At 32.2% G+C, this 72,089-nt stretch overlaps 6 protein-coding genes and 1 long non-coding RNA gene across 11 annotated transcripts in view; 3 read left to right on the forward strand and 4 right to left on the reverse strand.

Moving 5' to 3' along the window:
* Positions 1-2,624: 2,624 nt before the first annotated feature.
* Positions 2,625-11,092, reverse strand: LOC108473841 (flocculation protein FLO11-like). 3 transcript variants are annotated; one of them, XM_053021089.1, is made up of 12 exons: positions 10,521-11,086; positions 9,197-9,240; positions 8,562-8,667; positions 8,027-8,156; positions 7,496-7,896; positions 7,227-7,406; positions 6,168-6,558; positions 5,730-6,012; positions 5,298-5,459; positions 4,371-4,862; positions 3,404-3,520; positions 2,625-3,132 (listed from the first exon to the last, which is right to left on the reverse strand). In XM_053021089.1, exons 1-12 carry the CDS (start codon positions 10,684-10,686, stop codon positions 3,127-3,129), a joined length of 2,478 nt encoding a protein of 825 aa, XP_052877049.1. In that variant the 5' UTR covers positions 10,687-11,086; the 3' UTR covers positions 2,625-3,126. The 3 variants fall into 3 exon arrangements, with proteins under 3 accessions (XP_052877049.1, XP_052877048.1, XP_017631116.1); XM_053021088.1 differs by having other exon boundaries at positions 3,241-3,520; XM_017775627.2 differs by having other exon boundaries at positions 2,625-3,520; positions 10,521-11,092.
* A 7,383-nt stretch (positions 11,093-18,475) lies between these two features.
* LOC108470671 (indole-3-glycerol phosphate synthase, chloroplastic-like) lies at positions 18,476-22,658 on the forward strand. Its single transcript, XM_017772075.2, has 10 exons — positions 18,476-18,739; positions 18,830-19,072; positions 19,162-19,338; positions 20,013-20,087; positions 20,176-20,220; positions 20,324-20,488; positions 20,774-20,852; positions 21,743-21,825; positions 21,989-22,057; positions 22,432-22,658. Exons 1-10 carry the CDS (start codon positions 18,590-18,592, stop codon positions 22,513-22,515), a joined length of 1,170 nt encoding a protein of 389 aa, XP_017627564.1. The 5' UTR covers positions 18,476-18,589; the 3' UTR covers positions 22,516-22,658.
* Positions 22,659-23,161: 503 nt separating this feature from the next.
* Positions 23,162-24,158, reverse strand: LOC108471625 (uncharacterized). Its single transcript, XR_008274110.1, has 2 exons — positions 23,764-24,158; positions 23,162-23,602 (listed from the first exon to the last, which is right to left on the reverse strand). It is a non-coding gene; the product is annotated as an uncharacterized LOC108471625 (long non-coding RNA).
* A 316-nt stretch (positions 24,159-24,474) lies between these two features.
* Positions 24,475-27,055, forward strand: LOC108472721 (uncharacterized). 2 transcript variants are annotated; one of them, XM_017774273.2, is made up of 6 exons: positions 24,475-24,919; positions 25,323-25,625; positions 25,722-25,767; positions 25,860-26,136; positions 26,494-26,584; positions 26,725-27,055. In XM_017774273.2, exons 1-6 carry the CDS (start codon positions 24,566-24,568, stop codon positions 26,896-26,898), a joined length of 1,245 nt encoding a protein of 414 aa, XP_017629762.1. In that variant the 5' UTR covers positions 24,475-24,565; the 3' UTR covers positions 26,899-27,055. The 2 variants fall into 2 exon arrangements, with proteins under 2 accessions (XP_017629762.1, XP_017629763.1); XM_017774274.2 differs by having other exon boundaries at positions 26,521-26,584.
* An 80-nt stretch (positions 27,056-27,135) lies between these two features.
* On the reverse strand, positions 27,136-29,393 carry LOC108471240 (protein NOI4-like). Its single transcript, XM_017772864.2, has 3 exons — positions 29,087-29,393; positions 27,829-28,008; positions 27,136-27,524 (listed from the first exon to the last, which is right to left on the reverse strand). The coding sequence occupies exons 1-3, from the start codon at positions 29,090-29,092 to the stop codon at positions 27,483-27,485; spliced, it is 228 nt and encodes a 75-aa protein (XP_017628353.1). The 5' UTR covers positions 29,093-29,393; the 3' UTR covers positions 27,136-27,482.
* A 234-nt stretch (positions 29,394-29,627) lies between these two features.
* Positions 29,628-33,924, reverse strand: LOC108474110 (acetyl-CoA acetyltransferase, cytosolic 1). The gene is made up of 14 exons (XM_017776018.2): positions 33,722-33,924; positions 33,056-33,115; positions 32,599-32,697; positions 32,320-32,493; positions 32,119-32,224; positions 31,905-32,043; positions 31,742-31,819; positions 31,598-31,663; positions 31,365-31,450; positions 30,942-31,041; positions 30,704-30,814; positions 30,578-30,619; positions 30,191-30,382; positions 29,628-29,996 (listed from the first exon to the last, which is right to left on the reverse strand). The coding sequence occupies exons 2-13, from the start codon at positions 33,099-33,101 to the stop codon at positions 30,206-30,208; spliced, it is 1,224 nt and encodes a 407-aa protein (XP_017631507.1). The 5' UTR covers positions 33,102-33,115; positions 33,722-33,924; the 3' UTR covers positions 29,628-29,996; positions 30,191-30,205.
* A 35,544-nt stretch (positions 33,925-69,468) lies between these two features.
* LOC108470649 (nudix hydrolase 2-like) overlaps positions 69,469-72,089 on the forward strand; it is a 3,110-nt gene continuing 489 nt past the window's right edge. The window contains exons 1-8 of one of the 2 annotated variants that reach the window (XM_017772029.2): positions 69,469-69,802; positions 70,036-70,264; positions 70,339-70,404; positions 70,496-70,633; positions 70,709-70,786; positions 70,864-70,914; positions 70,988-71,022; positions 71,244-71,352. In XM_017772029.2, the coding sequence (XP_017627518.1) occupies positions 70,076-70,264; positions 70,339-70,404; positions 70,496-70,633; positions 70,709-70,786; positions 70,864-70,914; positions 70,988-71,022; positions 71,244-71,352 (666 nt within the window). In that variant the 5' untranslated portion in view covers positions 69,469-69,802; positions 70,036-70,075. The other variant, XM_017772028.2, reaches the window with a different exon arrangement.

Below are 72,089 nucleotides of genomic sequence, written 5' to 3' on the forward strand. Positions count from 1 at the left end.
GGTTTCTGGATCCCCTGTTCCGACTTTGGAAATTCATTGTAAATTAACCAGAGATAATTAGGAGTCATGCCATATATGTATAGATTTCTCTCTGAGTCTAGTTTCTATAGAAACAAACGACAACAGTATTGAAGACCTGTATAGGAAGATATCCAATTCGTAATGCATAAAGGTCAGTGTAGTCGAACCCTGGAATAGGGGAGACTTTAACTAATAAACTGTACTAATTGGCCAGACCAAAAATTCTAGAAAAAAATTTGTAGATGGACATATGAGTCTAGTTTCGGGGAAAAATTACGAAACTGATTTTCGAGTTTTGAAACTCAAGATATGATTTTTAAGGCGACAGTGATGCAGTAACCAGCTTGTCTGGAAATTTTTAAATAGACAGTGAAAATGATTAAGTCAAGTTTGTGTGCAACTTGTGTTCGACTCCGGTAACGGACTCAGGTACGGGGTGTTACATAAAGCTTTAAGGTACCTTGGAAAAACACCTTATATTTTACATTTGGAATTCATTTGGAATTAAATAAGAATTTTTTTTTTCCAATTTGATGCATGAGTAGCTTACTACTACTTTTATTTCCATTTCTTTATCCTTTACCAAAATTTGTCTAATTGCCTTTCAAACTCTTTCCCTTCCCAATTTCCTCCATTATCATCAAATTTCTTTTTTTCGAAACCTACGAAGCATGACTAAATCTATATTTCATTAAATTCAATCTTAACTTTAGGTTGGTGTTCTTTCCGGTCGGAAATCGTGAGATATATATCCATACTAAAAATCCTTCCAATCGGTATTCAAATTTTTCCTAAGCATCGGGATTGACAACTAATCCATAAAGTTAACTCAATTTCAAGTCAAAAAGTGTACGTTAGGTTGGAGTCGTGTTTGTTGACAGTTGGAGAAACGAGTCGGCCGTGCTGTATTCGAATATCTGAGAACAAATCAAGGAAGAAGTGATCGAGTTTAAACGACCCATGCAGTTGAGGCCGTTAATTCGAGTTGGGTTTTTCAGAGCGCAAGACTACTGGAATCTTGAATCGGGAACACGTGTATCTCGGTTAGATAATCGGTACGGGTTGGTTTGCATGTCGTACCGGGACTAGCTACAAGAGGAAGAATTGGTGGTTAGGACATTCTTAACTGCTATAACCAGCTTATTGTTTGGAGGAGAAAATTAATTTTTAATGATCAATTCAAAAATTTGGAATCCACCGAGTCTCGGGCTAAGGCTTATTATCTTTAATTACAAAATCTGAATTTAATTTTCAATTTAATTTCTAATTTATTTAATTATTTATTTATGTTGTTTCAATTATTTAGTTTCTAAACATTTCAAAACTCTCCTGATTTATTTATTTATTTTTCAGCAGGTCCGTTTGGAGTCGTAAGCACGACTATAGCCACAACTATCAACACGACAGAAATTTTGATCACAAGTTAAGCGCGAAAGTTAATTATAACACCAATTCCTAAGGACTCGACCTTACTACCACTCTTTACTACTATTTAGAGTTATTTTGTAAGAATTATTTTTTTGTGATTTCAACCCATCAGTCATTTTGTATTATAAGTTTGTGTTCGGTTATGGAAATTTTCAACAGTTCATTGGAGGAGAATATCTCCGACAACTACGTTTGGAGAATTGAATTTTTAAAAAAAAGCTGAAACTTTATTCGGATCATACTAATTTTGGCATAAATAATAAAACACCATTTCTCTGCAAGGCCGCCTTCATTCATCCTTCCATGCTCATCTTAGTGGCAGCAAAACCAGCTTTCTGCTTTGGCATCGTTGTCTACGAATCTGCTTTGCTCCATTTTTGTTTGTATAAACGACCCACCTACCTCACCTTGGATCACCAACTTGGAGTTCGATTACTAACCTTCCACTGATACAAGAGAGTGTTGCAGAAACCTATCCATTAGGTTTTTTTCGATTCTCCAACAAAGTAGGACATGAGAGAATTTCTCACCTGGACTGAACCAATGAATCCAATGAACTCCCCCAAAGCTCTGGGGCTGAGGAGGTCGTTCTAACTCTCTCTCTGTGGCTATTGCTGAGATTGAGCCACGACCTCAACTAGAGAAGATCAAAGAGGCACAAAGTTCATCGACATTCAATAACGTTTTAAACATGCCACCCACAACAGCATTTACAAATGAGTAACGCAAAGTTTCTGCTGCTCAACACATCAATCTGTTTGTTTTCATCATAAAATACCACAAACTTTCTTGCCAAGATGAAGCCAGAATAATTTTTTAAGGGCCGAATAAAATTTTAATTTTTTTCATAGTCTATACATTTATAACTTTTAAATGATTAAAACAAGGTGCAATTTTACATTTACTAATTTAAAATTTAAAAAATTTAAAGAGGCTAGCCATTTTAAGGGGCTCAACCCCGGATTCGCCTATGTTTCTTGCCAGTAGATATTTGGATATGATTCAATTTTCCTCAATCTATTATAAATATTAAACAATAAATAGAGAAAGACCCACCATTTGACAACAAATATACAAATACCTTTGGAATTGTGCAAGCCATGAAAACAGATACTTCACTTGCATATAAGATAAAGCCTTTCACTAATGTATCATGAAAAGCATTTGGGACAGAATTCAAGTCAAAAATCTCAACTGAAACAATTGAAAATTTGTTGGCCTTTGCTTATACCAATTACAACATTTCAGTTCAGTACACCCTTTTCTTGCTATCAAAATTCACTTTACAGGTAAGACAGAGGAAAGAGAAGAAGAATAGCTGGAAATGAAATTTCCACCAACCTAAATCTTACCTTCCAAAACCCCCCAAAACCTTAAATAAAAGGGAACAAAAGAATGGAAAAGATTCTCACCCTTAATAGTAAATGCTAAGAGTTCAAGAACTATGAAAAGGAAAATTGGGTAAACACCATATAGCAAGAGACAGACCTGCACATGCCTACCTTCACTAACTTTAAACGGTCAAAATCAGTTAAAGGCGAAACTGGATCTTTATGCCCTCAACCCAAGCAAATAGAAGATACCATTGGCAATTTTTTTTTTTGTCCTGGCCTCCTTTGAACGGATTAACAATCTTAACTCTGGTTAATGGTGTATCTTCTCAATGCTCCTCTCCATTCAAACCTGTTGGAGTTCCCAAAAGTAGCACAAGATTGGAGACATTGAATGTCTTGTTTAGTTGATTTACAAAAAAAGAAAAAAGAACATATGAATCCTTGTTTCAATAGTTACTGGGCCAGTTCATCTGTGCATGCTGAGGCTGCTGATAAACATTGGCAGCAGGTCCCCCCATGTCAACAGCTCCAGCCATAGTCTGAGCCTGTTGTAGAAGAGGATGAACACCTGCTGCTACTCCTTGGGGATGATAAATACCAGCAAAGGAGCCAGGACCAACCTGTGTTGGAGCAAAAGTTACATTCTGACTCTGAGGGGGAAGGTTATAGAATGAACTGGCTGGCAGACTGGATATCTCTCGACCAGGGGGAGCAATCCATACAGCTGAACCTTCACTCTGCAGGAAAGCAAACATGTAAAACAATAAAAAAAAATAGTCAAGAATGGTTAATAGCAATGACATTCTTTCCAAAACCAAAGAGAATGCTTCAAGGCAGAGACAGGTACAGATAAGCATATTATGTAGAACTGTAGCATACATTTAAATCAACCTACGACAACATGATCACCATTTCAGGCCTTAAATTAACATGAATTTAGTACATCAATGTGGCATTGTCTTTGGTCCAAAAGGGATAGGAATTCATCTAATAAGCAGAAATTATCAACTTCACCCTCAGGCTCCCCTAAACTGGAACAAACAAAAAAAATCAAGAAATCCATTTACAAGGCTTCTCATAACAGAAATTTAAAGAGAGAAAAGGGAAGTAAAATATTCCAAGGGTGTATGCACAATTAAATTTCAAACACCAAAGACAATTCCCAGCCACAAAGAACTACTGCCTCTTAGAATCTTAGATATCTCAAGACAAACATAACAGCCATCCTCCATCTACCTTGACAAACTATAGACAATCTGGGCTCGTTAAAACATCGTCTTTTAAGATTCATGTAACTATCATTAAGAAAAAGAAACTAAATTGTATCAAAGAAAATAAAACAAGAAAAGAAATTGAGACAAAAACCTGAAAGATTGTTCTTACATTCTTGTCTTATTTTATAAATGTTCAAAAACATAGGGGTAATATGCAGGATATAAAAAAAATTAGGTCCAAAGACATGCAACCATAACATATCAAAATAAACTAAGAACAAACTGGGCAATGAATCAAGAAGTCATCATAAATTTTTGTTTCCTTACTTCTTCAAGAAATAAAAGGAAATAGAAATGAGAACATGTTGCCAACCTGCTGCCCTGTGATGTAGACATTGCTTTCCTTGAACTGAGATGCACCAAGATCCTCATTTGTGGTTGAGTTTCCAGTTGAACTGGGATTATAACCAGCTGGGGAGGAGCCATAAGGCCCATAACCACTTGGCATTCCAATATGTGTAGAATTCACCGGATTATTTCCAGGTTTAAATTGAGGAAGCGAAAATTTGACTCCTGTTGTAGGTGCTGCTGGTGCAGAAGGATAAACAGTTCCAGCTTGAGGATGTAGAGGAAACGCACCATTGTTTATAAATTGGTGGATTGCAGGAGAAGGATAATAGAAAGGAGAGTAAAAGGGGGCATATTGAATGTAGTTTGGAGGATAATGTGGTAAATGCACCCCAGCTGCTGAGCGGTAGACAGGGACTGGTTGCTGAGTCACAGATATAGAACTTTGCATCAAACCAGCAGCTTGAGTTACTGTTGGAGTTGGACTTCCTGTTGTCAGTACTGAAGTGTTTCCACCCTGCCAAATGCCAATATATGCAAATAAGCTCCAAATCCCAGCAAAATTGAATTAAAACACATGCAATATGTACGGGTTAAGAGTTTGGATGCATCCGGTGGTAACAGCATAATTAGATTATGCTGAATAACACCACTACCAAACAAGTGATACTTATTTTTCTAGGAGAATCATCTATCTAGAATGTTCACAAATTGAGTACCTATATTTCAGCGACTAAAAGTTCTGCACAACAGACCAAAGTTCAATAAAAATGAGGCATATCATATGTTATTACTTTCCAACAATATAGTCAATTAGAAAGGAAAAAGAAACATGCTCATTAAACTAACAACAGATCCCATAATTTTTTTCAACAATTAAATATTGCTCTAGTAAAATTGACACTTTTCCATGTAAAGTTATGCAAAGTGCTTAATCTTAATCTCTGCACACCTCTTGTGGAGGCTGAGAAATCTGTGAAGGAAGTACTGCAACATTCCCATTGTATTTTGTAGCAATTCCAGCAGAAGGAAACGGAGAAAGTCGACCGTCATTATCAGCACTTGAACGGTAGAACTGGGCATAATAAGTTGCTGGATCAAATGGCTGTTGAACCTAAACATCAAAGCATTTAATAACACAAGAAATTAGTATTAGAACAAACAACTGGTACAATTGCAATTGATTTTATAGAAACAATATTATAGCAAGCAGCAAAATGACCAAAGGGGATTTGACATAAATTAGTTAACATATGAAACTTTCTACTGCATTTTACATAAAAAAAAAATCAAGCTAAAAGAAACTTAAGCTTGAATAATACAAAGGAAATAGCAGAGCAGCATTTATAAAGGAAAAGCAGAGGGGATGGAGGGAGATGCTTACAACAAAGCTTGAAAGACGAGAAACTTCACGAGCTTGAGATTCAGGGTTTTCGAGGGGTGCTAAAATAGGAGGGACAAGTCCAATATTGTAGTTAGGAGGCGTATGGACCACAGAGTATGGATGGCCTCCAGAAGGCAATGCATTGTCCTGCTTGTTTTCGTTATACTCAGGAATAGAACTAGAGACATCACCATCACCAGACAAATTTTCAGGAGAATGTGCAGGTGATTGTGGATGATCAGAGTGATCTCCATCCTCAGCAGTTGTCAGCGCGTTTTGATTGCTAGAATCAGTAACATAACAAGAAAATAGCATGAGCAAGCATACAAAAACCCACCAAATAGTAGCACGATTATGGTCCCCAGAAAGGTTAACACTGCTTATTCCATAGAAAAAGGGGTTAAAATTGCCCATAAGAAAAGTCAAAAGTGAACAAACCTAGAATTCTGCTCCTCTGCAGTTCCATCAACATCCTGAGAAGCATCAGACAAAGGTGTAGGACTCTTAGCACTCTCCTGACAACCAACAGAGCTCAATGTTACTCCAAAACTAGCATCAAAACTTCCAAAACTCAGCTTGGTTCTTTCAGATTCAGGGACATGGATATGGTTTGGAATTATAACATGTTGACGTTGTGGGAGATGCAACTCCTCTAGCTTCTTCTGCAATTTTAAAGTTGCTTCTTCAGAGTCAAGAACATTTGAAACAGGCTGTGAATGAGCATTGGCTTCAACTGAACTAGTAGGAACTTCAGATGCACCAGCTGTTCCAGAACCCTGCCCAACATTAGAGCTGATTGGCTTTGGTTTCCACTCCTTATTGGAACCAACTGTTAATGACATATAGGAATTAATATCTGCAGATATCTATCAAGTCTTTCGACTATCTTCAGGTAAGAATATAAAGTAGTCCAAACATTCGTAAGTAACAGCTAAATATGCTCCAAAAGCACACATTTTCACTAAAGTTATCCAACCACTAGTAAGTAATATGGAAGAATGAAAAACCAAGTAAACTTGTCTGAAAAGATTCTACATCTTAAGCTTTAAAAAGTTCCCTTACAGTTTCTCAAAGTTCCACTGTTACTTAAGGGGCTACTTCTATTTAGACAAGGACAATTCCTCTAGCCGTCTCAATTATAATGATGATTTCGATTCAAACTTACAACAAGCACACAATTGAATTATATCTTGCTCAAAGGAAAAGGTCACTGATACCCATTTACCAAAGATAGTTATAGATTCCAACAATTATAAGGAATAATATAGTGAAGTATAAATCCCATCTCCAAGAATAACCCACAGATCTTGATGCCTATACTAGATCGAGACAACATAAGCATCCAAGTACAGTCTAGCAAAAAGCCAAAAATCCACCTTTTTTTTTCTTCTATAGCACAAAATCCACCAAGAAACCATCTCAAATTTCATTAACAATGACCAATACATAAAAAAGTTACAAAACAGCATTGATAAATACAAAATTCATTCCACCTACCTTTTTGAGGGCCAATTATTTGTTGTGAGCGGCCACCATAATTGGATGAAGGTCGGCTCGTAGAGGAACCATGGGTTGTGGCAGATGAAGGTTGGCCAGACTCACTCAGCAGATTTTTTGGTGCTCCAGAAGATTTACTAGGCATCTTTCCTTGCACAAAAGAGCTACTAATTTCAGTAGCTGCCATAAGTCAAAGAAAGAGATTAATCAGATTGATTAGTATAAGGAATAGAAGTCTTCAAAACTGATTAATTTTTCAAAATCCTGACCAGAAGCTAATTTTCTTTCAGTAGGGACAACTGTATCTGATTCTGCAGAAGCCTGGCCACCTCCCACTTCACGTTTGATTGTTCCCAGAGTGCCAAGTGGCTGAGAATCACTGGACAGAACTAGCACAGGATCTGAGGACGAGAAGCAGATTGTTGCAGAAGATGCTGAACTAGTCGATGGGAAGCAGTCACTAGGGCTTGCTGCAGGTGGCCCACTCATGTCCACACTTTCAAATGTAATTGTGGGTTTGTTTATTGCACCAGCAGGGGATGGTGCACTCCCGAACTCATAGCTTGCAACAGATGAATGTTCCTGAGGTTGATTGGCAGCATTTCTTGCAGGTGCAGAGGATGTTTCAGCCACTACACCAGTAGGACCATCAGCCATGACAGGTACAGGGCTATAAAACATAACAATAAAAATGCAATTCAAACAAACTGCATTTAATTGAAGCCATATATTTATCAATAGACACCAAAAAATATAAAATGAAAATTATATAAGATAGCAGATCTGCAAATTCTGGCCACCTCGCTACCATAGTTGATTCATTAGTTTTTGTCTCCTGAGAGGTTGATGAAGATTGACCACTGGCTTTCTCTGCACCTTGATTTGCTCCATTATCTCTCCCGGGACCAGAACTCTTGGAAACACCAGCCTCTGATAAGATAAAAAGCAGAAATTGCATGAAGATAATTGTTGACAATAATTCAAAATTTATAAAATCTAGCTCGAGAGACATGGAAATTTGATTTATCAAACTGAAAGAACTGCAAAGATCCAAGGACAATAGCAAGTCAACAGCCCGGACATCGACAGTTCAACACCAGAGGACATAACATAAAACACATCTGACACAAAACTAAACAAAAAGCAAGGGAAGGGGAAAAGAAAAACATGTCCAAAGCAAAACTATGAAACTTGTTCATTGAACCATACTAAATTTGTCACATGGCTGAAACAAACACAAGTTCATGCAGCACAATCAACTCATTATTTCAGAAGCCTAACATTATTCAAGAAACAATAATGTTAAATAAACTTCTGTTCCAAATGTCTGTTTACCATGTGCAGCATAGCGAGCAGAGAAATTTCCCCGGCCACCCCGACTCCCCCTTCCCTGTGAACCAGATCTCCACCGCGACTCTGCAGACTCTTTGTTGTTCGAACTCTGCAACAATGAGCAATAAAACCACATGAACTCCAATGATAAAACAGAGTCTGAACCAAGCCCAAAAAAATACTCTCCAGTTGAAATACAAGGTATATTCTTGACAAATACTTCCAAGTAGTCTCTGCCGCCCCCCAACCGCCATTTTAAAACCAAAAAGAAAAAGCATGAAAACACTATGGAAGCTCAACTTTCTTGACACCATGGATCCTACTTCCCTATTACCTTTTGTAGTCCACCCTTTCATCCTGTTGTCAGTCAATCTTGTCCACCTCCCACCACTTAACACCCAAACTCTCTAGCCCCGACTGAAACCTTAGAGGCAAAAGAAATTTACTACGGGTAAAACAAAAACTGGTAGGACTTATCTAAGCCTCTTCCCTCCATCATCTACATAATAGGACTTAGCTGAACCAATATCTTAACAATAAGAAGGTTCAACATTGCAAAAACAGAAAATAGCAGAATTTACATAAATTCAAAAAGAAAGAGAGAAAATACTTGTGCAATTTTCAGTAGAGTCTCTTACCTCTTTTTTCCTATCACGTTTTCTTTTTACTTCACGAAAAGGATCTGAAAAACAATATAAAAATGTCATATATTTGGGAGCAATTAAAATGGTACAGTGTTCACAAAGAATGGCACCAATTAAAATGGCAATGTATCAGCAAAATGTAGTTAGACATAAACAAGAGAGTAACATTTGCTAAGAACAACGTATATCCGAGTGCTGTTTGCCCAACACAAAGCCATAACTCGCAAGTAGAGAAAACTGAAAGCTTGCAGCGCATATAAGGCCATAAGATGATGTCATTGCTGAATTTGGGTACCAAACTGAAGCAGCAACAACATCAAAAGATAAACTTTGGAATAGAACAATGAAAAAAATAGGGAAAGCTAGAAAGTATTGATATAGTGATTAAAACAACAGAAATGGTAAAACTCCTCAGGGTTAATAAGTTACACCCTTTTGCAGATGCCTATCAACGTGTTAAATGTCTTCAAAACACTTGATGGCAATAAATGCTAACCAAATGTGTCACTTAACGAGCATACTTTCACAATGAATTAGTGTTATAATAGTAATCGCCACATTTACTAGCTGTGGCAGTCAGAGTAAGATATGTGAAGGAAAACAAGAAAATGAGAATACTGGAACTGGAAACCTAATTAATCTAATTACACAAAATGATAGCTCCATAAAAGTGCAAACAGATAATACTGTCCTAACTAATGAACAGAAAGTGGAAAAATTAAACAATGAGCAGCCAAATAATAAAATTTGCTGCAGATACGACCATTTAAGAAGCAATTTAGTCAAAACATCATTTCTAGAGCTTTGTTCTGTTACTTGTAAAGATAATACAGACACATTAAATCACTAACCCTTGGAGGGGGATTAAGGAAACGAGATATGAACACCAACAATCACGCAATTCGCGAAGGAAAAAAAGGAGAATAAAAAACCAAAGCTTGCATTTTCATGTATATATAACATGTAAATAAAGGAATAAAAGAAATGAAAAAATACATATCAAATCAAAATGTAATAATAATAATACCAAGAACAGTGTAAACTCATTATACTCCAAAAGATTTTAAAAATACTAAAAAAATTCCTACCACAGTCCCCAGCAACAAAACCCAAATCACCAAAAATTAAATTAAGATCAAAGACAAGCTCGAGGAAACACAGATCACAATAAAACATACAAAAAACACCCGAAAAAGTATAAGATCACCCCCCCCCCATTTCCGTAATCCCAGGGGGAAAAACCATTAAAAATCCATAAAGAAATGGAAAACTTAGCTAGAAAGAAACCTAAAAGGAGAATATAAAGAGAAAAAAGTACCCTGAAGAAGGAGCCTCTGAGCGGTTTCATTGGGATCCATAGAACATTCTTTAAGCATAGCATAAATCTCATCTTCACTGTGATTACCGGTGATCTCTTTTATGTTTTGGATCGTTTTCCTCACGCTGCTTGGAATTGATGAAACCCTAAACCCCCCACTGCTCATCTTCTCAGAAAATTTGATTTCCCCCTTTTTTTTCCTTTATTCCCCACTTCCCCTCTTCAAACAAAGCTATTTCTCCTTCCCCCTTCCCTTTGTTTTCCACCAGCAACTATATTTCTAGATTATTAGTATATCACAATGATAAATGTTTTGGTGTTATTTTTAAAAGTGTATAGAAAAAAATGAGAGAAATGGAGAGTTGGAGACTGAAGAGAGGTAGGCACTCCAGAAAGAAATCAAACTTTAAATGGAAAAAAAAATTATGGTTTTTTTTTTCATTGATCTAAAAATGAAAAGCAAGAGGAAAATGGAAGACTGACCGGGAGGAGGGAGCAAAATGTAGACCTTTTTTTTTCGGGGGTTCACTTTAAATTATATTTTATTTTTTATATAAAACCTTACCATTTACGAATTTTTTATGGCCTTGCCCTTATTTATCAAATATATATTATTTTTGAAGCCCTTTGTTATTGGAGGTAGAAATTACAAAAATAGTTATATTATTTGAGATCATTTTAATTTTTTTATTTTAAAGAAAAATAATAAAAATTATATACTATGCAATTTGAATTTATGCTAATTACATTTGTAAATCTTTAAATTTATCACTTATCACCTAATTAAAGTTTTATTTTAATCTATTTTAATTATAAAAGATATTTTATAATTTTTTAATCGAATTGGTATCTAGTTAATTCGTAACATCAACTCAGTAAAAACCCAATCACATAATATTTTAATAAAAATTAACAATATTAATCATTTTGATTAATTAATAATATTATAAAAATAAAAAATTAACAATATTAACTATTTTGACTAATTAATAATATTATAAAAATATAGAGATCAAAGTACTTTAGAAATTAAAATTAAAAATTTAATTACAAATTTAGGAATAATAGAGGATTAAAGTTGAAATTTAATCACTAATTTATATATATATATATATATATATATGTATATATATATGGGTTTAGAAAAATTTTGAAGCAAAGAGTATTCCTTTATTGTTAATTATACATTAAACTAACATTAAAAATAATTTATTGGTATTACTTATAATAATAATAATAATAATAATGATTAAAATAATATTAATTAGTATGATAGTATGTTAATGTGAATCACGTCTTTTAAAAACTCTACCTTATATTATTAATTTATAAAATTAGATAAATAAAAATTTAATTTTTATTTTTTTATTAATAATGTTTTTATTAATTCTTGAATATAAAACTAATAGATAGATTCTACATTCGTAACTAATTATTAATAATTATAATTATTTATTTATGATATTTTTATTGAATCCATATTAAATTACACTTATTATTGTAAATTGTTTATCAACTAACATTTAGCACAATAAATATACGTATTAGCAGGCTATTTTCATTCAAATAACATTCAAAAATAACTGGAAAAATTATATTTTAAGATTTTGTTTTTATCACCAAAAACCACATGATTTTCATTATTATTTAATAAGCTTAGTTATTACTATTTGATATTCAATAGTTTTATTGTTATTTGATTCAAATAGTACTTACAAGATAGTTTATGTTGTTACCATTGTGTTTTAAAATATTATGTCAAAGAGAATACAACATTAAAGTAATGATTATTTGTAGGTAAAATTTTGACTTATATTCAAATTACAAATTATTTTACTTTCAAATATATTCCACTTTTTTATTACTTTTAGAATATTATTTTATTTTTTAATTAATTTTAAAAATAATAAAATTTTAGTATAAATCAGACAGACTCTAATTTAATTAATAAACATGTTTTTAAATTATACAAATATATTATTTAATAAATTAAAAATAGATATATATATAAAATAATGTGTAACGCATTTGAAATTCAAACAAAATAAAAAAGAAAGCACCTTGAGATTTCATGTGCTGATTGAAGGAAACCTTCCTTTTATATATAGGTTATAGATTCTTTTAGATTAAAAACAAATAAACTCTTGATTTTGTATAAAAAAATTAATTTTAATTTTTAACACATATAAAAAACTCATAACATTTAATTTATCACTAAATAAACTCTTAACATAAACTGATATTTCATACGGAGTATGGGGCTTATTTAAATAAAACTTTAAAGTTTAAGGATTATTTTAGAATTTTATTAATTTATAAAAAATTAAGTACTAAAAAGCTCTTAGAAAATAATTCAAAAATTAATTAAACCCTTTGCTGAAAAATGTAAACAATTAAACTTTTAATGGAAGTTTGTAATCAATTGAGCTTTTCATGTAATTTTTCATTGAAGCTCTTGACAAATCATTAAATACTAATGTGATAATTGATGTGATGATTGAAGTATCATCTATTATTATATGAACTTTTCTCACCATCTCATATATGCTCTCAACCAATTATTTTATACATTAATAATTTTATTTTCATCTCAAACTAAAAAAAAAAAAAAGATTATCTCTTGCTCAAGACAAAAAAAAATTAGATCAAATCTGCATCACTTTCAATGGATAGAACATTGACTAAAAGCTCACCTTAGTCCTAATTTGATTTTGAGCTTCTGTTTTTTTAACAGCAATTTAACAATAATTTTAAAAGTACTTTTAAAAATTTAATTTAAAATTTAAATGTTTAATATTATTGTTAAAAATATTTTTAAAAATAAAATATTTATTTTAAACATAAATACACGAAAAGATAATAGAATCTTAAAAAGTGCTTTTGGGTTAATGGTTAACCCGCGACTTATCTCCCAGTCATGGATTTTGCTAGAGATTTGATTTTTTTTCGTTGTTCGTCATCATCTTTTTCTATGGATTATAGTTGTATAGTTTTTATTTCATTGTGAATATTGGAAGAAATTAATTTTTACTGACAAGAGATTTTGATTTATCTTTGATATTAAAATTTAGACATTGATTTTTGAATGTCGAGGGAGGTTAATTTTTAATTTTGGGTATCTTTTCTTTGTCTGCTGGAGATCAATATTTTATCAAATCTGGGTTTACAAATTTCAAATTGCTTTCTTTCCTCATTCCATTGAAATATAGATTTGTTCTGAAGAAAAAATTGACGTGGATGAAGATATTTTTTAATTTTAGATAAGAAATAAATTACTGATGTGATATAAAATAATTTGATATGATTATATGTGAGATAGTGGGAATGGTCCATATAATAATTTTATATCTCATATGAAAACTTTGATGACATGGTATTTTTCTTGGAAAAATACTTATGTGGAAGTTTAATTGACTTTTTATTTATTTAAACTTAAAATTTATTAAATTATTAAAAATATAGAAAATCTATAATAAAATATTTAAATATAATAAAATTTTAAAACTACTAAATATTATAAAATATTATATGTTATGAAATATTAAATAAATATTATAAAATTATAGAAATTATAGAAAATATATAAAATAATTAAAATGATAAAAATCTATAAATTTTAATAAAAAAGTTATAAAAATTATTAAAAGTATAAAAAGTTGTAAAAATTTAAAAATATATAAGAAATTACAAAAATAAATTTTGTTATTATGAAGGTTTGGATTGAACTTTTATAGGGTGTTTGAAGTGTGATGTTAATCAAAATTGTATTGAGTGTCGAGTAAATGGTATGAGAGATAATGAATTTAGTGTTTGATAGTTTAAGGTAAGTGATGAGTAATGATTTTGATCAAGTAGAGGTCATGCAATAGACATTGAAAATGATAAGTTAAGTAATGATATAAAGCCACATGTGTGGGAAAACAAAAACGAGTGGCAATTTTTGTTGCAAAGTTTTAAAATTGATTAGAGATTACTAAAATATTTAATAATTTTAGAAAATTATTAAAAAAACTATATAAGTTACTAAAATTATTCAATATTATACAAAATTTTAAATTTACTACTCATTTTACAAATTTTTATTTTTTATTTTTAGAATTTTATATAATTCCTAAAATATCATTCAAGCCCTCCTAAAATAATTTAAAAACCAATTAAACATTTTATGTTAATATTTTTCATGTCAACCATCACGTCATCAAAATTTCATTGAAAAACCATATTCGAGGGGTCTAATTGCTTGCTTACTTTCAACTAATGGCTCGATTGATTGCATTTTTTAACAAGTGACTCAATTGATTTTTTAATTATTTTTCTATAAACCTTTTAATACTTAAGTCTTTATAAAAGTAAATATATATTATCATTAATACAATGGTAACTATTTCATACACTAATGAAATTTTTAACTCTAAAATACGGAGTTAAAATCTTATCACATATCTTCTTCTTCTTTTTTTTCTTTTCTTTTGTAGATAAAAGCACAATCTAAAGCAATTACATCAACCAATCCATATTAAACTGAATTAGAACTATTACAATCAGTAGTCAACACATCTTTTATAAAATTCGGCAGAGCTTCAAACAATTGGAGTATGAGGTTTCCTATTGCAACATGTTTAACCAAGTGATCTGCAATGCCATTTTGATCCCTCAAAATATTACAACTCTTACATCCCATTTCCTATGCAACAACTAATGTAGTAATCTCAATTTCACCAAACTACTGTTGGCGCCTCCCCCTTCTAAAATCAATGCAACCAAAACCGCATTATCACGTTCAACTTTAACCTTTCTTAAGCCTTTTCCCTATACTGTGAAAATACCTTTCAGTATCGCTTTTGTTTCAACTTTAAAAATTGATTCATTATCGAAACTCATTGCATACCCATGTAACCAGCTTGCATTTGAGTACCTTAGAACTCCTCCAATAGAAGCATGTTGCCCACGCAGAGACACATGCATTGAGAAAAAAAACGACACATGGTGGCATATTAAGTTATTAACCTTGCTTGTAGAGTTAAAAAATTATACTGCCTGTGTATCAAATGATACTCCTTATTATAGTTGTTTTAACCATTTTTTATACAATTACTACTATTACTATAAGGATAAGTATTTGGTGCACTCACAGTCTATTTTTTATTTCACAAGCAGCCTTAAAAATTTGACATATGTCTTTTTTTTTAATATATATTTTTAAGTATTTTACTATACGTCTATCAGACACTTGCCAACCCTCTAACTTTGCTTATGGAGTTTAGAAACTTCACTGATAATATACTAAAGCTTAGTTTAGCATTGCTTCTCAAAAGTACTTTTAGACAAAAAAAAAAAAAAAACACTTTTGAGCACAAACTAAATTTTTCTACTTTTGCAAAAACATTTTTTTTTGTCTCAAAAGCATATTATTTAACCATGCTGTTATTTTAAAAATATTTTTTTCTTTCACTGGAACTATTTTTAAAAAGTAATGTTAAATTAACCCTTAATATTTTCTCTTACTATAAACCCCCCCAAAACCTTAAATGAGAGAAAATTTGTACTTAACCCACTCGATCATACATCATTCTCTATTGTTACAATAAAAGTATCAATTGAGTTAATGCTCATTTGCTAAATATTAATAATTTAAATAAATATATAACTTTACATGTAATATATAAAATTTTAAAATAAATAATTTTTAATAATATATTATATTATGATAACCAAGTAGTATAAAATTTATTTATATATAATTTAAAATTTTGAATCTATTATTATAATATTTTTGGCCAGTAATTACTATAATATTTTAGATAGTGTATTTTTTTAGTGAAACTCTTAAATTCTGTTAATCAATAACTGTAAAATAGAATTTATTACAATATATCCGCTATTAAAAAATTAATCTTTGAAAATAACGAATTTTCTTTACCAATATTTATAGCTCTCTCTATTTTTTTTCCTTCTAACTGTATTTCACCTTAGTTAACTATTCACAAATCGAGTAGGAAGGGACTTGTATTATTATCAAATCGTCAATTGACATGAAAAAGGAGGTTTGATATGATGAAAACTTAATAACTTAATTAGGGTTAAATATAAAATTATGTATAAATTTTGATTTAATGTGTAATAATATAAAATTTTATTTTGTGTGATTTTATTCATGAAATTTTAATTTGATTTAATTTTAAAAATTAATAACATTATTGAATTGGCACCACTATACATGGGATATTACATATACAAATAATTATATTAATTCAATATTAAAATAAATAAATATGTTAATTTCTTTAAATGCGTATAATTGAATCAAAATAAAATTTTATGTATACATATAAACGACTATACATGTTTCATATATTTATAGTATAATTATACCAAATAAAAGGTAACGTATTAAGTCATATATTAAAATAAAATTCATATATAAATTTATATGTATCTCATTTAATTGTTTAGAATGTGATTCTAATATTTTATATTAAAAATTAACATACTTATATTGCAATGTAATGCTGTCGTAAAGTTATTTTCCACTTTTCCTTTTTTAAGAAAGAAAGTAATTCTCCCGATAATTATAGGAAAATTATTTTTCATATAGATGGAAAAGTAAGAAAAATGGTTTAGATGTTAATTTCTTTTTTTTTTACTTTAAAAATAAGGCAACTATCTAATCCCAACCTCTCATTTACTTTCATTAATGTATCATTATATTCATTAAAAAAGGTATCATTATATGCACTATTTATGCAAAAATCGCATGAAATTAATCAAAATTCATCACTCTTTTAAGGGAAAAAATGCATTATTATATTTCAAAAACATACATACACTTATATAATACATCCAACAGAGAATAAATTATAATTAACTTGTTAAAAATAATATTACTAAAAGAAACAATTAAAAATATCGAAAAATTAATATTTATTAACCATAAACAAATATGGAACAAGCTTTAGTCAATTCATTTACTTTTGTAATTACTAGGTTTTTCAAAAGCAATCTCAAAAGGTTATGCATCATGTGTTAACCTAGATTAGGTATAATTATGAAGGTACAAGAAAAGCAATAATATTGATTAGTGGCTTTTGAAATTTTACCAAATCTTTGTTTTTAAAAAGATTAAGTGATAAGTGTGTGTGTTTTCTTTTTGTAAAGAAAATATTTTAGGTGGATTGAATTCAACAATATTTTTTTTAATCAGTGCAAGAAAGATGGAATGCTAAAAATTCAACTCAAACTTTGGTTTAAGATTTTTAAGATGATTGATGCCTTTTAAGTATTTATTAATTGTTTCCAATTATTTTTATTTTCTTCTAAAAAGCAATTGATTAAAGATAATACTTAGCTTAAACATCAAAAACGTGATTAGAGATAATAATGATTGGAGACGTTTTTTTATCTGTCACCATCTAAAACTTGTTTGTCTAAAATGATTTTTGGATCCTATCCTGACCCAATCCAAAATTTTAAAATTATTTCTTTTATAAAATCAAATCACATATAATTGTAAAATTATAAAAAGTTGTAGTAAAAATATTAAACTATTATGTTTCCATTAATAAAAAGTAACAAAAGTTTTGTCTAAAGAACGGATTTAATTATTTATATTATAAGTAATTATGTATTTCATTTATAAAATTTATAAGAAATGCAAATCAAAATTTTATAGTTTCTACAAATGATTTTATAATAATTAAGAAATTTTAGGCTTAAATTACAAAATGGTCCTTAAATTATATATTTTTTCAAGTTAGTATTTAAGTTTTTCTTTTTGTTACAAATGATACTTAAACTATATATACTCAATTAGTCCAAGTGGTACCTAAAACATAACTTATTACCTAAATTAACTCAATAATTAAAAAATTCTTAACCAATCATTTTATAGCACATGGTATTTTTAATCAAAGAATTAAATCAACAACTCCCTCCTACTATGATTAATGCACATTTTATAAATGTCAAATACATTTTGTTTGCAATACCCTTCCCATTTTTTCCTACTAAACTTATTCTCAATATTGAATTAGAGAGCGAAAAGGTGAAAGTTAGGGATATTGAATTGGATAATGGAGGGACTCATTTCCCTGAAGTCAAGTCCTCGGACTTCGTTGCGCTCTTTTCCTTCCTTTAATCAACCGCCCAATTCCTTCGCCAGACGCTTCTCAATGGACCTTCCACTCCGTCGCTCCAGTTTTCCCGCCATTCGAGCTCAGCAGGTAAACATCAACAATAATAATCAGCTAAAATATAAACACTAAACCTTATATCCTCAATTGTTTTTTTCTTTTTTCTTGGTGTGTGTGTAGCCGGGGACGATATCCCCGAAAGAGGAAGATGAGGAAGATGCTTTGAAAGTAAAGGAATGGGAAGTTGGAATGTTCCAAAACGAAGTCGCAGCTAGTCAGGGTATAAGAATACGGCGACGGCCTCCGACGAGTCCCCCGTTGCACTACGTGGGTCCCTTCGAGTTCCGTTTGCAGAACGACGGCAACACTCCTCGTAACATTCTCGAAGAAATCGTTTGGCACAAAGACACGGAAGTTTCCCAAGTAATTTCTGCAATTTTTAATTAATTTGGAAATGATTGGATTTTTACCATTTTTGAACCCGTGGTAATAATTATATTTGGGTTTGGCAGATGAAAGAGAGGAAGCCTTTGGCTACATTGAAGAAGTTTATCGAGAATGCACCTCTGACTCGAGACTTTGTTGGGGCTCTTAAGGCAGCGCATTCGCGGACTGGATTGCCTGGTTTAATTGCTGAAGTTAAGAAGGCTTCACCTAGCAGAGGAATTCTCAGAGAGGATTTTGATCCGGTAAAGCACTTCTCTTTTTCTTTTAGTTTATAATAATTGAGCTTCCTTTTCTGATTATTCTATTCATGATGGAAGGGAAATTATCCTAGTACAAGCTTTTTTAGCTTCATTCTGGTAATTGCTTGTTAGGCTGTTATTGTATAATCGGCCATGGAGTTAAGGAATTAAATTTGGCTTATTTAGTAATGAATTTACTTATTAATTCTTTTTATAAAACATGTTATGGGGCATTTACCAGTCTTCTATCATTTCCTGTGAAAAAACTTTTGATGCTAAAAGTTGGATAATCTTTTTCATACAATCGAGACGCTTCCACGACCAAGGTTGGAGGCTTGAGCTCCATTAAGTATGTAGATTTGTGAAAATCCACAAGCAAGGTTAGAGGATACATAAAGGCTTTATGCATACCTATGAAAATTGATAAATAAATAAAACACGTGTCAAATTACAACTTCCACTGTCATTTATAGAAGAAGAATAATGCAAGTATATAAACTCTGAAAGATTAAGGGCTTCTTCTTGAACTTACGGTAGGGAGGAAATGTTCAAATTTTAGAGTATGTTTCTATCTAGAAAGAGTGAATTAAAAGAACTATGTTTTTTCCATCCATCATGCTATCTTTTTTATCACCGAGAAACTTTCATATATAAGTATAAATGGTTGCTCATAATAGGTTGAAATAGCACGAGCGTATGAGAAGGGTGGAGCAGCTTGTCTCAGTGTTTTGACTGACGAAAAGTTTTTTAAGGTAACATATTGTTTTTTTTAACATTGTGTTCAATTCCTCAGTCTGTCTGCTAATATTGTGACTTGCTTTTACCTCCTCTTCAATTAAGGGAAGCTTTGAAAATCTGGAGGCAATAAGAAATGCTGGAGTACAGGTCTGTTGCATAAGTAAATTTTTAACTCAATCTATAATCTTGATTTGTTGTTATATGTACACTTGGTAAACCTGTATAAATCTGGCCCTTACAATGAATGCAGTGTCCTCTACTGTGCAAAGAATTTGTGATAGATGCATGGCAGATCTACTATGCTCGAATCAAAGGAGCAGATGCAATACTTTTAATTGCTGCTGTTTTGCCTGATCTTGACATCAGATACATGGTTAAAATCTGCAAGATGCTTGGTTTGGCTGCACTTGTAGAGGTTAGGCAGAGCTTCTTTGTTTTTCATTTTTCCATTACTTTTGAATTGTTGAGGTGTTTTCTGGGTTATGAAACGTGTTCCACTCAGGGAGTTGAATTTCCATAATTTATTGAGCATATCAAACCTTTTCTTTTTGCTTCAATTAGAAAAATATTAGTCTTTTATGAGTTATATGATTGAACCCATGGCTTCATAAAGAGCTTCTAGCATTAGTCAATTTTCATATATGGATTCTTCTTTCCAACATTCTTACGCCTTATTGTTGCTTTTGTGGTCTTTCTTTAGGTGCACGATGAGAGGGAAATGGATCGTGTTCTCGGTATAGATGGGATTGAACTTATTGGTATCAATAATCGAAACCTTGGTAAGGTTTTACAAGTTTCACATTTGCTAATTGAGTTGCTTCATGAGACATCTGATCCATGTAGTTTAAAGTTTCTTCTTTGCAGTAACTTCTAGACCTGCCTGAGAATGTGTACAGTGTGTGTTAATTGAGTCACTCCAACTTCCAAGAACTTTCTTCTGGATAATTGGTGCCGATGGCAGGTGTCCACAGTGAATGTTTGACAACTGGCTTACTAGACAGCCTTTAGTTCTGGAGTATAAGGGAGGAAATGAATTCCAAATCTAAAATCCAAGATTAATTCACCACTTTATGCCACATCCCTTAGAATATGTACCTGGATAAGATTTCTAGTAGTCGAAATCAAAACATGCAATATAGTGAAGAGATAGTTGGATGTTGTTGGATCCCTGCAGCCACCAAACCACCCAAAAGTCCAATATTAATTCTAACAAATTTTATCGGTAACATTTTTAAAATATTAAATTTTCAAAATAAAATTTGTTTGGACTTTTGATATTCAGAAACAAGGGAATGAGTCTATGATATCAACTTTTATAATGAGTTTGTATCTTTGCATCTTTTAGGAGAAAATTTGGTCCTCGCAGCTATATTTGGGTGATACAAACATTCTTGATTGGTTTTAGCCTTTCAGGTGTTGGTTACCTCCTACTTGATGGCCATTTTGTGTGTATAAACTATTAATACTTTAAATAAGTATTAGGATTATTCTTTTCTCATGTAAATGAATATCTGAAATGTCTCTACTTTACCTATGACTATATTGTTTACAATCAATGTGTCATATTATTTCCTTGTACCAATAATAGTCTGCTACGAACTCAGTAAGCTTCGTCTCTACCGTATAGACTTAAAGAAGTATCAATGTTCCCCCATTTTCTTGTCTTCAGAGACATTTGAGGTAGATATCAGTAACACAAAGAAGCTTCTTGAAGGAGAGCGTGGCCAACTGATCCGTCAGAAAGATATAATTGTAAGTGACCCTTCACCGTATATATATTCTGATAAATTAGAAAACCCGTGCCCTTCACCGTATCCGTTTCTATGCATTTAAAAATAAAAAGGTTATTGCTTGTCCATGCAACTCATCTCATATATGTTGTTTAAATAATTTATTGTTTGCTTTACCACATCAGGTAGTTGGAGAATCTGGGCTATTTACTCCAGATCATGTTGGGTATGTGCAAGAAGCTGGTGTTAAAGCAGTAAGTTACGTTAAATCCTGAGCAAATTGCAAATTGCATGATATTAATTTATTTTTTCTTGATTAGTTTGGAACAAGAAGATAGTATTTTTCTTTTCTGTTGCATGTTATAATGTTAGACGAGAGAAGAAAAGTTGAAAATAATAGCCCTTTTCATTTGGCATGGGGTTGAAGTAATACTGAAAGTATTACCAGGTGAAGATAGATGATAGTCATCAATCATGTAGCAGTAATAATCTGACTGTTAGACATTTGATCATCCAAGAAGTAATTTGGTTACTGGAATGACAGTGAAGTTGAATTGGTATCAACAGCTATGAGATGCGTCTTCTATGCACATCCATCTTTACTTATACACAACATGTTCCATTACAGGTTTTGGTTGGGGAATCGATAGTGAAGCAAAGCGACCCTGGAAAAGGAATAACCGGACTTTTTGGTAAAGACATTTCTTTGTGAGTTGTAACAATAAGTCGGATCGAGTACGGGTGTGCTTCTTGTATCAGTTACTTTTCGGTATTGGAACAGTTGTATTATATGAAAAACAATGCTAAACATGAGTTATTACTAAATTAATGACATAAATTTCATGTATCCTATAAGTTTTTGTTATGATTGGTAAAGACATTGCTCGGATTGTTTGCTAAGCTAACGTTCAAGGCATAAGTAATTCTTACCGTGATGATGGTGATGGAGGCCACATTTTGGTTCTTTACCCTTTGGAGAAGCTTATTATTATGGCAGGAGTGTTTGGTATTTAAATAAACAGGAGAGATAAAAATGGTCGAGGAGGAAATTACAAAAATGGACATGGATTTTTTTGGTATGTTATAAAATTAATTGTTATGGAATCTATAAAAAAATGAAAAAAGTTATTCTTATGTTAGTTTATCAAATTTGTAATTATTAAAATTTATATATTTTACCCTATACTACCAACCTAAATGGATATTTCATTAATTTTTAATGTTTTAAAAATAATTTATATGGAAGAATTCATTCGGTTAAATCAATAATAAAAAATTGCATCCCTTAGATTTTTAACACATTTTGTTCTTTAAAGAAAAAGTAAATTACTCTAAAATAAAATTTGTCTCACTATTCCTTTACAATTCCTTTTTCTCAATTTAATCACTTTAATCAATGATTACGTAATCCTGTTAACCATTAACAGTCATCCACGTTTTATTTCAACACAACAGTATTTCAAAGTTAGTCAAAAGAAAAATTGCCATCTTTCCCCGCAGATTACTCTGCTCTTCTCGTTTTTGTGTTCTTCGTCTTCCCCAACTACTAACCGCCTCAAATATTGAAAGGAGATAAACATACACAAAATCAATAGATACGTTGCAAAGATACTTCACCATGGTATCTGTCTTCATGGCTCAACTGAGAAGCAACAAACTTGTCGAGGGTTCTCCTGTCAGTCACTTTCTCGTTGTTGCTGCTGGCAGGGATGGGCTCTCTAGCTGAGGAAGTTGTACGAACTGATGGGTGTGGACAAAGTCTAACCTTTCAGCCGGGCGAAGCCAGAGCAATTTAGAGTCTGGAATGAAATTTTAATTATTTTATATTCTATATCTTTATAATTTTTAAAGTATTAAATTAAATTTTTATAACTTTAAAGGGGCTAAAGTATAATTTTACTTTTATTAATTTAAATTTTTAAAAAAAAATTAAAGACTTAAATAACAGTTTCACCCATACCAGCCACTTTAGATTCCCCACTACTTTCAGCCTCCGTGTCTTGCTTACACAAATAAGTCGGAGGTAAAAATTTCGGAGTTGCCTGAACTGAAAAAGTATTGAGTGGATCAACCACTGATCTAATGCCACTTGGTTCGTCGTAGCTTGAATTCCACACTTCAATGCTCTTGGTTTGACCGGTGATTTTCTTCTTGAATGCTTGACAAACATCCCAAACCTTCTTCCTGCAAAAGATTTAGAATAAGAACTAAGTTAACCAAAGTCTAAAAGACGATGAGATGTAGATGTGATATGAAAGCTATAAAGGAGAAATGGAATTTTGCGTTTCACAACTGGAATTTTGTGGAATATCTTCAAATTATCAATTATATTTTATATATCTTTTCATTACCCTGAATGTTAAATGTTTATTTTAGCATATTTAAAATTTATTGAGCAAAATTTAAGCATATGTACATCTATTAAATAGAAAATTTAAATATAATATGTTAAATTTAGAGAATTATTTTAAAAATATCTAATCCAAAGGAACATTTTAAATATGATCTCATATTGATTGTAATTAATATTTAACTCTTAAGTTAATGGTTAAATGCAAATTTAATACTTTGCCATCATTCAATTAAAAACAATTTGAAGTCTAGTAACTAATTTAAAATTTTAGTTATAATTTAGGGACGTCGGTTGCAATTAGGCATTTTTTTCTATGTGTTCCTTTTTCTCCGCAAAAATCCGAAACCAAACAAAAATCCCAACATCTTTCAAATTGCAGGAGAGGAAAGTGGAAGACACACCGTCAGTAATGTCGCATTCCGGCGACAGTCACTCCTTACTCACGGCGGAGGAAGGCTACGACACGGAGTTCCGTTCGTACGCAGACGACGCCTGGTACAGTGTTCAGTTATTGTTAGAGGGCGAGAGAAGTGAGAAGCTGAGAGTCAAGTACGACGAATTCCCCGCCGAATCAGACAACGTTTTCCTGGCCGATAATTTTAAGTCGGAGGACGAGCTTCACGATTTTTTGGGGAGGTTTCGTAAGGTCTCCGCCCAACTTCAGGATCCTAATTGCTCCAAGGTCGTCAAAGGCATGCGCGTTTGTGCTTCGGACTCTTTCGCCGCCGGCGAAGTTCTCTTTTACGATGCCATTGTCGATGATGTCCGTACAACTCTTTTCCTTTGGTCATTCAAACTATGCGTGCACACACACACACACATATATATATATAATATTTCATTTTCATTTTTTGTTATAAAGGTGCATCTAAGTTATAGTTTCATTGCTAAAGAGGTTTAAAACCATTATGTAACACGTTTGATATTTACTTTTGATGAAATGAAACTGCGAAAAGACTTTTCATTTTAGTATTGCTTCCTATTTTAGCTTTAGAATTGTTATTGTTGATTTTTATAAATATTATGCTTTTGTATTGCCATTTGACAGACACCCTTTTTTTGTGCTGCTGAAGAATACTTGGTTTATGCTTATCTACTTTATTTTATATAAATATCATGGTTGAGTTCTTATTTCTATTCAGAAAATGGGCTCTCTTTTTTGTCAGGTTCTGCGTAAGAAGCACTCTAATTTAAATGGCCAAGAAGAGTGTGAGTGCATCTTCCTGCTCTTTTGGCTGCATGGTCCTAATGTTGGGAATTTGACAAACAAGGGGGTTGCAGATATATGCCTTCTCCAGGATTCCGAGTTACACCCGAAACTTATATATTTCATGGAGATATCGATGCAAAACATACTGAAAGCCTTACCTGATTTTGTTTCCGGCACTACCAGTGATGACCTTGTCTGCAATATCGTTGCTCGACTTAGAGAAACCAATGGTCGCCCACTTTCCGGTTGTTTGAGACAGGTATCATCCTTTGTTTGTGATGTTCTGGAGTTTTTTTTTTTTTCCTAAGCATATAGCAGTAGGGAGATAACTGCTGCTATGTCTCCCAATTTGTAGGGAAAGTATGCTCAGCTGTCTTTGAGTGAAGTGTGGCCACCCCAAGGTTTGTCCATATATTTGTTTCTATAAAAGCTCAATTTAAATGGATACATTTCATTGTGTGTAATAAGAGAGTTTTGCGTGCTACCGTTATAGGAGGGAATTGTGACAATAGACAAGATACTGATGTAGGAGGCGATAAAAAGCTTTACGTAATTCTAGTTCAGAATCTTGAAAAAGATTTATCCTCATCAGCGGTTTCCAAGTTCATTCATGAACAAACTTCAATTGCAACGCAAGTATATATTTTCCCGAGTTTACCATGGGAGCCATACGCCAATGGTGTCATTATGATGGACTGCAAGAAAGATGTTGAACAGCTGTTTGGTTTTTTGCAGAGTCCTAATCAATTCACTGTATCCTCAAGTGGAAGGTAAGCTGTAACATAGGCGTATTATATGGCTGTGTTGCCTTTATAGCATTATGACTTCAAAATTACTTTTCATTAACTAGTGATTCTATAATCTTGTTTGTGCTACTGTTAAGCCGACCCATCATCATTTTTGTCGTTGATTGTTGGAACATTTATTCATAGCTTGCACTTTTGGTCCCTCTATTCCTATTCTCCGTAATCGGATTGACATAGTACATTCAGATGGTAATTACTAATTAAGTAAATTTTGTTCTTTTGTCATCCTCCTACTTTTTTACACAATTTGGTTACCTTCAAGCCGAACTCTATTATAGCTTTGTTTTTTTTTGGATTATTATACATTATATTTGTTCTCAGATCATCCATTCATATCACTGCCTGCAGACCATTGGTAGCCACTGAAAAACTGTCATTGAATGATCATTGGACCTTGATGCTTAAATCCCCGGTAAGTCCCATGCAGTTGTACTAATTCTATTTTTCACAGAGAATGGAAGGTTCAAAGATGTTGATGCACGCCTACATATAACTTTAGATCATTTTGACCTCCATGCTTGTTGACACTTTATAAGCATTGGCAATGTACAGAACAAATTACTGAACAGAAGGGAGGGTGAGTTTAGCAGTGAATTGAAGGTGGTTTGTTCTGGGACTGAGGAATACAAGAAAGCAAAGGAATTAAGGGATTTATTTTTGCAGTTTATCGATCATCAAAAGACACTTTACAAGAAACTATGCACGGAGGAGACGAGTATTTCATAGCATGCTCTAGCATTTGCAGCTGTAAGTTAATTTTGCATATTAGATGAAGGTCTGTTATACAATGTTCATATGTCGTATAGGAAGGAACAAGGGAAACTACAGCTAACTTGGGTCATTTTGAGTTATGCAAATGAGAGATTTCAATTGCAGTTGTTTATATCGCTGTTATTTTGAGACTTGCATTCAATTGAATCCCAGCAATCAATTTTAATTAAACAACCGATAAAATTGAAAGGGTTTCATATAATATAATATAAAGCTCGAATATCATATAACATATAAATGTCATAAACAAAAGTGTTCAAATAAACAAAAGTGTTCAACACATGACATAATATATATATGGACAAGGCTTCAAAAACTGCAATAACAAGCTACCAGTATCACATTAACATAAAAACAACATTATTTTCTCATCCCCGAGCCGGAGTTTGTAGCAAACAAAAACAATTCCATCATGACCCATCATAGCTTCCGATACGGGCTCCGGTCTTCTGGATTGTTTTGAAAGGGGGTAAGGGCTTTATGTAGATATATAATAATATACTCTGTTGGTAGCTCTTAACAACGTAAGAGCTATCTCTTTAGTCTGCATGAGTAGCTTGTACGCAGCATAACCATTTTTTCTGCGGTATTTCAGACCATCAACATAATAAAAATCAATATTGTGAATCTATAAATATAATGAAACAATACAAGACCACTGAATCTGAAAGTGATAGAGAATGAAAGGGTTCAACATGCATATTTGCCCTTGATCAAACGGTTCCAGACTGGAAACAAAGTTGTCAAGACAACGCTTTCTTATATAACTAGAAAGATATTTACGACAGAAATGTAATGCTTGCTTCAAAGGGTGAACAAGGTAAAACATGAGGAATTTTTATAGAGCTACAAACAAAATTAGGCATACGCAGGATTATTACTTACTTGCGGCTTTGCAGCGACAGCCTCTTGCTTGCATGCAGGGTCATTGGCCCCTGGCGACTCAATCTTTCCACCCGTCTTTTTCTCATTTCGAGCCTTGTTGAAGATAACTGTAAAGCCCTCAGCTGATGATGGGTCGTTGACATCCCATTCACCAAATTTTGGCAATGGTCGACCCTTATCCTGTATGCCATGATTGCTTATTTAAGGGGGGGATATATCATCTCACAGAAACTTGCCACAAATTGATACATTCATGAAACGATTCAACCTACTTAGATCTCAAATGATGATATTTCTCCATTCAAGAAAAGGAACATAATAAAATACAGCTGGTCATGACTTTGGCATGTAGAGATTAGAAATACAAAAAACTATACCATTACTTGTAAGCAATGGGCGAATCAAAGAAAATGCAGAACGCACATGATTCGCTATAAAAAGATTGATTAGGATTTTTACGAAACGCATATACAAAAGAAAAGGATAAACAAATAGGTATAAGAAATAATTTCGCAAAAAGGCAACAAATAAGAAAAGGAAGAAAAAAATGCAAGTGCGAATAATTATTGCTTAACATTAACATTTTATGATATGTACATATATATATATCATAACAAACAATAGCTATACAGACAAAAATCAGCAATACCAAAAAACCATTAAGGTACATTGCAACAAGTTGCATAAAAAAATGTTTCTACTTTTAGACGAATCTTAGATGGCACGCAATGAGTGAAATCAAGTGTGTAGCAGATCCTTAAGAAAGATCGAAAAAGAAAATTTGATAAAATTATCTATCGAATTCCTTGGAATGTCAAAATTTGAAAATTAGGAAATGAATTCATATGCTTCCTATATCATATATTAAATAGATATTAATAAATAAGAACAAACGGTAAAACGCATTAGAACTTTGTTTTTTTTTTTTCCAAATGAAAATTATAGCTAAATTAGAAGCGTAATCCGTAAAAATAAATGCTGAGAAAGGAAATACAAATAATAAATAACAATATATTTTTGGTATGATCGAAATCGAGAATCGAATTCACTCCATCACAAAAAGTTCAACAAAATTCATCTGAAAATAAATAAATAGAAAAATTATCAACTACAAACATTGAGCAAGAGAAGGCGGATTAGGAAAAAAATACATAATTAAAACGAACAATGTGAAACAAAAAGAAGAATCGATCTTTAAAAAGGAAAGACAAATGTGAAAGAAATAGATATAAAAGAAGGAAATTAAAAGGGAAATTACCGCCATGGTAGATTGAAAAAGAGAGATTAGTATTAGATTGCGATGGAGAGAGTCGCTGGGGTACGGTATTTAAGATTGCCCCTCTCCTCTCCTCCTCTTCTCCTTTGATGATCTTTGGTTTTCCTTCTAATGATAGAGAGAGAAAGAAAGGAAAGTGGGCTCTATGTTTTTTTGTTTTTTTTCTTTTTCTCTATTTAACCTTTTTATATGGAAAAAGAAGAAAAAAACATCCACAATTCTGCAGCTATGAAAATGGGGAATTAATAGGCTTAGGCCTCCGCATTAGTCGCGGGGGTAAGATCGAACGAAATCGCGTATACGCTATTTATTTAAGTTTAATTTTGGTTTTTAAATTTATTTTAAATTAAGGTTTATAATCAAATAAAATCAGGAATCATGATTGAAAATTAAATACGTCCATTCGATTCGATTCAATTAGTTTGTTGAATTGACCATTTTCTTTTCTTCTTTTTACCATTCTTCCTTCTTATATCTATTTTTACGCCTTTATTTAATTTTCTAAATATATATAAAAAAAAACTTTTTCAAAAATTGAATATGCTAATATTGGACAAAACCACAAATACAAATTCCATTGCCAATTTTGCCATTGGAGTAGAGAAAATCTAACATTTTAGCTACTAATATTAAATTGAATCACAACGTTAACTAAGTTCAGAGAATCCAATGATAAAGATTTCCTTATTCCCTATGCTAGAGACAGCTTTTAAAGGAAAATCAAACTCTACATTGGACATATATTTCTTCTCAAACCTAATTAAACATTCCATTCGTTACATGACTTATTTGAGAGCGGAATAAAAATTGCACAACATCAAACTGTGTTTTGGCAGAGTATGAATTTATCCCCCGAAAAAGAAGATGGTCGCAACATCGTACAATATCGAACCTGAAATCAAAGAGCAGATGGTCACATCTTTGGACAAGGTAATTAATGATATGTTTTGATCCTAGGAGTTCCAAACCAACTCATGTATCAAAATTTCCTTGGAAGCTCCTTCATTTATGCAGTTTTGTAGATGAGAATTCACATCTAAAAACTATCCCTTACCAACTAATTTCGGTATGCATGAGATGACTTACCTACTTTAAAACCGCTTACAGAAGCTCTACAACGAGTGCAGATGCACCTCCACCACCATTGCAAACACCACCAACTCCGTATTTCCCATTTTTCTGCTTCAAAACCCCCAAAAGCGTGACCAAGATACGAGCTCCACTGCAACCCAAAGGATGTCCCAAGGATACAGCTCCACCATTCACATTAACCTTCTCCTGCAGGGAAAAAACTTAAAATTAAGAATGAAATAGCAACTCTGTTGCTGACGAAAGCCAACTGGGAAACAGCAAAAGGAGAACTATTTTACAATATCACGTAATATTTGTCACACTTTTAGCAATTCATGCTATCAATTCACATGTTCAAACTAGAACATACAAATGCAGATGCCTTAGGGAGAGAAAACTCACTGGATTAAGGCCAAGCAGTTTCTGATTTGCAAGAGCCACAACCTGCAGAGAATGGGGTATTGTTTCAAAACTGCTAACTTCATCAGCAAGAAACTAATACATTTAGAAAAATAAATGGAATCTTACAGCAAAGGCTTCATTGATTTCGTAGTAATCAACTTGAGAAGCATCCAAGCCAGCATTTGAAATGGCTTTGGGTATTGCAAGGGCTGGCGCTGTTGTGAAAAACTCTGGTGCCTGTAAACTTTCTCATGTAAGTATCAGGTTGTATAAGAATTAAACGTCAAAAGTAAATTTCAAGATTTCTGATTTGGCAGTTTCTCTAGAACACTTCTTAAAATTTATTAATAGTTGTGAAAAGCACCTGTGCAGCATCTGCATATCCTGCAATCTTTGCAATCACTTGCAATCCCAGCTCAAGTGCCTTTTCTCCACTGACTAGGATTAAAGCAGCAGCACCATCACTGCCCATAAGACCAACTTCACTTTAATTACAAACTCCAGATGATGTCCATGAAGGACTTATGAGGTCAAATTGAAAATTGTTCCTTAATTTTGAACCAAACAGGCAATTGCCTGATTGCACAACCCTCAAGAAGAGGCCTATAAAATAATGGGTTCATCGAAGTGGGATACAAGCTACCGATATAGGGTAACCAAATAGTTTATAGATGATTTCAGTCAAGAGATAAGGTTTTTACTTGAGCATTTCCGATCTGATTATGGTTTGATATAAATGTAATTTTGGCCTAAGCATACAAATGAAAAAAGATGTCAAGTAAATGACCTTATACTGGAGGCATTGCCAGCTGTAACAGTGCCTCCATTATCCTTGAAACTTGGTCGCAACTTCCTCAATTTTGCAGCATCAAACTGAAATGATATCAATATTTGAATTTAGCTATTACTCAAGAGGTCTAATATCTATGTAATTTATTTAGGCAATTTAAAGAAAGGAAAAGAAAAGAACAGGAAGCAATCAAAGACTGAAGGGATGGATAGCTCTAAATTATGATTTACCTTTCCTAGACCTTCATCCTTGTCGACTATGATGGATGGCTTTCCCCTCCCACCAGGAACTTCAACCTGTGTGATTGCATATTTAGTTTTACACATAATATATGTAACAAAATGTACAAACTTAATACTAAGAATATGCCCAACCGGAACAATTTCCCATGCAAAGGCTCCACCCTGTTGAGCAGCAATGCCACGCTCAAAGCTTTGAACAGCAAAGTTATCCTGCGGAAATCATTAAGAAATAAGTCCAAAGTTTTATCCAGGAAAAGGAAGTTCTTCAGGCGACCAATTAGAGAGACCATGGTACCTGCTCCTCCCTTGTAATAACATGTTTCTCAGCACATAATTCAGCACAGCTGCCCATGCCACAATCACCATAAACATCCCATAGTCCATCTTTCAACATTCCATCGACAAGAGTATCATGCCCAAGCCGAGATCCTTTCCTGCATTGCCAATACTAATCAGAAATCACAACTTGAATACAACAAGGCAACCATGAAAAGGAGAGCAGTATTAACCTTGCTTCTCCCAAATATTTAGGTACATTAGACATGCTCTCCATGCCACCAGCCACAACAACATCATTAATGCCCAACTGAATACTCTGTGCGGCAAGCATTGTTGCTGCAAAGCCCCAAACAAAAAGGAAAAGAATAACGCATTTAAGAAATACTCCTAAGATCCTCAAAACAATAATACTTCAACTGTAAGGTGCAGACCTTTCATCCCAGATGCACAAACTTTGTTAACAGTGGTGCATATGACCGAGTTAGGAATTCCTGCACCTAGCGCAGCCTGTCTAGCTGGAGCCTGTCCCAAATTCGCGCTGAGTACATTGCCAAAGAAAACTTCTTGCACAAGTGATGGATCAACATTTGCCCTTTTAAGAGCAGCTGCAATTTGACGTATATAGGAATTAAGTAAAATGGAAGAGCATCCTAAATATATAAAAATGACCAACTTATCAGACAAGTAAACAAAGATTTTTCCAGTCAAACCTTCTATGGCTATCGAACCAAGCTTGGTGGCAGATAAAGATGACAGAGAGCCAAGAAATCCACCCATTGGAGTACGTGCAACACCAACAACACAAACATCTGCACAAAATATACAACAAACATTGATCAAACCATAAGGAAGTTGAATATAAAGTTTTAGTTATCCTGTGGGAAGTGAAACAACTAAACTATTGTCCTCAATGATCTCAATTATTTTTTGTATGCTAAAGGGTTATTAGCTGTGCAAATTGATAAAATATGCATACATATTTCCACTTATAAATAAGGAAATCGTTATTCAAGTATTGCTATAAGATATTTAGCTAAGTAAACGTATAAAGGTATATAGCCGCTCATGGATTTTTTAAACTCAAAAGCATAAGATAATAATCCTGTAATGGAAATTACCAACTATGCAAATATTTCTAGATGCATCAACTCATAGAAAATTTAATACCTCTAGGCTTTATAGAATCTGAAGATGTTGCTGCTACTGGAGCCATAGGTGAAAATGGATCTGCAAGAAGTAGAAACTGTTGCTTAATTCTAACATAAGGGGGTACTAAAAATTGCTCAGAAATAAAACATAATTCCAATAAAACTTTTGCTTTTATTTTCTTCTTAAACTTCATATCAAAGGGATGAGCTAACTTTGGACTAACGTTAGAAACAAAATGTCACTTATTTTATAGCAACCCAAAAAGGTTGATCTTAAAAGAAGATATTTTACTCAATATTTTAAGCTCGATAATGGAATCCCAAAACAAATTCGACTTAAATATGGCTTATCCAAATCTTACAACTTAAAAGGAAAAATGTTCTCACTGTGAATCACACTCTTTTATTAACAAAATACATAAATATTATAAAGAAAACATAAAGAAAATTCCACTGTACCACCCGAGTGAAAATCTTACGAACACAAGAAAAAATTACTTTAAAGAAAGATGCCGCATAAACAGTAAATTGTCAAGATAAACAGATCTGATGTAAACATGAATTCAATCAGAAAACTGAAAAGATCTAGATGAAAAAACAAAAGAGAAATCAAAATAAAAACGTCTCGAGAGGAGCAAGAAAAATGATCGAGATTATTAGGAGAAAGTAGAATCTGTGGAAATACCTGTGGATTCGGAGAAAGTAGAAATCCGATGAAATACCTGTGGATATTTTCGTTGAAATAAATTGAAGCAGAAATGAGGGAAATGATGAACTGACTGATTTGAGTTAACGTATTTATAGAAGGGAGAAGCACTACCGTCGAGCACGTGCCTCCTCAGCAGAATGTTTATTTACAAATCAATCCACAAGCAATAGTTTATTGACTCTTGTATCCACTATCCACATGAATTTATTTTTTTATTTTATTCGCCACAGAAATAAAAATGTTTTCGTAAATTAAAAAATGAAATTTCGATGAGAATAAATTTCTTTACAAAATGGAAAATAATACGTATTTTTATTATATTAGATTATGTTCTTCGAAATTTAGGGAAAAATATTATTTTCCCTCTCTTCTTGCAATGCGCATTTTTATTGCTTCTAAATAAAATCGATTTATTTTTAAAATTAAAAAAATATTTCCTTATTATTTTTAAAATCAACATTTATGCCTAATTTCTCTAATACAAGTAAAATAATTATATAATATATATTTGTAAAAATATTTATTAATTCATAGATGAAGGATTTATATATAAATCTTTATTAATTTGGGGTTTAATCTCAAGAATTTTCATATTAAGTAAATTTTTTAGTTTTTATTTAAAGATTTTATATAAAAATATGAAAATATAGTAACACAATTTGTATTCAGTATACTACGAGAGTATATATTTTTTAATTTTATAATTAAAATTAAAAATTATCACGTATTAATTTCTTTACTGTAATTAAATATTTTTAACTTATACAAAATAGTAAACACAAAATAATAGATAACTATGAAATCTTGTTCGAACTCAACATGTTATATAATTATTAGTATTAGATATGAATACTTTTATTGGTGGGTTAAAGTGAAAATTTGCCACTATATTTTAATTTAAAATTTATCAGAATACTTTATTTTGATTAATATTTGTCTTTGTAATTTTGAATTAAAGATAAATTTACCATTATATTTTAATTTTATTCTGAATTTTCTATTTTACTTTTCTTTGATTGGATTTTGTCATTAAAATTTAAATTATTTATTGAATTTTATTATTCAAATTTACTATTTTATTTTAATAAAATAATAAACTAATTATTATAACATTAAAAAAGAACAATTATTTAAAAAAGTAAATTTATTTTTTTTCCTATATATATTTTTTTAGTTTTAAGTTTTAAGTTTTTCTTTCATTAAATAAAATTCTAAATTAATTTATTATATTTTTAATATGTTACAATTAATACATTATTAACTATTAAAATAAAATATTTAAAATAATATTTTCTTGTTAAATTTTATTTTCAAATCATCAAAGTCAATATTAGCGATAATATTTAATTAAACCAAAATGTTATCATATTTTGAAAATATAATAACAAACAAAATTCAAAATAGAATATAATGGTAAATTTCAACATTCACTTATAATATGATGATAAAATTATATTTTAATCCTAAATTATTTTATAATGAGCTAATGAGTAAATTTAAAACCGCTTAATCTTTTCGTTTCTAGTTTTAAGTATCATATTTAACTCTTAAAAACTTGAAGTTTTAAAAGAATTATTATTAAATAAATACATATAATTAAAAGTGGAAAGCAAAGCATTATTCTCTCACAAGCGTGAAGAAGACAAAGAAAATAAATAAATTAGTTGAAAATTTGAATTATAGGGGTAGGTGAAGTAAATGGGCAAAATTGTAACATAAAGAAAAATAATGACGTTGGAGTTTGAAAATTCATAAATTCTCGTCACAAATAAGTCAGTTATATTTTAGTAAAATGGTCAATTCGGGGCTGCGCCGGCTTACTCCCAAGGTCATTGCTGCTGCTGCTACCAATTTTAATGTATTTTATAAACTTGAGTCGTATTTGTTACTTTCAATCTATTTTAATGTTGTGTGTAAAATGATTAGATCTAACGTAAAGATTCTTGAGCATGTTTTATTTGGCAGGCGACAATAACGATGTTGTTATTATTATTTAAAGATTGCAGTTCAAATCAGGCAAAGCAAAACAAATCGTAGAATATGGTTTCCCAATTTCCCATGGCCTTTGCATGTTTTGTGCCAAAAAGAAAGAAACTGCATTTCTTTGTATTACAATAGATTCCAGATTGGGCATCTATCCTATTCCTCTTACCATTACGAAACATAATACCATTCTCATAACAATCATATTTTTGTTTAATATTTATTTCCTATTTATATTTACATAATTAACATAACAATAATAAATGCTTTTCGATCAAATTTATCATATATTATTTGATGAGAACTGTAATTTTAAAATTTTAAAAATATAAATACTAAAATTAATCAAATTAAAATATAAGAATTAAATCTACAATTTTGACTAAATAAATAAAGTAAGACTTGCGGCACAAACTCGTACATAACATTTATTTCTGAAACATATATTTCATCACATTTAATAAATTTATTGTGAATCATATAAATAATAATAAATCAAATACAAACGATTGGGTCAATATATATAGTCGAATAGTTATTGCTAAATGAAAACAAATCTAACCTATTAAGTAGGACAGGTACAAGAGCGTTGGAAGCTGAAAAAATAGACCGTTTTACATATAATGACACCTTTAAATTCCTTACAGAGTGGAACCAATAAAAAAAAAAGAAACAATTAAAAGAGTATTGTAGCCAAAATTGACTTAAATTGTGAGTCCAACAAGTAGGTAAAAGTCCAAGCAAAGATGAGATTGTTGCCGATCTTGGAGTAGGTACACATGCAATTCATCTTCAACTCAACTCAACCTATAATCTATTATTTTATTTTTACAAATCATATTATCATGAATGCTTGATTCAAAATTAAAAATTTTAATTTAAACGTATTTAATGTGCAATTTGGATTTCTTTTTTGTACATAATCCAAAATTATGGTAAGACACTTTTGTTGCAGTCTGCCATTTGATACAAAAAAAGGTTCAAACTAAGTGTGTTAGTATAATCTAATATTTAAAGTTAGCCTTTATTGACTCACTGCATTGCTGATTTCATCTGTTCCAATATAAAATAAAAATAAAATGAAAGACTAAAATTAAGACCATTCAATGTTAGAAAACAAAGAGGGCGTTGCTTGTACAAATTCCTTAATTAAAACAAAGAAAGAAAATGAACAATTATATTTATTATTAAAATGAGGGGTTTTTTTCTCGTTCGACACCGATTCGCACTTTCTCCGATTGAAGGTTATTAAATTTCAAAGTATGTCGGTTACTTAAGCCTACTTTAGGATTGATTGTCAAAAATATTTTTAGATAAAAGTATTTTTAAATAAACTGTTTTTTAAGAAAAAATAATTTTCTAAGCTAAAAATTGGTTCAAAGATTTTATTTTTTTCCCGAAATTGAAATTTGTGGACGAGCTTTGTTAACGTGACAAAATCGCTCTCTCAGAGTACGATTTAGCCCATATTTTTTTTCCTAACGGTCATTTAAAAATTTGACCTTTGGAAGTCCAATGGTCAAAAAAAAATATAAAAACCCCTTTTATTTTTTTCACATAACATTTCTTCCAAATTTCTCAAAAATTCTCTCAAAATTTTTCTCTAAATCTCTCAAAGCTCTTTTTAATTAAATTATTTCCTTTAATTTTTTAAAATTAGTATTATTTTTTTATAATTTTAAAAATGTTTGATCGTGTTAGCAATGGCCGGAGAATTAATTTATCTCGATCATAAACATATCTCCGTCGAACAAATGAAAATTGTAAGGGTTAATTTTAATTTTTGAATATTATTTAATTTTTTTCATTCATGTAATTTTAAGTTTTTAATTTTTTATAACAGTCTGTAGATCGGGTATTACAATGTTATATTCGTAATATGCCTCGTTCTCCATCATCGCTGATAGAAAATTACTTGAGGGAAGCGGGTTTTTGGCACATGGCCAATATAGGCCGGGGGTGCAAGTTGGACCCGAAACTCATCAGCGCATTAATAGAGAGGTGGAGGCCCGAGACGCACACATTTCATCTTCCATGCAGAGAGTGTACCATCACTTTAGAGGATGTGCAGTTACAATTGGGATTGCCGATGGATGGGTCCGTACTCACTGGGTCTGTTCAATTTGCTGATTGGGGAGCCATATGCTTTTGGGTGTGATTCTAGATAATATTTACAAAGGTCGGATTGAGATGAGTTGGTTATGAGACACATTCCCAGAGCCGGGGAATGATTCGACTGAAGTAGAAAGAATACGATATGCTCGAGCATACATCCTTGAGATGATTGAAGGTTATTTGATGCTGGACTTGTCACGAAACCTTGTACATCTGAGGTGGCTGTTAAAACTCTTTGATTTTAGAGTAGCTGACGAACTTAGTGGGGGTGTGCCGTGTTGGCAACATTGTACAGGGAGATATGCGGGGCGACGCCACCAAATAAAGCCAAAATTGGAGGTTGCCTATCACTACTACAATCATGGACTCGGTTTCGCTTTCCATTTTTATGTCCTCGACTAAACCACCCATATACATTCCCACCCATAACAAGGTAAAATTTATATTAGGTTTTACAATTATTAGATAAATTTAAAATATAATTTTATGCTAAAAATTTATTTAATTAGGTGGAACCATTCGGCGAGTTATGTTGGAATACCTACCGCTCTTAAAGATATACGGCTTCTATTAGACAAACGGTCGGAAGCCCATGTAAGTATTAAATAAAATATATATACATAACATAGTCGTTTCATATTTAGTATTTAGTATTATGTTTATAACTAATATTTTTATCACGTTCATATAGTTTCAATGGACACCATACGAGGATTTGGCAATTCGAGCAGTAATTCTGAATGAATTCTTTCAAAATCCAAACATTTAGCGTGTTAAGGTCCTACTGGTCAACTATGCTACTGTCGAGATCCACCAGAAGGATAGAGTGTTGTGGCAATTTAGATTTTGACAACCGATTCTTGTGGCACCTGAGATGCTCGATGATGAGCACAAAATCGACTTATGACAATAGAATATGAATTGGCCGATATTATTCTCGAAATATATCGAAATTTGGGAAAATCGGTATGATCATACACCTACTCGTGAACCGATCATGTAATACCCCTACCCGTATTCATTGCCGGAATAGGGTACAAGGCATTACCGGAGTTTACGAATTAATTTTTTTTTTTTTATATTCAATATAGCCCTTTTATAAATATCTAACCTTCCCTGTAATATTAAATCGAGACCAATCCACATCAACCAAATCAATTCAACATATTTTTATGATAGATTCATGCATTTATATAAAATAACGTCATCACATATCTATAACCAGGTTTGTTAATCATACTAATGGGTAACTTTACATTCATTTCACGTTAACATTTACTTTGTTAGCTTATACATGCCATTGATTTCCAAAATAAAGTTTCTTTATATACCGAAATCTGAGGTTGATGATGTGATGTGTCTCCCACCAAATCCGACCTCCGAGCTCTTAACACTACAAAACAGGGAAAAGGAAGCGGGTAAGCACTTTGTGCTTAGTAAGCTCATGTAACAAGAATTATACTTACCTAATATTTTCAATACAATATAATAAACATTCATATATCCATTCAATGCATTATTACCCTAACATGCACAAACTCAACATTCAAGTTAGTACAATAATTTCTATGTATCAATAATATATATATATACCATGATTGATGTACTCATCAATACCATGATTTTCATTCCTTATTATTTTTCATATTTATCCCGTTGAATTTATCGAATTTCAATGGATTTTCAGAGGTACACTTTTAGTGTACAATTCCGGTCCGTCAATTCATATTCATGTGCGACATTTCCATTTCGAGAGCACACTCCATGAACCTCAACCTTGCAGCGGGATTACCAGTCCAGGCTAAATCCCCTGCAATATAAACTCATAGAGTATTGTCGGGATTACCAGTCCAGGCTAAATCCCCTGCAACGACAATTACTCTAATGAGCTTGGATCTGAATTACCAGTCCAGGCTAAATTCAGACCCTAATTCGGATTACCCGTCCGGGCTAAATCCATTTTACACATATTCTTCGGGAGGGCTATATCAGGATAGGATCACCCGTCCGGGCTAGATCCTTTTTACCGTCAATTCCTTTTCAGAAATCCATCGAATTTTCCTTTCATTCAAACGGGATTTCTTCCCATTTTATCAAATATATCAATGTTTCATAAATTTTCATACAATGAACATTCAAATCATATTCATATCAAAAACATACAATCTCAAGTAATTTAAGAATATAATTCAAGTTACACGAACTTACCTTGATACTTGATTGTAAACAGTAAAAATCTATTAATCCCGAACTTTTTCCTTTCCTCGATCTAGCTTCGTATTTGAATCTTCTGGATCTAAATAAATAAATTTAATTATCAATTTAATACATTTCATGTTCATATGCAACATTCTCTATAATTCAACTATTATTTATAGTTCATTCAAAGCTGTCTACTTGAGTCATAGTCACTAAATTATTTATAACTTGAGCTACGGAACTCGAAATTAAGATCCGTTAATTTTCCCTGAAACTAGACTCATATATATTTTTACCATAAAATTTTCAGAATTTTTGGTTTAGCCAATCAGTACAGTTTATTCTTCAAAGTCACCCCTGTTCTGTTGTCTAACAGTTCTGACCCTTCTTCACTAAAATAAATTATCTCTTTATACAGAATTCAAATGATGTTCTTGTTTGTTTCTATTAAAATAGACTCATTCAGAATTCTAGACATATAAATTTAAGTCCCTAATTATTTTTATTCAATTTTTATAATTTCTCAAAGTCAGAACAGGGAACCTGAATTCATTCTGACCTTGTCTCACAAAATTCATTATATCTCAAAATTTACAAATCCATTGCTTACAATATTTCTTCTATGAGAAACTAGACTCAATAAGCTTTAATTACATATTTTGTTCATCTTCTAATTCGATTCCTACAATTTTTGGTGATTTTTCAAAGTTAGTCTACTGCTGCTGTCCAAACTGTTTTAGTGCAAGCTGTTTATTACCATTTTTCCCCTAAGCTTTTAATAAATGATAATTTAGTCCCTACTCAATTAGCCTCTCAATTGAGCTGATTTTTCTCAATTAACATTTTATTATATCACCTTAAACTATTTTACAACCTTTAGGAATCAGAATTTCAGCAATAGACTTTAATTCCAAACATTTTCACAATTAGGTCCCAAAAATCAATTTCCATTGAAATTGCCTAATAAAATCATCTCATAAACAAATTAAAGCTTTAATTTCATTCTATTTCATCATAAAATTACAGAACTCAACCATGGTGACTTTAAATTTCATCCATGAAATCAAAAACTAATGAATTTAATAGTAGGATCTAGTTGTAAAAGTCTTAGAAACACAAAAATCACAAGAAAAAGGCAAGGATTAACTCACTTGGTGCAAAAATTATGAAATACCAGCTTAGAAAACCCTCCTATGGCGTTTTTAGCTGCTGGAATTGAAGAGAAATGAAGAGAAATCTAGATATTTCCTATTTAGTCCTAGTTTTATTTAGTTAATTTTGCAATATTCTAATTTTACCCTTAATTTATCAATTTTTCTGCTGATTGCATACCCTTGCCGGCCAGCCCAAATAAATTTTGGGTCTAATTACCTTTTAAATCCTTTCTCATTAGACTAATAAGCTATTTAATCACTCTAGCAACTTTTACACCTATTACAATTCAGTCCTTTTCATTTAATTGACTACCCAAACATTAAAATTTCCTAACGAAATTTTAATACCACATTAATAACATTTCATAAATATTTATAAAATTATTTTTTGACTCGGTTTTACGAGATAGAGGTCCCGATACCTTATTTTACCCAATTTCTTCAATAATTTCTTTTTCGAACTAATCACTAAATCGATAAAATTTTCCAATCAATATTTTCATACGATTTTCCTATCATATAAATTTTCAAGCAAAAATATTAAAATAAATTTTTCTTTAAATCGGATCTATGGTTACGAAACCATTGTTCCGATAACCTTGAATTTAGGCCATTACAGATCATCATTCCAGAGTTAGCGTGCGTGCCGGATTACATGCCATAGTTTAGGATCCATGGCAAGCCATATTTGCTGTCGAAAGAGCAGAGGTGTAGGCAAATTCGTGTCGAAAGGGAACAACGGGGCCTTTTAAATTCAAGGAGAAGGGATGACGGCACAGGCCCATCAACAACACCCACACAATTACTGTGCCCAACGTCTCAAACGACTACACTCACACCACAACTTCTTCAGTCCTATACCAGGTGTGTATCCTAGCCCTTACATGTATCCTAACCCTTATATGTTTCCTTTTCTCAGTCCTATGCCAGGTTGAAATGCATGGCCCGGTGCATCTCCTTTCCCATGACTCTGACTCAACCAACGATATATAGGTCATCGTTGTAAGAGGGATCGCACAAGGCATCGTTGGGGATCTCATCTCATTATCAATCTCCATCGCCTTATGGGATTCAAACACCTTCGCCGTGGGTGATGCAAACACCTTTGCATTCTTTATTCTATTAAGGTGAGTCATCCTCCCAACACCCACAACTAGAACAACCACAACCCCCGTTGGAGCAATCACAACCCTTGCTGGAAGTTGAACCAATGAGGAATTCAGTGCGTAACTGTCAACCACCCCCATGTGGCATTGATTCCAACCGGCATATACATTAATTTTTTTAATATATTTGTACAAACTATTTCTATATTGTTTTATTTAATCAAATAAAAATTGTTTTGAATATTTTAATAGTAAATTATTTTTATATTTTTAATAAAATAGAAGTTCTTTTGAATAAGGCAATAGAAATAATGCAACATAATTTCATTACAGCAATTATCAACTATTTTGATTTGGACATGTTCGAATTGTATGACCTGGATTCTTACAACATCCGTACAATTTTTATTCGCTCATTCTTTCCTGGATATCCATATTATTACGTATTCTACTCGAGTAAGGCCGACCTTTTGGTTTGCGACGTAATTCTCTATCTATTAACAACTTAAATGGAGCAAGCGATACAGATGACCACTTACGTTCATCTGAGACTGGTGGGAACACTTGTTTCCACACATTGTACATATATTCTATTTTGTACACTTCGTCAACATATCTCATGGGATCCAAACAGAGATTCTAACAAGCTGCAATTGCATGAGTGCATGGATAACGAAGTGCGTCAAACGTCCCACAGTCGCAAGTCCTATTTCTCAAGTGTACATGATATTTCTCACCGATAATACCTTGGTTCTGTCTGTCGAACTCTATCACACGAAATCATAGGTTGTTGCGATCGTGACACACTATGTGCATGGTATTGGCCCGCATCTTCGCATTGTTAATTTCTTGTAATACATTCCAGCACCATACATGGCCTCCCTGCATTTGGAATTTATAACTTGCTGCTCGCTTTGGAAATAGTGCCACTAAACAAAAATATGTCTCTCGCACAACCAAGGTTATCAAAAAATGACACGTTTCTTTTAGAACAGAATTTATGCATTCAGCCAGGTTTGAGGTTATATGACTATATCGTAAGCTGCCATCGTATGCTTGTATCCACTAATCAAAAGGTATGTTACAGAGGTAGTCTACGCCTTGTCCGTTAACTAAATTCAAAAATCGTCAACATCTCATGAAAACAGTCTTTATTGATCTCGTACCTTACTAATATAAATTGATAGCGAAAATTACATATCATTCTTCCATTTAGAATAAATTGACTATTACAAATGAAATTATATTAATAGAGATTAAACACCAATGTTGATCACTTTCCGCCGTTCAATGGTAGATTGATATTGCCCTTAGCAGTTGGATGGAACGTGCCTTACACAATACCGATGGTGTGTGCGATCCCATAGGCTTTTCTATCACTCAATTGCGGCTAATATTTTAGTGCCCTGATCTGATATAACATAGATATCAGGTTGGGGGCAAACATGCCTCCTTAACCTAGAAAGAAAGAAATCCCAGTCATTATCTGACTCCCCTGGTGTTAATGCAAATGCAATTAGAAGGATTCTCCCACCGCTATCTTGTGCCGTAGTTAGCAATAGTCGATGGCTATATCTACTATACATAAAGGTATCGCCAATTTGTACCAATGCCTTACAATAGACAAATACGTCCAGGCATTGCTTAAAGTTCCAAAACAGACGCTTGCACACTTGGCATCAAATGAGCAATCGGTTGTTGTAGTATGCAGGGTCTATTTCAAGGTTTGTTATACAACCTGGGACGTACCTCTCCAGTACTTGACACCACTGCCACACCTCATTATATGAAGCATCCCACCCACTATGTATCTTTTCCAACACCTTCTGATTAGCTATCTAAGCATTGCGGTAAGAGGGAGTGTACCTCAATTGGCTACGAATATTGACAATTAAGATCGACATAGAAGTTCTGGGATCCGCCTTTACAATCGGTAGTATTAATCTAGCTATCATATCTGAATCATCTTGGGATGATATTGTGAAATACCTGTTAGTGAAGTATGTTAAATAATGCCACATTAAGTAATAACAGTATTATTCAACAACTTTAAACATCTAGTGATACTGTACCAGAAACACATGTATGTGGACCTTTGTACTTTTTTATCTCACACAAGCCTATCTTTTTCTTAACCGAAGTATAATTTTCCATGAACATGTATCGTCTTGCAGTACATACTTAGCTTCAAACTTCTTGAATTTGGATTTAACCACATTGTAGTTAACCCCGTTCATGATGCTATGTTGTTTTAATGCACCAAGAAAACTGTCTTTACTGGAAAACTCCTTACCAACTTCCAATTCACCTGAATCTAATGACGAACTTGTACAGTCACACCTTCTGTATGGTAGATCTGGAAACTCCAAAATATCATCTGTCGATAGATCGACATTGTGCATGTGGGCTGGAGGCGAGTATGCTTTGAATCGAAGATTTTCTTCTTCTTCATCTGAACTCCCTTCAACGTCTTTAGGTTCGGTTGGAAGAGACTCCGGTTTAAAAAATAATTCAACTTCTGTACCATCGGAGTCGGGTTCTCGAGGTGGATCCATATCAAACTCATCATCCAACCCACCATCATCTGCAACGTATGAGGTCTCCTCGCCAGTGGACGTTGTAGGGAGTACATCATCCCTTATTATAGATGTTTCGTAACGTCCTCAATCAGATGTGGATTGCCAACCACAAGTTGATATCATTCCCTAGTACGTATTTCCAGCATAGAACATCAGCCCACCTAGGTGCATGTCCTATCCACTAACTGCATATCGTACAGGAGTTGTGTATTCTATACTGCCACCAAACACGGGCTCTTCCGTGTTCTACCTCCCACTGATGAAGTGTCGGGTAGGGGTTGTGTATTCCTCTCGAACAACAGTAGATGTTGAAGTCGCAAATGCTTCATTTGACAATGAAACTTGTACATATAACTCAAGATATAGTGATCCACTAGCAAGATGAGTCTGCACTATCGCCTCCAAGCTATGACTACCTTTGATATCAAATGAGTCATATGTCACGGGATCAACCGAAGCAAAAAATTGATACTTAATAGACGAAACTCTCATTGGCGTCATTTCGAAGATTTTGTGCCTAATTCTTTTACAAAGTTCTATCAAATCTATGTTCTAGTTAAAAACCAATCACGTTGTATTCTCCGATAAAAAAATAATGTCGTTCTCGGTGTCACGGACCTCACCATCATAGAAAATAATAGCACTAATAATCTTCAATTTCTATTCTGCTTAGCCTCGTTAATTTTTCTTGCTGTCACTTATGCAACTTGAGAATGAAATTTGACTCATTTATAACCTAAGGCCAAACAAGAACTACTATAAGAAAAGAGAGTCCACTAGGAGCTTTTTTTAGTCATTTTGCTGACAGTGCATCCTGCTTGAAGCCTTTTTGACACTATTTTTTCAGAACCATCTTCTCAAAATTATTTTTTTAAGAACTACTGTAGAAAAAGAGCGTCCATGTAAGAGCTTTTTTCAGTAATTTTGTTGACAGTGCATCTTGCTTGAAGCATTTTTTAAGCTATTTTTTTAGAACCATCTTCTCAAAATTATTTTTTCAAGAACTACTGTAGAAAAATAGCGTCCACGTGGGAGCTTTTTTCAATAATTTTGCTGACTGTGCATTCTGCTTGAAGCATTTTTGACATTATTTTTTTAAAACCGTCTTCTCAAAATTAACTTTTCTGAAACTACTGTAGAAAAAGCCAAAATCCTTATTGTCAATATAATTTTTTCTAAACCCTTATCCTAAACAAAAAATTATTTAAAAAAACTAAACTCTAATTTAATTAATTTTCTTAAAAACTCTAAACCTGTAGCACCCCAAACCCGACCCAGAAGTTATGGCCGGATCCGGCATGCCACATCAAAACGTAAAAAAAAAAATTTCCATTCTAAGTCTAGAAAATCGTACTTGATGTTCAAAAGATTAATTTCATTATAGGTTAAAGTGAATGGAAGTCAGTGCACCGTAGGAAACCGGAAAAGAGGTGGTGAGTCCATCGGATCGCTAATACCAAGCTCCTTCGGATCTAATCCTAGACATGCATACCGCCATTGCCACACCTTAACGTCATAGATATTTCTAGGAAACCAATTTTTAGGAAAAGTGATTAATTTTGGAAAATACTTTCATTGCGGAAGCTTTGCTTGTTGTCGTGTTATTTTGAAATCAACTGTTGTTTTTGAAAACACGCCTAAAGCTATCCAATTTCAACGATTAAATATAAGTATTACCTATCTTAGTAATACATATTAAAACCATAAAATAATTAAGCGGCCTTATTACATTTAAAAGCCCAAAACTTCAAACGTAAATAAAAGGATGTCCAGTTCACGGAAGAAAATCAAACTTTGAGCGGGTGGCCACTCAATTCCCTCACGACTCCAAGCCCACTATGGTTGGGGATTTCTGCGTGGATGAAAATAAAAGGGATGAGTTTGGGGAAACTCAGTGTGTAAGGAAAACCCATTCAAAGTCCAAGTCACTCAAGCCCATTGGGCCTAAGCCCATTCAGTATGAGTGGTCTTGGGCGAGCCCTTTTGATTATAATAAACCGGGCCTTAGCCCTTATTCAGATATGAAGATGGCCCATAGGCCCATTTCAAAATACATGCAACATCAATAACATATGCAAGCCCATTTGGGGAGACTACTCAACCCACCAACCACTACACTCCACCCGCATTCAGCCATACACTCCATGTGGGATAGCTCAACCCACCCATTTCAACACTCCACATTCAAAGATTGTCGCTCATTATCAAAGAATTGAGGCAAAGCCTCCAAGACGTGGACAAGCCACTTTCAGTACTTCCTCCGTCAATATCCCAATCCCATGCATCAGATAATAACAACATGGCATGCAGTAAATAACAATAGTCAAACATGCATTTAAGTCAATTTAACCTTAGGGGTATTTCGGTAATTTATCTTCTAGGGGTAAAATTGTAAATTTTCCACTTTTAAAGGTATTTCAGTAATTTATCTATTTTAGGGTTTTTCATGCATATTCCTACTTTTCACGTACTAATGTAATCACGCATCGAGTGTTCTTATCGAATTGGGCAGTTGGCCCATCATTCTAATTTTGGCCCATTAAGCCCAAAAATATCGAAGGCACGTAAATCATGCACTTTGCGGTCCAAACATTGCAGCTTACCAAAAACATTAATCGATTTACCTCACGAGCATTCTTTTCTGCAAATCTACAAAATACCGTTTTGGCATTTTGGCTTTTCGCTTTTGCCGATCTAGACTAAGAAAGAGGGTGTTAGTTACACACATTTGCGACGATATCTTGTGAGATCCACACACGAACCTCCTACAATTGGATTACTAACACGTTAATCTAACTATTCAAATACGAACTACGTATTAATCCCTTGCAATATTCAGTCAACCACACCTACAGATCATAGTAAGCTTATAAGAAATCAATAAGCTACTCATTAACAAATTTTTGTCAATGTTTACTACATAATCATAATTTCATTGCAAGCTGTCTTTCTGAGCAACAGTCACTAAATCATTTATAACTGGAGGTACGAAACTCCAAATCAAGTGCCGTTAATTTTCCTTGAAAATAGACTCATATATCTTTTATCTATAAAATTTTCAGAATTTTTGGTTTAGCCAATCAATACCAGATTTTTCTCAAAGTTTCCCATGTTTCACTGTTTGACTAATCTGACCACTCTTAATTACGAATCAAATTTCTCATTGTACAGAATTCAAAATATGTTCTAGTTTATTTCATTTGAAACTAGACTCATTAAGCTTTAATTACATAATTTATTCAGCTTCTAATTCATCTCCCACAATTTATGGTGATTTTCCAAAGTCACGTTACTGCTGCTGTCCCAAGCAGATTTATTACCAAATCACTCTTTCACACATACCTTGCATGCATGTTATTTAAACATGTATATCACCAATCAATCATCACATATCTGTGATTTTACTTAAGTATAATCTCCATTTCATCATTTTAAAGCACAACATGTTAGCTGATTTTTCCCTTTAACATCTAAGGCACATGCATGCTCATTTGTTTGGCTCAACTTCACATATCTTCCATTTTTCATCAAAAGAACATGAAACAACAACCATTTCCTTCATTTTAATTCATGACCAAATGCTCACAACACAACTAAAAATCAAAATATACTTCAAGAGTTAAGGTAGAATCAAGAAGAACTCATGAACTTCAAAATAGAAGCAAGGTACCAAGAACTTACCTTCAATTTTCCTCCTCCTAATGACCAAATACTCAAGAGCTTTCTCCTCTCTTTTCTCTTCTCTAACTTTCAGCTATGATGAACAAAGATGGACAAAACTTTGTTCTTTTCACCCTTTTCTTTTAATAAAACTTCATATTTCATCCATTTAATTCTTTAATACAAAAGACATGAAATTCTTATCATGAAACATTTACCTAAACCATTATCATGAAACATTTACCTAACCCATTATCATGGAATATTTACCTAATCCATTATCATGGAACATTTACCTAACCCATTATCAATTTGTATCAATTTGTACCATAAATTATGGATATCAAGTACTCATATTGTCTACAACAACATGATGGCTAGCCACTTCATGTAAAATGGGAGGTTTGTCATGCAAATCCTCCTATTTTGCACTCCTATTTATTTGGCCACTTCAATTTAGCCTATAGCATTTTCAAACATTTTCACATAGGTCCTATTTCATAATTTCACTCCCTTTTTCTTATGGAACAAAAATTAACTAAAATTATCGGGTTCTATCTTAAGCTTGGGCCTTCTAGAGGCCCACTAACATAATTAAACCTAAGCCAACATTCACAGATTCCCAAAATTGGGCGTTACAACTCTACCCTCCTTAAAGAAATTTCGTCCTCGAAATTTACCTAATCCAAACAGATGAGGGTATTGCTGTTGCATCGTCTCTTCTGGCTCCCAAACTCAGAAGTTTCCCCTTCCTTAACTTGTTGAAAACGAGCGACCAAAGACTCATCGTTCAACTATTTTTCCTTAATCTGATCCACCCAGGTTGGCCTCACTTGCAACTCAGCCAACAGACTTCCATCATCATACAGACTCAGACGAGCAAACATTGCTCTCAGATCAGATACAGCTCTACGACTTAGAGCATCGGCTACCACATTAGCCTTGCTTGGGTGATACTCGATTGAACAGTCATAATCCTTAAGCAACTCAATCCATCTCCTTTGCCTAAGGTTCAGCTCCTTCTGAGTCAAGAAATACTTAAGACTCTTGTGGTCTGTGTATATAATACACCTCTCTCCGTACAAGTAATGTCTCCAAATCTTAAGTGCAAATATCACTGCTGCCAACTCTAAATCATGAGTCCAATAGTTTCCCTCATGAGGCTTAAGCTATCATGATGCATATGCAACCACCTTACCCTTTTGCATTAACACGCAGCCCAAACCCACGTGTGATGCATCACTGTACACACTAAAATCATTCCCAGACTCCGGCTGAATTAACACAAGTGCTTCAGTCAGAACTTTATTCAACTTCTCAAAAGCTTCCTGCTGCTTCTTAGTCTATACAAACGGTACTCCTTTCCTTATGAGTTTTATCAGGGGTGCTGCCATCACAAAAAAAAATCTTCCACAAACCTTCTGTAGTATCTTGCCAGTCCTAGGAAACTCCGTATTTCCGACACTAACCTAGGCAGCTTCCATTCCGAAATCGCTTCAATTTTCTGAGGGTCCACTTTAATCCCCTCAGCAGAGACCACATGTCCTAAGAAAGTTACCTCCCTCAACGAAAATTCACACTTCTTGAACTTCGCAAAGAGTTCATTCTCCTTAATACTTACAAAGACTATACGGAGATGCTCATCATGTTTCGTTTTAGTTTGAGAATATACGTGATATCGTCAATAAGACGACTACAAATTGATCTAAAATGGTTGGAACACATGATTCATCGATCCATAAGCGCTGCAGAGCGTTCGTCGGTCAAATGGCATAACCAAAACTCGTAATGACCATACCGAGTCCCGAATGCCGTCTTATGGATATCGACTCCTTAACCCTTAATCGATGATAACCAGATCAAGGTCGATCTTAGAAAATACGAAGCTCCTCTAAGCTAGTCGAATAGCTCGTCAATCCTTGGCGGTGGATACTTATTCTTAATCGCCGTTTGTTCAATGGCGATAATCAATGCACATCCGCATCGCACCATCCTTCTTTTCACGAATAGCACTGGTGCTCCCCATGGAGACACGCTTGGCCTAATAAAGCCCCTATCCAACAACTCTTGAATTTGAGCATTTAACTCTACTAACTCCTTCTATGCCATCCTATACGATGCGATAGACACAAGCGCCATTCCAGGCAACAAGTCTATTCCAAACTCAACTTCTTGATTCGGAGGCAATCTTGGAAGCTTCTCCGGAAAAACATCTTGAAACTCCTTTACGGTCCTAACCTTATCCACCGTCGGTCCCTCCTCTTCCGATTGACTTACAAATACCAATTAGGCCTCACAACCTTTCCGAATCCACTTTTCGACTCTTAATGCCGACACCACATTGGACAAATAATCCCTTCGCTCACCTATCACCATAACCTCCTCATCCTTTGTGGTCCTTAACACCATTCATTTAGCAAGACAATCCAGGTCGCTTATGCTTAACAAGCTAGTCCATTCCCAAAATGAGATCAAACTCTCCTAACGGTAAGTCCATCGATCTCCAGGAAAATCCTACCTTGAGTTTCTAAGGGTACATCCCTATACAGTTTGTCTACCCTAACCGAGTGACCTAAAGGACTTAGTATAGATACCCCACTCACAATCTCCTCAGAGCAGTCCAAGTTGTTCATAATCCATTCTGTGGCCTCCAACCAATATTCCGCCACATTCGGGGCTATACCAGACACGCCCCTAACGATCTCCGCTCCGTTAGCCCGAAGTCGTTCAAAAATAGATCCCCGAACTCCATTGCCCGCACTTGCCCCGGTAACCCTTTCCAGAACACGAAGCATTGCTCGTGACAGGCATCATCCTCCGCACCGATCATACGGCCCATTCTCATCCACCGGTGGTGGTCGTGCTACTCCAGCGGGTATGTGTTAAGAAGACGAAGATCCAACTTGAGTACTACCTCGGCCTCGTCCACGGCCTCTTCCACGAGTGGCTCTTGTACTCATATCATATTATCTTGATTACGAATTTTTATACATCAATTAATATTCCAGTGTTTATTACAGATGTTTTATGAATCGCAAAGAGTTCGAGTTTCTTTTAGCGTAATCAAGTCTAGCTACGCTTCAATCTCTTATCGATTTTCCTATGGTTTCAGTATCATCCTATCTAGAGTGTCCTAGTAGGGTTTCAAGACAAACAGATAATTCAGAAAATATTCGAAAAATTCGAATACTTACAGACTTGAGGAGATTGAATGCCACCTTCTAAAGATCTAAATTTTGAAAATCAAGTTTTTCGCATTCTTTATAAAATTTTCGATTTCAAAAATCTTTGTTTTTGTAAACCCATTCCACGTACCGAGTTGTTGTAATCTAGGCTCGATACCACTAAATGTAGCACCCCAAACCCGACCCGAAGTTATGGTAGGATCCGCATGCCACATCAAAACGTAAAAAAATTTCCATTCTAAGTCCGAAAATCGTACTTGATGTTCAAAAGATTAATTTCATTATAGGTTAAAGTGAATGGAAGTCATGCACCGTAGGAAACCGGAAAAGAGGTGGTGAGTCCATCGGATCGCTTAAGTACCAAGCTCCTTCGGATCCAATCCTAGACATGCATACCGCCATTGCCACACCTTAACGTCATGGATATTTCTAGAAACCAATTTTAGGAAAAGTGATTAATTTTGGAAAATACTTTCATTGCGGAAGCTTTGCTTGTTGTCGTGTTATTTTGAAATCAACTGTTGTTTTTGAAAACACGCCCTAAAGCTATCCAATTTCAACAGTTAAATATAAGTATTACCTATCTTAGTAATACATATTAAAACCATAAAAATAATTAAGCGGCCTTATTACATTTAAAAGCCCAAAACTTCAAACGTAAATAAAAGGATGTCCAGTTCACCGAAGAAAATCAAACTTTCGAAGCGGTGGCCACTCGAATTCCCTCACGACTCCAAGCCCACTATGGTTGGGGATTTCTGCGTGGATGAAAATAAAAGGGATGAGTTTGGGGAAACTCGTGTGTAAGGAAAACCCATTCAAAGTCCAAGTCACTCAAGCCCATTGGGCCTAAGCCCATTCAGTAACAGATGGTCTGGGCCGAGCCCTTTTCAGACATAATAACCGGGCCTTAGCCCTTATTCAGATAATAAGATGGCCCATAGGCCCATTTCAAAATACATGCAACATCAATAACATATGCAAGCCCATTTGGGAGACTACTCAACCCACCAACCACTACACTCCACCGTACCAGCCATACACTCCATGTGGGATAGCTCAACCCACCCAAATTTAACACTCACAGCTTGCAAGATTGTCGCTCGATTATCAAAGAATTGAGGCAAAGCCTCCAAGACGTGGACAAGCCACTTTCAAGCTTCCTCCGTCAATATCCCAATCCCATGCATCGATAATAACAACATGGCATGCAAGTAAATAACAATAGTCAAACATGCATTTAAGTCAATTTAACCTTAGGGTATTTGGTAATTTATCTCCTAGGGGTAAAATTGTAAATTTTCCACTTTTAAAGGTATTTCAGTAATTTATCTATTTTAGGGTTTTTCATGCATATTCCTACTTTTCACGTACTAATGAATCACGCATCGAGTGTTCTTACCGAATTGGGCTGTTGGCCCATCATTCTAATTTTGGCCCATTAAGCCCAAAAATATCGAGGCACGTAAATCATGCACTTTGCGGGTCAAACATTGCAGCTTACCAAAAACATTAATCGATTTACCTCACGAGCATTCAGACACTCGCAAATCTACAAAATACCGGTTTTAAGATTTCGGCTTTTCGCTTTTGCCGATCTAAACTAAGAAAGAGGGTGTTAGTTACACACATGCTTGCGATTTATATGCCGACGAGATCCACACACGAACCTCCTACAATTGGATTACTAACACGTTAATCTAACTATTCAAATACGAACTACGATTAATCCCTTACAATATTCAGTCAACCACACCTACAGATCATAGTAAGCTTATAAGAAATCAATAAGCAACTCATTAACAAATTTTTGTCAATGTTTACTACATAATCATAATTTCATTGCAAGCTGTCTTTCTGAGCAACAGTCACTAAATCATTTATAACTGGAGCTACGAAACTCTAAATCAAGTGCCGTTAATTTTCCTTGAAAATAGACTCATATATCTTCTATCTATAAAATTTTCAGAATTTTTGGTTTAGCCAATCAATACCAGATTTTTCTCAAAGTTTCCCATGTTTCACTGTTTGACTAATCTGACCACTCTTAATTACGAATCAAATTTCTCATTGTACAGAATTCAAAATATGTTCTAGTTTATTTCATTTGAAACTAGACTCATTAAGCTTTAATTACATAATTTAGTTAGCTTCTAATTCATCTCCCACAATTTATGGTGATTTTCCAAAGTCACGTTACTGCTGCTGTCCCAAGCAGATTTATTACCAAATCACTCTTTCACACATACCTTGCATGCATGTTATTTAAACATGTATATCACCAATCAATCATCACATATCTGTGATTTTACTTAAGTATAATCTCCATTTCATCATTTTAAAGCACAACATGTTAGCTGATTTTTCCCTTTAACATCTAAGGCACATGCATGCTCATTTGTTTGGCTCAACTTCACATATCTTCCATTTTCATCAAAAGAACATGAAACAACAACCATTTCCTTCATTTTAATTCATGACCAAATGCTCACAACACAACTAAAAATCAAAATATACTTCAAGAGTTAAGGTAGAATCAAGAAGAACTCATGAACCTCAAAATAGAAGCAAGGTACCAAGAACTTACCTTCAATTTTCCTCCTCCTAATGACCAAATACTCAAGAGCTTTCTCCTCTTTTCTCTTCTCTAACTTTCAGCTATGATGAACAAAGATGGACAAAACTTTGTTCTTTTCACCCTTTTCTTTTAATAAAACTTCATATTTCATCCATTTAATTCTTTAATACAAAAGACATGAAATTCTTATCATGAAACATTTACCTAAACCATTATCATGAAACATTTACCTAACCCATTATCATGGAATATTTACCTAATCCATTATCATGGAACATTTACCTAACCCATTATCAATTTGTATCAATTTGTACCATAAGTTATGGATATCAAGTACTCATATTGTCTACAACAACATGATGGCTAGCCACTTCATGTAAAATGGGAGGTTTGTCATGCAAATCCTCCTATTTTGCACTCCTATTTATTTGGCCACTTCAATTTAGCCTATAGCATTTTCAAACATTTTCACATAGGTCCTATTTCATAATTTCACTCCCCTTTTCTTATGGAACAAAAATTAACTAAAATTATCGGGTTCTATCTTAAGCTTGGGCCTTCTAGAGGCCCACTAACATAATTAAACCTAAGCCAACATTCACAGGATTCCCAAAAATTGGGGCGTTACAAAACCTTAATTTTATTTATTTATTTAAAACCCCTAAAACCTAATTTAATTAATTTTTAAAAAAACCTCTAAACCTTGGTTTATTTTTTTAAAATTCTTAAACCCTAAATAAATAAAACCTTAAATTATTTTAACAAAACCCTAACACTACAACCCTAAAACCTTAAACCCACAAATCCTAGGGACTAAACATGCAAATAGCCCTAATCCTAGAAAAGTTCGGGTTAAATTACGTCCTTGGGGGAGCGATTTTGCTACATCAGCAAAGCGCGTTCACGTCAGTGCGTTTTGTGCTGACATGGAAAAATTGCTTCCTCAAGGATGCGATTTGTTGAAATTTTCCCCAAAAACGCTCCAACGTGGACGCGTTTTGTAGTTTTCGGCCCTTTCCTGTAAACAATGAAAAAATTGGCCCATTTCTATAAATAAAGTTAGAAATTATCCTTTATTGGTAAAATGGTCTTCAAAATATGTCAAATTAGGCTACTTAAGCCTACTTTAGGACTGATTCTCAAAAATATTTTTAGATAAAAGTATTCTTAAACAAATTGCATTTTAAGAAAAAAAATAATTTTTCCAAGCTAAAAATTGGTTCAAAGATACTTTTTTTTTTTTCAGAAACTAAAAATTTTAGTTGATCCCCCAAAGTGCTTTTTTCTCAAAAGTACTTTTGAGAGCATTCCTAAACTAGATCCTATTTTTATCAAATTATAATGTAAAAATTTTAAATTTAAAGTATATTTTAAGTAAGATTTTTAAAATCAGATTAGTGGTCAAATTGATAAGTTCAATCAATTTAATTGAATTGATGCGTTGTACGGTTCAATTAAATAAATTATTAAAAAGATAAAGAAAAAAAATGGTTCAAGTAATTTCAGCCTAGTTCAACCAATTCGTATTAGTTCACGAGTCAACCGATTTGATGTCTCTATTCAGATCGGTACCTCGATCGGTTCCCAGTTCAAACAACTATGACTTTAAGTCTTTATGCACATGCATTATTGTATATTTGGAATTTAATTCTCTAACTTTAGTGTTCAAGAATTTAATCCTACTACTTTTCAATTTAGAAATAAACTTTCAAATTATATATAATCACCCAACAATTTAAAAGAAAAGTTAATGATATTAACTATTTAGACTAATTAATAATATTATAAAAATATAGATACCAATTTATATAAAAATTAAAGTATAATGATTAAATATCAAATTCAAGCATAATAGATTACCCCAAATTAAAATTTAACCATTTTTTATAATGAAAAAAAACTCGGCATGGTACATCTACGTCCAAGTAGAGGTGTTCAAACGGTAATTGAACCGAATTACAATTAATCGAATTACCCAAAATATAAAATCTTTAACCATTAACCGAACTGAATTTTTTTTCAAGTACATTAATTGAACCGAAATTTATATGTTTTTATCTTTTGGTTTAAATAAATATAAAACATAAAAAATACATTACTAGTATTTATTTTCTTTTTTAATAGTTCAAAAATATTATATATAATATATATAATATTTATTTAGTTAATTCGGTTAATTATTCGATTTCAAATCGAATTAATCGATAATCGAAATTTTAAAAATATTAACCGACCTCCGATTGAACTAAATTTGACAACTGATCGATTAACCGAATTAAATCGATTTGATCGATTAACTTGATTTAATCAAACTATGAACACCCTTACATTCAAGCACATTCCTTTTATATAAAATTATATAAACATTTTGAAACTTATTTGTTTAATATTTTAATATTTATTGTGTCATAATTTGTTGATCAATTTTTTTAACTGTTTGTTTATGGAGTCGTATGGAACAATCACAACTCTCGTATAGTTATAATATATAGTATGACACTCATGTTCTAAGTGGAAAAAATCGATACCACTGATTTGTGACACTAATTCAATAGGAATTTAAACATAGTATATATAGTTTAATTTTATTAGCATCCTTAAATAGCAGCTTATATTTTAAATTTGTTCGTAAATTTTAAAATATTTTATTTGAGTTCTTAAAATATTAATATTACATTAATTAGGTCTTTTAATTTCTCTAATATTAACTTAGCGTTGGAGTATGCCTAAAGGCCAATAATAAGATGATTATAATAACATATTTATTTACTTAATTTATTAATAAAGATGTTGTCATTATTATTTTCGATCTTTAATTTTGTGTTAAATAAATTGTATAATGATAAAGTCTTAAGAATAATATGTTTACTTTTAAATGCTCTTAATCAAGTATTATTATGGGCTTGGACAATAATAATGCATTGAGATTAATAGATGCTTGGTTGATGATAAGTGTTGTTGTGAATATGTGATATCAAGTCAACACATAAGTATATTTTAGAAAGCAATATATTGGACTAATCTACCATGAGAATGCATATTGTATTATGATGTAATAGCCACAACATTTCTCATAGTGTTAATTGCATATATGATTCTTAGACTTGAGATCACTGTAGTTCCAACGTTGTGACGGTATGTTTTAACATAGTCAAACATCTTTTGTAAATGGTTGAACTATAAAGACTGCTGCTAGGTATGCCACAATCCATGTAGTGAGATATGAACGATCAATATATGATTTGTCTCTCTTACGTAATAGGAGTGATATCTCGAGCCTCTTGATCGGGTGAGACTAGAAATGTATGGTCTTACTCATACAAGTTTATATAAGATATCAAACTTATTTGTTTATCTCACTCTACTTGAGAATCAAGAAATAAGAGATTGACCTATACATGTATGACTATTCCATATCTTCTGTTCAATATGAATATCAAAGACAAAAGGATATACTACACGATAATATTATCACAAAAAAGTTATGTCCAACCATGACTTTTTTAAATTAAAAATAAATTTTAAGATGATTATATATAAAATTTTAATAAATAAATTTATTAAATATTAAATTAAGAATAATATGGATGAGTTTAAAATGGGTCTAGGTTAGCTATTTATAAATATGGACGAGCTTTGGCAAAATTTTTTGTCAATATTTCTAGCCTAGCAATGCTTGGGCAATCATAAAGTATGTTAATATCATGCTTAAGCCCGATCCGACCCAAATATGGCCTAACCGAGCCATGAACACCTTTACTAAACAACCATAATAGACATTAATAATTAATATAGTTTTATAGTATTACTTAAAATAAAATATAAAGAAGTGATAATACTTTATTTTATGAAGATGTATCCATAAGCATCGCATATTTATATTAATGTTTTATTAATTGGAAAAGTAATTAATAATAAATTCTTATGTCAAATTATAAAGTTAAACAAAATTTTTAAAATATTAATTTTAAAAATATATATTTTAAATATTGTAATGATATATGTGTAATAAATATATAAAAATAATAATTATTAAAAGATATAGTATTGCATGATATTATAATGTTCAATCATTGATGTATATATATAAACTATATCATATGATATACCATTATATGACATAGTAGGATGGATAAGTTTCAAATGTACGAAAAGTGTAAAGCTCCATACACGATCAGATCATTGGGTTCAAACTACGGGATGCCACATTCATTGCCGGAGCAACTATGATTTGAATTAACCACGTAAATGTGTTATTAATCATAATACTCATTCATAATATGTTATTCATTTCTAGGTCCTCTATGAGCTTAAGAAAACTCTTAAGGTAACTTGGGGTCAAATAAGGGCCAAACTGTAAAGTTTTCAAAGTATCATGTTGACATCGCGACTTCTGTGTTCCTCGTCATGATTCAACTCACTAACTTGATCTCTTCCCGACATTAAGGAGCTCGACGTCGTGATGTGACTGCCTATTTCCAAATGGTTCAAATGGTACCAATTCACAATGACCTAACAAGTTGGCCAAATTCATATTCAACTTGTCTTTAACATATCACATACATCTAATGCCTCAAATATTACATTAAAAGTTTCATCACTAACCAAATCAATTAACCATTTAATTCTAGAACAAACCTTATCATACAATACCATTCTAACATTTGAACCATTCAAAACTTTAGGCATTATATATATACATATGCAAACTTAACTTTTCATATATTATATCAATTTAAATTACACAACACTCCATTTGACCATATCAAAATTAACCATTTCTAGCATTAATTATCCATATAATCATATAATATACAAAACTAATTCACAACCCAAATACTTGCCATATATCGAAACTAAAAGAGGCTATATAAATATTGCTAAGTCGAGGATCGTTGGTTGGATTCTAAATCACACCTCAGAACTTTGAGGTTTGCCTAAATTTGTGCACGGAGTAAACAAACTAGACGTTGAGTGATAAAGCTCAGTGATACTTCCATGATTCAAGTCAATATATCAGAAGTACTAATTAAATGCATTTAACCATTTCAAGTTCAATCTTTAGTCATTTCACATACACATATATGCCAAAAGCTTCCAATATCATATGATATATGTATATAACCATTTTGTACATCAATTCATTTGATATTAACATTTAAACTCATCATATCATGCTATTCAACATTACAATGGAATTGACCAAATCATACTATTTGTCAAGTGCCAATCTTTATACCATTTAAATATTCAAAACCATTTATGTATCAAACATGTATACCTTTGACATTAAGCTCTTCAATTTTCATGTTCAATCAATACCATTTACCATTTAACTTACCATTTGAATATCTTTCTAGAGTCTATTAACTCATTCGTATTCAATTCGGCCCCAAAACTCGATTCTAAATGGATCACATAATCTTTTATATACTTTCTTATTGTGAATTATATATTTACACTCATATAGTTCAATATTATCACATCGTTTCATATATTATTATCAATTCACAATTTTATATCATTCCAATTCAAATTATACATTATAATAGTTTAGAAAAATTTAGTTTATTTCATTTTTCATTCTCTAGTTTTGATTTCAATGTTTCATTGAATGGAATCCCAATAAAATGGACACGAATATACGGGTGAACTACACTACACCAAGATAGCTCGTATGAGCAAAACTACACCACACCAAAGCACCGAATTGCTAAGCTTGTAGGCATAAAATGCATATTCATATAAAAATACATCCCTCCACCACACCAAGGTCTCGTAGAGACAAAAAAATACTCTGATCCACAATAAATGCTGGATCTCGATATAATCCATCATAATCTCCATATCATCAAATATCTAGTACAAGGGCACATAAGACCCTATTTGCATGTCAAATATATCCCAACATTTTACTAAGTTCGTGTAGGCATCATATTTGCATTATTAAAACCTTGTATTCATTTGCATGTACTTGTCATGCCTTGTAATCGAATTACATTTATATTTTCATACCCTGCACACTGTACTATCACATAATAATCATTTATCTCATTTTATTTCGATTTAATCCAATTAATATATAATTTCACATTCAATTTCAAAATCACATTTCAATTCATCATCTACACTCAATATCTCATATCATATAGCATGTTTTAATCCATTCTTTTTTTTTTCTTTTACGTATCATGTTCCACCAAATCAAACTACTTTCTATTTTATTCAATTCAGCTCATTATCTCGAAAATCAATATCAATCATAGCAAATCAAATCATATGATCATTATTCTAATCTGTCGTAATTTGATATGTCAAATTAAGCTCTCCATTACACTTAAAGAGCTTATTCTCAAGCAATTTAGGTGTCTTTATTTACTTTTTTTGATTTTTGATTTTTGTTGTTAATAAATTATCTTTGTAAGTTTTATGCTTTTTTGAGACCCAAATTGGCCAAACGTGCCATGGGGAACCTAACAATGTGCTTAAGTAGTGTAGAGAGTCGGTAATGACCCAAACTTAAAGAAAACATCGATTGGAAAAGGGTATTGTGTTATTGAAGCATGAAAGTCGTGATACCCTTGACAGTGATGAAGTGAGGAAAATTGAGGCCAACTACAAGGGTAACGTGATACTAGAGCTAGGGTATTGCGATACAGAGACTCTAAGCTTCCCAAGCTCAAGATTGCTTTGGGTATCGTGATACCACTACCTGATGGGTGAAAACGTTACAAGGGCAATTTTGTGTCTAAAAAAGCTTAAGTCTTTATTTTCATTTAAGGGCATAATGGTCGATGTAAGGTTAAATGTTAGTAGATTATAAATACTATTTTATAAGTTTTGTATTTAGAGATTTAGGTGGCTGAACAATTTTCTCTCCTTAGTTTTCATAGGTTTATGTTAGGTTTTTCTTTGTTTTTATTTTCATTTTTAGATTAGGTTTTCTATTTTCTTTTTAGGATAATTTTATTTTTGTTGTTTCATTTCTTCCTCACTAGTGATGACTATGTAAAAGGGAGATGACCAAACTCTTGGGCTTCATTGGATTTCTATCAATTAAATGAACATTTCTCAAACTCTTTACTTTTATTTTATACCTACCATGTGTTTGTTTGAAATTTAAGTTTGATTATTTGATAAATTTGTTGATGGTTGGTTGATTGGTTATTTTTTAGTTTAAGTTAATGTTTATGCTTGATTAATTGATTGTTCAATTATATCGAAATTCTTAATAGGCTAGAATTGATGTTTCTAGTGGAAAATCTAGATAAATGAGGCCAAGATGAGAATTTATCCTTAGATAGTTTGATATAATTGTGTCGAATAGTGAGATGAGAGGAAATCTATATGCCTAGGTGAGATCGAGAGAAGAGCTTAGGTGATATCTTTTAATCTAGTATGAGATCGAGAGGAGACTCTTAACTAAGAGTGGCAAACAATATAATCGATATAGGTTTATTTGCTTAGTTAGCAATTAACGAATCAATCAATCATTGTTTTAATAATTCACATTGTCTAAAACAACAGGAAGAAAGTGTAACTTAATTTGTTTAATTTTATAGATTAAATTTAGTTTATAAACAAATTATATTTTTGAATTTGCACTAATAATTTTCGACTCAATTAGATTAATAATTGCTTAACTTGTAATTAACTTGATAAAATACATTTACCAATTTGACAATCCCTTGGGTCCGATCCTTGGAATACTCGGGTGTTCTATTGATACTATAAATAATACAATTAACATTGCCCGCTTGCAGTTAAAACCATACTTTTAAATCGTTTTATAAAATTATTTGTTTTTTGCACATGCATGCATCATGTCACTCACTTCGATATTCAATCATGCACTATAAAATGAATATGCAAAGAAATAAATGGATCTTGAATCATACAAATACAAATTGAAATCTCGATTCAATTGTCGATGACTCTCGCTTTTCCTTTCCCTCTCAATGGTTCGGTGTCATCTTTCACTACAATTGATAATTTAATAAATAAAACAATATCAAATTTCATTCAATCCACATCCAAATAAAAAGTAACATATTTTGTATTTTATTCAATTTAGTCATTGAACTAAAGATAAATATATCTTTCGATATTTAGCTTCAGATCAAAATATATATTCTTTCATTAAAGACCCTATACTTTTTATTTCTAGCATAATTTCATGATAGATTTTAATTTTTTCAATTTGGTCCTTAATGTAACAAAGTTAGCTATCAAGTTTTTTAAGCTTTACAATCTTGTCCTTTTCATGATCTAAGCTTAATATCTATAAAATTAAGTCTAATTCATCAATTTCTCTATGGCATCTTGCTAAAACTTTAAGAATTGATTAAATTAGTATACGGGCTATGTAACACCCCTTAACCCTTATCCGTCGTCAAAACAGAGTTACGGAGTATTACTAGACTTTTCAGAAAAAATACAAACATTACGTAATTTAATTAACATGCACTTCATAAATTAATCATATAGTCCTTTTTATGGGTCCTCGAGGCCCAAAATATGTGTTAAAAACAAATCGGGACTCAATTGAAAACTCAGAGAATTTTTCACGAAATTTCTAAAACTTTTTCTAGGTGCAGGGCTCACACGCCCATGTGACCCTATGACATGCTCGTGCTTTAGGCCGTGTCCTAACCCTTGTAACTCCATGACTTACCTCACATGGCCAAGTCACACGCCCATGTGCTAGGCCATTTGCTTAACACGGCTGAGACACACGCCCATGTCTCTGCCCATGTGGTAATACCTGAGCATTCTATTTTAAATTTTTAAGATATAGGGGACACACGGCCTAACCACATGCCTATGTGTAAGCCGTGTGTCTCACACGGTCTGGTCACACGCCCGTGTGGACTCAAAATGAGCTTTTTTCATCAAGTTTACCACACGTTGCAAACTTATATAGCAAGCAACTCAATTACCAATCTTTCAACCAATTTAAAACACATTCAAATACATCTAAAACATGTCAAATAATCAACCTAATGACTTAACCAATGTACTAACATAGATATTTTACAAATACTTACTAACTCAATTCATTTATCTTCATTTAACCAGTTCAAACTTCATATCAAATATCTACCTAAAATTTGCATATGTTAAATTCATTCATTCTTCAACCAAAATATACCATTTATAGACTCAACATAACATATATAAGTTTATAGATATGTAACCAACCAATATCATCTTAATATATCATTTACAAACACTTCTCAAAATGACATATGTATAATATCCTAGGTACATGCGATTACCAAAAGAAATATACTTCACCACGTTTTTTAGTTCGGGATCGACTTTGGATGTTGATTCAATGATCTGACTTTGACCTAACATGCACACGGAAACAAATTGTATGCTGAGTATAAACTCATTGGTATTTTTATAATCTGAATACTTATTATACATGAATTTTCAATATTTATATATCTAAACACATATAACAAAAATCATTCAACAAATAATCAATTTTCATAACACATCATTCATAACACTTTCAATTCCCATCTCCTACTATTTCAATCTTATAATTGATATTCAAATAACTTTTCTCAATAGGATACACATATCATTTCACTATATCAATAACCATTTCATGAACCCATTGGTTCATACATTTCAATTTCATAACTCAATTCAATATCCCAATCCAATTCATGTTCAAAATCATCCAATATCATTCATATTGCCAATTTATTTATTTACCCCTATTAACATGACTTGAACTTTAGCGGATACACGATCCAACCAAAACACACCAGTATGGCACTCGGTGCCTCATCAGATAATTCGAAGTAATAGATTGACACCCAGTGTCTCATCGGCCATGCCGAAGTAAATTGGTACCCAGTAACTCATCGAATTTATCCGAAGAAATAGTTTGACACCCAGTGTCTCATCGACTCGAAGTCGAAGTATCCTTGAACACTTCCAATCCTATGGCATGCCAACTACATCCGACTCAGCCCGATACAGTTGATAGGGTTTTAGTTTCAATTTCAATTTCTCAATTCAATTTCAATCACAAATTCTCACAATTTCAATTCAACTATTTACATTTGCTCATAGAATTCAATTCAATACTACAATATTAATTACTTACCTCAATCAACTTACCATACACATTAAGTAATAAATTCAACTATTAAATATTAAATTCGGATTATAGAAATATAAACATTAATTTTTGAGCTAATCCTCGTTGACTTTGTCTTTTCCTTTTCTAGCCGAGGTCTTCGGCTCAACGTTAGCTACGAAAATCGAAACAATTAAAATTTATCAATACACTACAATTTCATATTGAATATTTCAATTTTTACTCAATCTTTACTCACATCTACAATTTAATCTCTAATCAAAACTAACTTTATTTTATTTAAAATTAATTTCATATTTTCATTCAAATCCCACTTTAAACTAATTTCAATTTTCAAATTTTATCATAAACCCTAATTTCAAAATTCTATCAATTTAGTCCCTATTACTCAAAACTTATGATTTATTTTACAATTCAACCCCTTTTCACTTCTAACTTGAAATTCTATCAATTTAACCCATAACACTTTAATTTATTCAACATAAATAACATCTAAAAATTTACTAACTTCTAAAATTTCAACATAAATCAAGTAATATTTTGTTCTAGGATTCTAATAACATCAAAATTACAAGAAAATGGGCTAAATTGACTTACCAATTAAACTTCAAATCCTAAAACCCTAATTTTTCATTTTTCATTTTTCTCCTTTCTCCTTCCCTATTTCGTTTTCAATTCTGTTTTCTTTTTGTTTCTTTAATTACTTTATTTGTTTATTTTATTATTAAACTAATATAATATAATATAATATAGTATAATATATATAATATAATATAATATTTAAACTTGAATACTAAGTAATACTTATTTATTATTTTTTATACAGGTGTATATTATTAGTACATATGTATTCATTTATTACCATATACTTGTTATGGTTTAATTACTAATTTAGTCCCTTCATTTTTCTCTATTCTATAATTCAACTTTTGTCCTATTTGCAATTTAGTCTTTATATCTAATTACTTTTAATTTAGACAAATTCACCAAACCAAAATCTAATTAACCACATAACTAACTTCGTAAATATTTTTAATAAATATTTACGAATTCATTTTACGAAAATAAAGACCCAAAAATACACTTTCCAATAACCGTAAATTTTCAGGTCAGTACAGACTAACTAAATTAAGCTGTCAGGACCATAAATCTATAAAAAAAATCATGAATTTAGCTTTGTTACCTTAAATTTTGGCATGACCGAATCTATGCTTCAACAATGGAGTTCTCATTTTTGTTCTTTTGAGGACGGTGGAAGAAGATGAGTTCTCATCTTTCTTTCCACTAAGTCATTATATATATTATAGTTAACCTTTAATTAACCTTAAGTAATTACATGAATTAAAGTTTATTATATTATTTTAATTATTAATTCAAACTAAATGTCATAATCATTATCATCATCCACCAACAGCATAAAAACAATGATTTATTAACCATTTAGACCCTTTTGAATAATTTTCATCTAGGTCTCCAAATCTTTCCTTAATTAAAATTCTATAGAGATTGAATTTTACAATTTAATCTCTGAGCTAAATTACTTAACAGAATTTTATTATATTTTCATATTAGTTCTGTAAATATTCTTGTTTTATATTTACAGGCTCGGTTTATAGAAATAAGGTTTTGAAACTGCTTTACTAACATTACCGAAATTTGGATCACTACAAAAAGTATAAGGACGTAGAGTATACTTCAACAATTCATCTAGTATCATTATAAACAATAGTATACAATAATTAATATATAATGTATTACTATTATATATAACTATTATTATATTATGCATTATAATAAAAGATACAATATTACATGATGTTATAATGTTTAATCATTGATGCATATATAAAAACTATTAATATATTATATACCATATAATATGATATAATATTATATAATATACTATGAGGGCTAACTTTATGTATGAAAAATATAGAAACTTAGAGTATATTTCAACTAGTATAATAACAAAAATAATAAATAATATACTACCATTATATATAACTATTATTATATTATAGATTATAATAGAATATATAGCATTACACGATATTTTAATGTTTAATCATCAATGCATATATATAAATAAACCATTAATATATTATATACTCTATGATATGTTATCACATTATACAAAGATAACAGAGGACTAACATTCAAATGTATGAAAAATATAGAGACTTAGAGCATATTTCAACCATTATAATTATAAACAATAATGTATAAGAAATAGTATATAATGTACTACTATTATATTATAGATTATAATAAAAGATATAATATTACATGTTATTATAATGTTCAATTATTGATGCACACATATAAATTATAAGCATATTATACATATTATATGATATGGTATTATGATATAACATTATATAATATAGTAGAATAAGTAACTTTCAAATGTACAAAAAGCATTGAGACTTAGAGAATATTTCAACCGGTATAATAGTAAATAATAATATATGATAACATTTAATATATTATGTGCTATTATTGTAGTATGTGATATAATATTAAATAATATAATATTAAATAATGAAATAATATATATTTTTAAGTACTAATATATATAACTATTATTATATTATAGATTATAATAAAAGATATAACATCAACAATTATATGTAATTTTGTATAACTATCAATACATAAAATATTATTAAAATTTAATATCTTAATAAAATATTATTTTATTAAATAAATTTTGAACTGTGCTTAAACTTTTACAAATTGTATTTGAGGTATTAGATTTAATTTCTTTTTATGTTAGATTTGATATTTGTGCTATAATTATTTTATTTTAAGTTTGAGTAATAATGAGTATATTATTTATGTTTGAACTTAGTATAATATATTTGAGTTTTTGAATAAATATTTTAAAATATAAGTATTAAATTTATACATTTAATAAAAAACAAAATTCATCAAAATTTTAATATAATATAATATAATAATAAATAATTTTGTCAATTCATATAATATCATAAAATAATAAATTTTATCTATAATAATTATTTTCATAAAAATTCTATTAAATATATATAATTTATACATTTTATAAAATAAATAAATTTAAATTATATTGTAATCAAATAAAAATAAAATAAATTATTACATTTGAAATTAAAATATTTATAACTTAAACAATTTAAAATTATTTGAATTTATCTAAGTACACCCAACTTAACCCAAGTCAAAATCCAAAAAACCCAAACTCAAACTGTCGTCTTCCTCAATCATTCCCTCTCTTTTATCCCTGCAAACAAAAGCTTTCAGAGAAACAGTAAGAAATTAAAGTTTTAGGTTTGTAATAACCGCAATAGCGAACCGATTTTGCTGCCTTTTTCCGTTATTACACTATTTTCTGCCGCGATACACTGCTATTCGTGTGAACCGCTGCTCACCCGCTACCGCTAAATAGCGGCCGTTATTCCGCGACGCGGCCGCTATTTGAATGCCTCCGTAATTAATGGGTTGGGTCATAATGGGAATGTCATTCATTCAAATGAACGCAGTTTTGGGAAAAATTTTGAAGGAAAGTATGAAGCTGGATACCTTTGTTTGCAGAATTCTTATTTTGGCTTACACTAAGGAAGGTAGACTTGAAGAAGCAAGCAAGGTTAAAATGAAGGATATATTGTGCTATAATCCAATTATAAGAGGCCCCTGCAAAGCTAGAAGGGTGGTAGAAGCAAAGAAATACTTAGCCTTAGGTGAAATGTTTGGGAGGGGATTAAAGCCAGCCAGATGCTTCCACATATGGAACTTTCTTCTCTGGGTATAGTTACACGACGGAGAAGTGGCAAAGTCGGTAAGTCCGGGAAAGACCAGCGGCTACTTGAGGTAATGTAGAAGAAAGGTGTGGTTCCTACCCTCAACATGCAGATACGTTGATTTTGTAAAGATGGAAAACTACAAGAAGCACATCAATTGTTTGAAGAAATGTCTGAAAGGCATACCTGATAAAGCCATCTTCATAACATTAATTAAACAGTGCTGACAAGTACAAGATATGAAGAAAGCAAGGCAAGTTTTTGTGCAGATGCAGGAGAGAAATCTAACCCATGGTTACAGTAAAGTTGGAAGAGATGTTAGGCAAGGGAAATAAACATGATAAGAAAACTTACCGTGTAATGAATGATTTGTGCCTACCGTAAAGAGGGGAACCTAAAAGAAGCCTTGGAAGTTGAGGAATATAATTTTAGAAAATGGTATGCAGATAAATGTGTGATGTGTCTAAACCCTGTGAAAAAAGACGGAATTATCTGAAGCATTGAAATTGCTTAATGAAGTAGGAGAGTGTGGACTCGGCCTCAGTACTAACACATGTGGTTCCGTAGCTTCCCATTTTAACATTGCAGGTGATATGAACAAAGCCAGGCAAGCATTGGAGCATATGGGTGCGCTTTGGTTGGGATGCCCATTGCCATTAGCAGATGAAAATTCCTTTTACAAATTGTGAGTGGATAGTAGTAAAATGAGATAAATGTTTTTAGAAAATTGTGAGTGGATAGTTCATTTATCCAATGAAATAAATACAAATGCGTTCCTTTTGAAAATTAATTTGCGATAGTTACTTTGCACTCCTCTTATAATTCCCAAAAAAAAAAAAAAAAAAACTCAATTGACAAAATTTACATTATAGATAAATGGATAAATTTCATTTTTGATTTTATTATTATTATTATTAAATTTGAGATTTAATATTTATATTTTTATAATATTATTAATTAATTTACTTAAAAAGTAGAATTAAACTCTTAAAAATTAAAGGGTAAAGATTAAATTTCAAATGTATAAAATATATAAAACTTAAATTCATGGTTGTTTGAATAGAATTAGATACACCAACTGAAGAGAGGCATAATAAGAATTATTGTATCAAGGTAAAAAATTCAGTTGAGTCAGATTAAAAAAAAAAAAAAGAAATTTAATAATTTAATTAATTAATTGTATGAATCAACTAGTTGATCGGTTGCCCTGATCTGATCCGTGTAGGGCAGAAGTAGTACACACCATGTTTGAAAAGGTCCATTGCACATTGATTTCAATTTCTACTAGCTTTCCCAACGTTTTCCTCCTTTGCCAAAGTCTTTTATCATCCAACTGCATCAGTTCATATATTTCATGTTAGTTCTCCGCATCTTGCTTCGTAGGAAAGACAAAATCGAATCAAAGAAGGAAGTTTGTGATTTTACCCCTAACATCTGTTTTATCTGATTTACATGCCCAAACTTGTCTTCAAACTCTTTTCAACATCTTCCACTCTAGTATCAATATCAGCACCCTCTACAATTCCCAATCATCTTGTCTTGTAACTCTTCAACTTTTACTCAAATCTTCTTGGGTCTTGTTATTTTGTCTCTCAAAGGGTATTGCCATTGTTTTCTTATTTCTATTATTTTACTTGAGTTATTCATTGGTTTTGCCTACTGTGTCCTTTTCTATCAGTTTAGATATATATATATATATATATATTGATTTTCTTGAGATTGGTGCTTTAGTTGAAATTAATTTAATGGAGGGAATACCGGTTTCTAAAAATCGAAGCGTACAATTTTAATTTAATCAAATCTATTTTTTTCTTTTCTGGTTGTATTCTTAGAAGTCAACATAATATCAAATCATTAAACTCCGTCAGATACATGTCGACTTCAACAAGTACTTTAGCAATTGAAAAGAAGATGGTACCTGGAAATGAAGTCCAACAGGTTGAATTACTTGCTGGGGTCGAGGATTTATACGGAGGCATCATTATAGACTTGGAGAAAACTATGGATTCTGAGGCCTTCGTTCCTTTACTTAGGGCTTCATTATCGCAGTGGAAGCACCGAGTCCGTAATTTCATAGCTCTGTTCAACTGCTTTTAGTTGAAATTCATGAATTTTTGTTGGATAATATTTTGCAGGGAAAGAGGGCAGTTTGGATTAAATTGCCTATCGAACTTGCTAATCTGGTCGAACCGGCGGTTAAGGTAAATAAGGGAACTTAGAGCATAAGAATGGGGGTTGAGTTCATTAATTTTCTTAATGGCATGGCATGTTCTTGCTTTGTTAATTGATCAGGAAGGGTTTAAATACCACCATGCGGAACCAGACTATGTAATGCTTGTAAATTGGATCAGCAAATCTACCAATAGTCTTCCTAAAAACGCCTCGCATCGCGTTGGGATTAGTGCTTTTGTCATGAATGACAAAAGAGAGGTACCCCTTTCTTCAACCCTTTTTTTGTTACCGGTTTATTAATATGGAAACCTAAGGTAGTTTCTTCAAATTTAGGTGCTTGTAGTTCAAGAGAAGAGTGGCAAGTTCAAAGGCACAGGTGTCTGGAAATTCCCTACTGGAGTTGTTGATGAGGTGAATTATCTAAAAGTATGGTGCTTTTTTTCTTCCGTTTATCTTTTTTGGCTTCAACTGACAACTTCTGTCCATAGGGTGAGGATATTTCTATGGCAGCAATAAGGGAAGTTAAAGAAGAGACAGGGGTAAGTAAGTGAGGAAATGGTATATATATTTCAACCATGAGTCTGACCCTGTCTCCTTTTTTTTTTCCTTCAGATTGACACTGAATTTGTGGAAATTTTAGCATTCAGGTATGTGCTTTCCCCATGTGTTGTTGATGGTTCCATTGATTGTCTACATAAGATGTTTGTTAAAATGATTGACTCATTGTTCTTCAGGCAATATCATGTTTGAAAGAATGTTTTGCTTCCAAGAACTTGTTAGACCACATGCTAGTAATATCAAATTTCTGGTTGCTTTAGAGATTTAGACTCAAGTCCTAACTTCTGCTTTTTTGTTCCCCAAAATACAGGCAAAGTCACAAGTCATTCTTTACAAAATCGGATTTACTTTTTGTTTGTATGTTACGTCCACGCTCGTTTGACATCCAGAAGCAAGATACAGAGATTGAAGCTGCCCAGGTACATTCCTATGGACAATTATGATGAATATGCTGGTAGCAATAGGACCCTATTAGCTGATCAGAATAGTTCTTACTGGACAAAAAATCAGCTTAGCTGGAGCACAAGCAGTAATCAACATGGCTGTAACCTCCCATGAATAAGTTAGTATATAGGTCCTATAGGGTGGAAAACTAACAAGGGTCTATAATTTGAATATGGCATGGCTTATGGATTACAGAGAGTAGAGAGAGATAACATAGGTGAAGGTCGTATATATCTGAACCATTCGCCATGCTTTGATTTAGACTATGGAAAGATGTGAGTGATAGAGATAACACAGTAGTTCCAAACAAACAGGCAACCACCACTGGGCTTTCTCATTCCCTTTTTTTATGCCAATGCCTATATATGGCATGGCTTATGGATTACAGAGAGTAGAGGAGATAACATAGGTGAAGGTTGTATATATCTGAACCATTCGCCATGCTTTGATTTAGACTATGGAAAGATGTGAGTGATAGAGATAAAACAATAGTTCCAAACAAACAGGCAACCACCACTGGGCTTTCTCATTCCCTTTTTTTATGCCAATGCCTAAATATGCAGGGGACACATGATATAAGGAAATTGAAGTAACATAATTGTGGCATTTAGCACCATTTAATGGATAGTGGATAAATATATATATATATATTTTTTCTAACATAGGAATAGGAATAGGAATAGGAATAGGATGGTTTAAGTTGGGAAGCAAA

This window comes from Gossypium arboreum, chromosome 11 (genome assembly GCF_025698485.1).
Source record: "Gossypium arboreum isolate Shixiya-1 chromosome 11, ASM2569848v2, whole genome shotgun sequence".
Classification (NCBI taxonomy): Eukaryota; Viridiplantae; Streptophyta; class Magnoliopsida; order Malvales; family Malvaceae; genus Gossypium; species Gossypium arboreum.

What these genes read in the sequence shown, in the direction of transcription:
- LOC108473841 (XM_053021088.1), bottom strand. Translation starts at nt 10,686, where the DNA reads ATGAGCAGTGGGGGGTTTAGGGTTTCATCAATTCCAAGCAGCGTGAGG. An exon ending in TGAAAGAAAATTAGCTTCTG is followed by an intron (nt 7,407 to 7,495) that starts GTCAGGATTTTG and finishes GACTTATGGCAG; the next exon opens with CTACTGAAATTAGTAGCTCT. An exon ending in CTCGTCTTTCAAGCTTTGTT is followed by an intron (nt 5,460 to 5,729) that starts GTAAGCATCTCC and finishes TTTGATGTTTAG; the next exon opens with GTTCAACAGCCATTTGATCC.
- LOC108470671 (XM_017772075.2), top strand. Translation starts at nt 18,590, where the DNA reads ATGGAGGGACTCATTTCCCTGAAGTCAAGTCCTCGGACTTCGTTGCGC. An exon ending in AAGACACGGAAGTTTCCCAA is followed by an intron (nt 19,073 to 19,161) that starts GTAATTTCTGCA and finishes TGGGTTTGGCAG; the next exon opens with ATGAAAGAGAGGAAGCCTTT. An exon ending in AAGAAGCTGGTGTTAAAGCA is followed by an intron (nt 22,058 to 22,431) that starts GTAAGTTACGTT and finishes GTTCCATTACAG; the next exon opens with GTTTTGGTTGGGGAATCGAT.
- LOC108472721 (XM_017774273.2), top strand. Translation starts at nt 24,566, where the DNA reads ATGTCGCATTCCGGCGACAGTCACTCCTTACTCACGGCGGAGGAAGGC. An exon ending in TTTCCGGTTGTTTGAGACAG is followed by an intron (nt 25,626 to 25,721) that starts GTATCATCCTTT and finishes CCCAATTTGTAG; the next exon opens with GGAAAGTATGCTCAGCTGTC. An exon ending in TGAAGTGTGGCCACCCCAAG is followed by an intron (nt 25,768 to 25,859) that starts GTTTGTCCATAT and finishes CTACCGTTATAG; the next exon opens with GAGGGAATTGTGACAATAGA.
- LOC108471240 (XM_017772864.2), bottom strand. An exon ending in CTGTCGCTGCAAAGCCGCAA is followed by an intron (nt 27,525 to 27,828) that starts GTAAGTAATAAT and finishes GAAATACCGCAG; the next exon opens with AAAAAATGGTTATGCTGCGT.
- LOC108474110 (XM_017776018.2), bottom strand. Translation starts at nt 33,101, where the DNA reads ATGGCTCCAGTAGCAGCAACATCTTCAGATTCTATAAAGCCTAGAG. An exon ending in AAATATTTGGGAGAAGCAAG is followed by an intron (nt 32,044 to 32,118) that starts GTTAATACTGCT and finishes TTGGCAATGCAG; the next exon opens with GAAAGGATCTCGGCTTGGGC. An exon ending in GGCAATGCCTCCAGTATAAG is followed by an intron (nt 31,042 to 31,364) that starts GTCATTTACTTG and finishes TCTTATGGGCAG; the next exon opens with TGATGGTGCTGCTGCTTTAA.